General features: G+C 31.3%; 1 protein-coding gene across 2 annotated transcripts; it reads left to right on the forward strand.

The window, feature by feature from the left end:
- Positions 1 to 1,144: 1,144 nt before the first annotated feature.
- On the forward strand, positions 1,145 to 39,248 carry LOC127724116 (four-jointed box protein 1-like). Of its 2 annotated transcripts, XM_052230972.1 has the most exons (3): positions 1,145 to 1,312; positions 14,610 to 14,745; positions 37,056 to 39,248. In XM_052230972.1, the coding sequence occupies exon 3, from the start codon at positions 37,620 to 37,622 to the stop codon at positions 39,042 to 39,044; it is 1,425 nt and encodes a 474-aa protein (XP_052086932.1). In that variant the 5' UTR covers positions 1,145 to 1,312; positions 14,610 to 14,745; positions 37,056 to 37,619; the 3' UTR covers positions 39,045 to 39,248. The 2 variants fall into 2 exon arrangements, with proteins under 2 accessions (XP_052086932.1, XP_052086931.1); XM_052230971.1 differs by lacking the exons at positions 1,145 to 1,312; positions 14,610 to 14,745 and adding an exon at positions 28,014 to 28,167.
- Positions 39,249 to 72,089: the final 32,841 nt, after the last annotated feature.

The following is a 72,089-nucleotide window of genomic DNA, read 5'->3' on the forward strand; positions in this document are numbered from 1 at the left end:
GTTTTATCTTATATAAGCTCTCTATATATTTTCCAGTATATTTGATTTTGATTGAGGTTCGCAATTACAAAGCGGGAGATATTTTATCATGTATAAAAATATATGTACATTTACTGTCAACTTCTTATTTAATGGCATAACTTTTTCATGTCCTGTGCTTGTGAAAAAGGTGAAGTTAAGTTTGGGCAATAAGCATAAACCTGTCATTTTAAAGATATAGTTATTGTAATTATAAGAGGAACATATCAGTTATCCAAAGCAAGATATGCTTGGTCTCTATTTTGGGAATCTGGGCGATTTTGAATGGATGTTATGCGTCTTACATTTCAGTGCTGTCTGTTACAGCTGTTTATACAAGAACATAATTATGTCTTTTTGGTAGAAAAGGGGATGGGTCGTTGTCATGTTGTATAGATTGTCGACATTTTGATTTACATTGATACTGACGCGTGTGTCTTCTTCACATCTTACACATTAGTAAGCCTTCTCCAGAAAAGAATTCCCAAACGCCAAACGTTTATACTAAGTTAACATAAGGATGAGTGCGAGTCTTTGTCCTTGTCTGTAAATTCTTTATACAGTATACTTACAAGTAAACATTTCTGAACGTCTTTTGACTTACACCAAGGAATTTTAAATATACAATTCCTTGTTTACACGTTATTTCAATTAAACATGATGAAGATGTTGAAAAAAATAGTAGATGATATTTTTGTTAATATTTTACTATTTCTATCAACTGCAGAAAACCGGTTTAACTTGCAGGGGAGATTTAAATCTAGGCTTCCGAAAACGATGTAAGGGAAGGGTTATTAAAAGGATAATGAAGTAATTATAGTGTTAATTAAAAGGAAAAATCATCTTTGACGGTTTTGTGGTGAACAGTTATATACTAAAAGTCAATGACAGGGGGCAAATCCAGATGTTTATCTTTCATTGCAGATGTTTGTGGTCTTGTACAGTGGATTTTAACTTTTCTACTATGAACACAACTATGTAATTCAATAGTAAATGTTTCGACTTTAAAGTGTTAATTTATGGTTTGATTAGAAAAACCATACCGTTATCCAATACCTTAGCATAACACTTAATCATACAGGTAAATCTATTGGAGAACAGGTAAACCACTCGGTTGATCAGTTCCTTGACTGACAGCATTCACAAGCGATGATACAAAGTAACCGCTTCATACGGCACAAGTTTAATACAGGTGATTCCAGGTGCGAAATTTGATTAAAATAACACGGAGTAAACAGTGAACTTTTATTCTCTCTCCATCCGATCTGGCTAAACCTATCTATAAGAAAAATAGGTGAGTCTAAATTTTTATTTTAAAATAAAAAATATTTCTGATTCTAACACTGATAAATTCATACATTTAGATAGAATAAAAAAAGTTTTAACATCAATATTTATCAAAAATTTCAAAACTTCAATTGCATTGTAAATTCAACTTTTTATACTGAATTAAAATTCTCAAATTTTAGAATAAACTAATATGTTGCCTTCGACGTTATCTAGACAAAAATCTACCGGGGTCTTAAATAGATGTCATACATACTCTATTATGTTGTAATAAAGATATTAAGTTGAATAGCACTGTATTTAGACATCATATTGTTTTAAGTACAATGGGTGTCATTATCAGCAAAGTAGGACATTATTTAAAACACTTTGTTTGTTTATGTTCATGTTTGTTCGTGATAAAGTTGTCCCGGTACACCAGAGGGTAATCATCTTCATCAAAATCGTGTGTTAAATACATATTATAATCGCCATTCATATACTTTACACCATCGCTGCCGTTCTAAAAATTACTAATAATAATAATTATTACTTGTTTTGAGGTGTAATCTGGTGTTTATTGCAATACAAATATTTTTTGATCTATCAATGCTCGATTAAAGAAAGTGATTAAATATGACTGTAAGTTTTATTTTTATATTATGGACGACTTTCATCAATTTTTTTTTTTACTTATTAATAAATTCTGTATTTTTCTTCGTAAATATTTATAACTTTAATGGTCAAATGTCCTTATGTATACATGTTCAAGATTTTACAGCCTCTATTGTACAAATGTTTTTGCACTTGCTATTCTAACTGCCAGACTGGTTAATCCCGATTTTTAGTGGGGTTCGTGTTGCTAAATCTTCAGTTTCTTTGAACTGTATTGTGAACTTTTGTTTGTTTTTCTTTTGGTTGTTAGGGCGTCCGTTCGCATTAGAACTACGATTATGCATTTCCTTATTGGGTCTCATTTTGCTTGTCATCTCGGAAGTTGGATTTTGAAAGTTAAAGTGTATATCATAAATTTAGATAATAAAAGATAAACTATATAAAACTTATGTTTCTAATGATAAACTGATGTTTATGATGATCAACTATAATGCACTCCGAATATAAATTTCTGTGTTTTTTTACAACATTTTTTAACTGCATATATATTTGCCTCGAATAATGATATTAATGTATTCCTAGACTTACAATTTAATGGCTGGTTGACAATGGAGTTTGACAGACAGCATGAAAGTACAATATAACATTAATCTACATGACTCGGTCTCTATTGCCAAAACAATATGTAAAATTTCTTCAAGATCTATAAACAAAAAAACAGAAACTCATTGGTTTTTTTCATATCTTATCTTTTACCATTATATTTTGAAGGGTTTTCAAAATGAAATTTTATTAAGTAAGAAAGACACTATTTAAATTTTATAAACAGAAATAACATGAGTATGAATTTTTCAAAATTAAAATTGATGAATCAGCAAAAAAGTCAGACATACAATGTTCATTAAAATAAATGCTCCCTCCCTCAAAGTTCCCTGCAAGCAAATAAGATGCTAGTATCGGAAATAAGGGTAATCAGTGTAACTCTCAGTAAATATGAATGCAACAACATATGTATACAAGTTTCATGCATCTGCATAGCCACCAGCTACAAAAAAGTCTTATAATTTATATAAAGCATATTCCAGGTATCAACAAATAAAAAGACTACTGTTTTCTTATTAGGAATAAAGAATGAGTATTTACAAAAGTTATAATAACAAATCTCAAGGATTTGTATAGTAAGACTATACAAATCCTTGCAAATATGAAAACAAAATATATTTCACTTTCAACCTGAATTATTTTGAAAATTTTACTTGTTGAACTACTGTAACATTGTATAAATTTACATTAAGAAGACGCCATATCTGTCTTTTAACGTGGGGAAGAAAGCAACACATTTCACAGTATCTTTGATGTATACATTATAAATATAACTGCAATTTCTTAAATAATTTTTACATATGAAAAGTAATGTAGTAGAAATAATGGATTCATTTTTAATACCTTAAATGCGTAAATATAAAACTAGAAAAGTTCTGAATCGATTCATTGTCGGATCTAATGTTAAAGGTGTTCAGGGTTCTAATTTTCCACATCTTCAAATTTCATGATAAACAATATTGTTGGCCTCGTATTAAAGGGCTCTGGGACCTTTAAACATTCCTTAAATCGCCCAATGTCCTTAGGTTGCATGGTTGCTATATATAACCATGACTTTAGTTACCTTAACAAAATAGCTAAACTTACTTTAATTTTATAAAGCTATTTTATCTTGAGGTACCTTAGAAACTTTTCATTGCTTCTTTTTATCACAAAAAACAGATTTATGATTAAACAGTATATTTTACTGACATGTCCGATTTCGTATGTTTCTTTTAGGTGTTACCATTCTATGGAATGCATTAGTCATATATAATACTAATATTTTTTGCAGCTTATAATTTTTTTTTAAAATTGGGTATTTTTCTTATGTCATTATCATAGGCGCCACCCCCTGAGAGGTTTATTAGTAGTTTCAGGTAACCCTGTGAGGTACTTCGTGGAAAAGCTACATATATAATTAGTTTTAAAAACCCAACGCCATCTATATACTTTCTATATTTACAATAAACATTATCTAGTCAACAATAAAACGTGTGATTGATGGTCAAAATGGTAATTTTCCTATTTGTTTATAGTTGATCTATATAATATTAATAATGTATTTTTCCTGGTCATTCGATAACTTACTCACTCATAACTGATTTATGGATATTTGCTTACAATTATATACATGTTGTAATCGTATAAACGATACACAAATCGCCAAAGGGTAGTTATAAAACTGAGATTTGAACCATATACGATTGTGTGGTAAATGTTTGCACTGTTTAATGGGACATATAGATATGATCTTAATTGAATTCAGCCATGCCTCATTTCATCCTTTAAATGCAGATCCACCGTGAAGGTTTATATTTTTTACGATGTCATGCATACATTGTACTGAATGAATGTTCAATTTAATGTACAATTTGATAATGAAATAAAATTAATTAATATTCCGCAATTGAATTTTTTTTTTATTTCGCAGAAAGAATGTGACAGTCACGTGATTACTTCTATTAATCTATTTCCATTATGCTAATTTTACAAGTAATGGAAATTAATTATTTCCATATTTCATAATATAAAAAAACATGTAAAATGATGATTTATTATGTAAAAATGTATGCATGTGCACGTGTTCTATACATATTCCTAATAACTCGGTCATTTGGTCATGTTTTGTTCCAAAAGTGTATCATCGTGACGATACTGTAACATATGTTAAATGTAGGAATATGCCTTAATTAAACACTTTATCACAGATTTTATATCATGATTGTAAAATTAGTCTTGAAACTGAAGAATTCCTTGTATAAACCATAATTGTTGTAGTTTATTGGAAAGGTTCGGTAAAAAAACCGTAATCAACCAACGGGAAGAGTAAAAAACAATTGTTACAGGAATTTTCAGAGGAAAATGATTGATTAAACCTGGTTTAATAGCTTGCTAAACCTCCTACTTGTAAAGTTAATTAATAGTAGACACCATACGTTCGTGTAGGCCCTTTGGTTTATGCAATTCCATGTATATTTACACATCTTTGTCTTTCGCAACTTTTGGACATGATCGCGATAGTTCTTGAAAAGGTTACTCTAGAAACGTGCTTTAAACCCAGCAAAATTTGGTATGTTTTGATTTTTTATTAACTGTCTTACTCGCCCAACTGATATTGTTTTGGTCTTGATCCAACGATATGGATCTAAACAAATATAAATTATGTAAATACTAATTTTTACCCAACAGTGTGCACCTATTTGCACTTGTTAAAATACCGAAATGAACATAACACTGTATATATAAATTTCGTGCGTCCGACGCCGAGTTTTTCTGAATTTACCTTTATCAGTAACGCTCAAATCCAAACATTAGAAGCCAGGGATACATAAATACGTAGAAACGTTACCAGCTATTTAACTATTAATGACATAAAAATGGTCAAATTTAACTTTTCCTGCCTGAGTTGGGACATTCTTTCAGGGCATTATTGGATTAAGTAGATGTAGCTTAATCGGGAGATAAGGTAGCCAAATGCCAGATACATAGTGGGCTTTAAGTTTACGGGGCATTAAATATAGAAAACAAAGGAGGTAACTTTTAATTTTTCAGGTTTTCCCTTGTTTGATATTCCTTTAACACTTTTTTGTAATCTTCAGTGACCACAGTGTATATCCACATCCTTCTTTTTAGATTAACGATCACGTGATTAATAATGGTAAAGTGAATCGATAGTTAGTTTTTCAGTATACATAGATAGCCGAATGTAGTGTGAAATATATTAAGATGGTTATATACGAAGAAGATGTTATAAAATCGTATTGAAAAATATCTTGGCTGAACAAATAGGCCGCGGAACTTCTTCAGTGTCAACTTCTTTCTCTCTATATATATGTAAAATCATAAGGAGCTTCCCCAGCGGTTGTCGTGTTTTTTCGGGGTTTTTTAGCTTCCCCAGCGGTTGTCATGTTTTTTCGTTAAAGAAATTTGTTTTGATGTCAGATCTTTGGTCGTCTCTGTCAAATTAATTAATTCACAACTAATCAAGTATTGACACATGTATGATGACTTTTAGACACCTTTTTCCCTTTTTTGTGGAGGTGAGTGTGTATTTATTTTGTTCGCGCGACGTATATATTTTTAATCCTAGTACTAGCAGTATATGTATTCTTACTATTACACTTGGGCAGATGTCTTAAGACATATACGCCCGGGGCCCTTCATTTCATTTTAGCATAATTAATAAATATCATACTTAACGAACTTTGCAAAGAATTAGACAATCTGATTTATACGTATAAATACTGAAAGTGAAATAAGGTGTGAATATTACAACATAAATGATACCAGTCTTCCGTTTGTGGGTTTTGGACTGAGTTATTGCACTACATTATTTATAACTCACAAGGATGTCATGTTTGTAGGTGAAAGGGTACTTTCAATTTCCGTTATTCAGGACACTTGCGTGGTTGGTTTGCCACTTTGCACCTAGTTTTCTGATGGTTTAAGTCTGTTTTCTTTAGTATTCCAGTGGCATCTGCAATTTATTTCGTATGCAATTACTTGTCTTGTATTTTCGATTTTGAGCTGTACTTCGAAATACCATCGACGAAGAGTTTGCTTTTGAGTTGTGTCCACCTGGAATTGTCTAGAGGGTATCCGAAATGGTATCCGAAATGAATGATTTTTTTTAAATAAGAAAAGTCTCTGGTATATCTTTTCCAAAACGATTCCATGTTATCTGTAAATTATAATTATATATTTTAATTTCAGTATATATACTTCATATATTTCACAATCTTAGACTTTAGAGGGTTAAAAATTTCGTTAGACCTCTTTCTCTATGTGCATCAAATAAACTTTTTGGTAATAATCGAAATATGTAGATATATTTGGATTTTATGTACGTGTCTTAATTTCCAAAATTCAAAATCTTTTCATCGAAACTCTCAAGAAATATCCAAACGAATATTATATTCGAAGGCAAGTTAAGATGGGGAAAAAGGGGGATGGTTGATATTAAAAACATAGTCAAACCCATCACATACACATGTATATGACCCAAATCTTCAGCCACATTAGTAGCTATGGTTGTGTTTTGTTATGAATCCTAATGTTTTTGGCATTTAGAGGATTTGGTATTGATTTCAGTTCTTTAATAGTCTCACTTTTTTTCAAACCCGGTCAGTCCCGGGTGACGTAGAGCTTGACTCACTGTATAAACCCTTTTCTATCGAATCGATGACGACCGTATATTGAATGGTATATGTCATTTGTTCTATGTCGTTAGGTTTCTGTTTCTTTGACGTGTACCTTATTTGATCTTTTTTTCGAATTTCAAGTAAACCTTATAGTATAAGCCTAGATAATGATATATATAGTATTAGAAACAGACTCGTGTTCTTAGAATATGTAAAATAAAACCTTATTTGAAATATATTATATCATCAAACAATTGATTTTGTCTTTTGTGCTGCTAGTAACTTATTGGATTCTTATATAAACAAACGTTAACAGAAAGGTACCAAGTTTGAACTTCAGACATCAAATCCAGACATGTTTGCCAATATTATATCCAAAACGATTGACAAGTTATATCGATGATAAAAAAATGAAATCGTTTACTTTTCGTCAGATGACACACCTTTCGTCTAACTTATTTTATTCTGAACAATTCTTAAGATCAATTAACGACTACCTTTCACACATCCGATCAATGCCCTTAAACTATTATCAATCAAAGCTATAGTTCATGATGAAATGTTCCTTATGGAGGACCAGAACAAACAATCCTGTTACCGATATATATGTCGTTTAATTACATAAGTCAGGAATGTTTTACTGTAATGACCTGCAGTTTTTTAGTTTGATAGATCGATGGTTAAACAAGGATAGTGGATGACGAAATTATATGTTTTGACAACAATTGTTTTATATAAATATGTAACAAAGTTACTTTGGTACATACGATTAAGAACAGTTCTGTATTTCACTGCATTGGATACGCTCGAAGCAAAAACAAATAGTGGTAGTTTGATGAATATATATGACTGAAAGGGATAGCTATAAAATTTAACAAAAATATGTTTTTTTTTAAATAAAACATTCAATATAGTTATACTGACACCCAGTACATGTTAAAGTAAACTGTTTAATTATCGCTGAGACTTCTACATTATTTACCGACTCGGTGGTCTCGTGGTAGCGTGTTCGCCTCGGGTGCGGGAGGTCGTGGGTTCGAACCCCGGATGTGTCAATCCCTGACAGACTTTAAAATCGGTATTTGTTGCTCCTCCACGCGGCATTAGGGAGTAAGAGAAAAGACTGGTCGGCTCGGAGTCGGAATAATGTGTCCGGGTAATTATAAAAAAGAAGATGTGGTATGATTGCCAATGAGACAACTCTCCACAAGAGACCAAATGACACAGAAATTAACAACTAAGGTGACATGTCTTCCTGCGGACTGTTAACTTGTGAACTAGCACGTTAAAAAATCATGCTCTGCGTGTCGGTCTAGTACAAGCAGGGTAAATATTCAGTAAATATTCATATCACATTAACATGTTCTAGTCCTGAATATGCATTTAATTTGCCGCTGGACGTTAATCATCCATTCATCATCATCATCAATACGTTATTGCATAATTGGTCCCAGATTATTGTTATTATCTTTTGGACACCAAGGGTAAACTTTGGTATATAAATATAGTCACTAGCATGGTCTTCATCTGTCCGGCAGTAGTAAAACCCGTGTTAAAGAGAGGCGTAGTGTTTGTTGCGGGATGGATAAATACGCAGCCACGTCCGGCCATGGAGGAGTCTTTAAATAATAATGTATGGAGTGTGCCACGATCTCTGCACGTCAAATAACCCCTGAATTAACTCTTCAGTGGGTCCATAGTTGACATGTTGCAAGGCGAATATACACAACAAGGTTGCGTTATTGTCATGTTATTTCCCAAACTTTGTTTAAATCAGTCACATTATCATAACAGTTTTCATTTTAACTGCATGCAATACGCTTGTAACATGTGTAATAGATAAAACTTTATGAATTTGGTGATGAGAATAAAGATATATATGCGCGTCCAAAGCCCTTTTCTGGATTTACCTTAATTGGGTCAAACCAAAAAAAATGAAAGCCAAATATGTATAAGTAAGACTGCCTTTCAAGAGTTTGAAATACCAAATGAACTGAACTTCAAGTTTGAATTATTTATTACATCATAAAGTTTACCTATAATGATATATTAGATGACGATCGGCAATGGTATGTAGTAATGCACCGAAATCATGTCTCCATATATATGACAATGGCAAGCACTGGATGCATGTAAAAGGCGAGTCGTTGTACGAATACTACGAAATAAAAACTAATCATGACAACACATTAACAACGAAACAAGAGGTTGTAACACTATCGGAACTGATGAAAGGGAATTGTGGGAAGACACCATGTAAAACTTAGTGAAGAACCAACGACATTAATGAAGTACGGAGTTGTGTGTGTGGAAAGATAAACTGCAATAGAATATATTCAATTTTATATCATAGGATGTAAATTTTGGTTTTTCTCAATTTTGTCTGCTGAAAATTTTTGGCGAGATTCGAGTTACTAGTCAGGGTTTAGTTTTCTGACTAGCGTTATGTTCTCTGTTATTTTTTTCTTTCCGAACGATCTATTTTATTTTCATCATGGTATCGCCAATTCTTTTCACCATTTTGAAGTTAACTTTGGTATCCTTAAGTTTTTTTACTACTTTCTTCACATCATTTTAAAGCTACTTTTTCAGACTTTTTTTTTAATTTCTTTGCACTAACGTAAAATACAATAAAATTATTTGTTGATGGCGTTGCTGAGTTGCATTTATTAGTAATTATTGGCATAATTACTATAACAGTAAGTGTCAAAATATTTGTATTTCTAAAATATTCTTTATAATATTTGTTGAGTGCATTTATAATGTTTCAAGTACTGTGTACGTATATATAATCAATAATTTGGACAATACCTGTGCAAAAAGCAAACATTGTTGTAAAGTTTAAAATACTCAGCACGGCATCTTTTGTCGAAATTTTGATTTTGCAGAATTTAAACAGGTTTTGTTTAATCTTGTGACGAAAAGTAGTAATTACTTAATACTAAACTTTTTAGTGGGAGTAATAGGTTTTCAATAATTGCATTGAATTGTCATAAGAAATTAAATGTTTATTTTTGTGAGAGGCCTGATTTCCTTTCTAAGTCATTGTCGCAGACGTTCAGCGATCACGTTGCACTAAATGACTCTTCACTCAATAAAAGATCCGCGCTAAGTAAATAATCCCTCAATAAAGTTTTGAATGTTGTCTTTAAAAAATAACAAAACTATATTATTCGAGTACCATTGAAAAGAGATGTTTGTAGCATTTATTTAGCTATGAATGAATAATGACAGACAACTTTTTGAAAGGATCCAATTTCGCTTACGCACTGTCCAGAAATACGGATAATTATTCAATAAAATTGATTTTGGTGAAAACATTCACAGTAAATTTTAATCTTAATTGTGTTCGAAAATAAATAAATATAGGCGAGTGTGCATTAAATAAATATTAGGGTTGTATAGGTTAATTCATTTCGAACGGTTGTTATTCTAGAAATAACAATAGGTTTTGAATATTGTTAATTGATTTTTCATATTCAATATTTTTCAATAAGTGTCATAAACTATTTTGACCTGGACAAACAGATGGTTTATAATTTTATTCAACGTTATGCCTCGTGTATAGATAACTTTTTTTTTAAATGGGCAACAAATTAAATAATGTGAAATCTGACGCACGTTGAAAGCATTTTTATTACCTATAGCAAGCATTTTATTGTGAATCCAAATTACCTTGTTAAGAACCAACAATAAAAGCGGGAGAATAAAATGAGAAATGAACATCCAGGAGACTTGAATGGTAAAATATTCATTTGTCCTTCTTTATGATAATGTGTTATTTCAAATTTGGTTCATACACAGACACAATAATATCAATTTAAAGATTTTCGACTTTAATTTATCCAGTTTTGTGTGCAGTCTATATAAATATGCAAATTTGCTTTATCATTATATGTTATTAAAATTGCATGGAGATGCTAGGCGCTTCTTAATCACATTCATTAGTTTATCTTTTTGTACTTCTTGGAATATCTTTCGTGAATTTTTAACAATCAATAAATATTCAATTGGAATGTTCGAATTTCCAAACGTAATAATTTAAGCTTTATATAAAAATAATATCAATCATTTTGAATACTTTTTCTTCCAAAAAATACCTAGCAGATACTGGAACATCATCATTATAATACTAACTATAACGTATCTCTACTGACATAAATTAGCCTCTATTATCACTGGTTTCAGTAACCCGAATAATTCAGTCGTTAAATTACGCTGCTCTGCTATGGCTCCCTCACGAGTTGGGGAGTCGATCACGGGGAGGGACTGAATTATTCGGATTACGGTTTGAAATGAAATCTCTAGATATCACTAACGCTGCAATTGTGCATCGAAGCACGAGAATGCAGGAATATATAGCAACACAATCGTAGAATGTAAAGGACAAAGAAATTAAAAAAAATAATGATTAATTTGCCTCACAATCTCATTGTAAAATACGACACGACAGTGTACTCTTTCTGTTCCATTAAAGACCATTTGATATTCACGGGGGATAGGCAGGAGGATTTTTTGTAATTAATTTGTGGGCCTGGTAAGAACTTAGAATATGACAATGATACCGAAGACAGAATGCAATTTAATATAGCAGGACATAATTGTGTACAAAATCGAAAATAAATAAGCTGGCCCAACAGCACGTGAAAAGGAATATTCCGTCTGCGAAAAAAATCATCCTGCCCGCCCACCCCTTTTGTGGAAAATCAATTGGCCGTACCCTAAATAGAAGGGAAAGCATTACACATGTTTAAACAGTGCACAAGTGGCAAATTCTTATCGCAATAGAAAAATCTTCTTCTCAAAAATGGCTTAATCATGTCAAAAAGTTTGTTCTTGGCTTTGGAAGTACCTTAATATATGTAAAGTTTTGACATAAATTGAACAAATCTTTTAAATATAATTAAACCATAATTATATGTAAGCTTTAAGATGATCAAATACCGTTGAAAATTAACCACACATATATTAGAATTGTATGTCAGAGAACATGGCACATACATATTTGGTACAGTGTACATGATTAATAAGATTTATTAAGGATAAACCTCATGCATGACTATTGAAATTGTACAAATGTGACTTTGATTTCTTTATACATTATAGCATAGTTTGAGATATATCGGAAAAAAGAAAACATTGTTAGGTAAAAATTAAATTAAATTATATTAAAATAATGCAAAGAAATTGATGGATGGGAAAAACAAACTAAATGCTGATTGGTTTGTTTGTTTCTTTTGCTCCTCTCTCAGTATTTGCATATTTATGCGTCATTCGATAGTTTGCTGGCTAGTTCATACATTATCCCATTTCCTAGGTATGACATTCTTCCGTAATGTATAATAGTATGATGATATTGGGTTATGTCGTAGATATTTACCGTCATTTTCGTACCCTTCTGTATTAAAGTATTGAAATACAGAGACAGCACGGATTTTCGAAAGCTACCTACGATAAGCATGCTTTTATAGCTGACTATATATATACAGTAAGGGTTTTTCTCGATGTTGAAGGGCTTACGGTAATTTATAATTGCTTATATTTGCGTCATTTGGACTCTGATGAATAGTTGTGTCATTGGAAACGATACCACAGCCTCTTATTTATTATATGAAATGAAAATAATATTTTAAAAAGCAACTGTTGGATGAGTTTTCTACTAAACCGTTATTTTCTTAAGGATGGCCTAAACCCAAACTACGAATTTAACCTTTATTTAAAATCATTGTTTTAAAAGCAGGAAACCTTAATTGTATTTATAGATAATACACCAACAACCATTGAGATGACATTTTAAATATTAGCAGATAATCATGACAGCTATGATTGCAAGACTCATTATGCGATTTTACGTTTGTATCCAATAGCAAGTGGTATGACCAGGAATGGGCTTTGAATAAATTGAAATATACTCAAATGAGCATAAATGGTCATGTGAGATCTATGACAGAGTAAATCACAAATTTCAAGTGATATCAGACATCGAAGCAATGAATAAATTCATGATGGCAACCCTATTTCAAGCGAACTCTTTCAAAAGTTTAAAATTCAATGTATGACTGACATCTCTGATGGCGAAACTTTTCACATCTTCTAAATCCATGGCTTCCATTTTTGGATTTGAGTGTGTCTGATAAAGGCGCTCCGTACGCACTAAATTTGTAACATGTTATTTTCATTTAAGGCTCCATTTTACTGTAATAATATTTGAAAAATAATTTAATGGAGCAGCGAGAAGATCACGATCTGTAAATGGGGTATATAGAAATGGGGGAATATAAATAAATGTCACTTTTAAATTTTTTAATTCATGTTTTTATGAATCATTTACAAGGCACGTAAGTTCCAATAATTTATAAGAAATGTGGTTTGTTACTTTCATTTTATAAATGTATTTCGCAATTCTAATTGTGGTGAATTACTCATCAATTGATCATTTCGATTTCTGTTGAGATTTCAAATAGATCTATTAGTTTGGTAAATAAAAATGTACAGCATTAGGTAACACTCCCATGGAAATACTATATTGTCAATACAATACTTCCATGTTCCCACAAAAGACATTACGGTACATTCTATTATATTTTCAGGATTTTTTTCTAGAAAAACCATTTTATAAAACGTCACCTTATTCTAATGGTGATATATATATTTAATTTTAAATGTGTGATAGCACTATATCTTATGGTGTGTTATGATTGCCAATGAGACAACTCTTCACCCGAGTTGCAGTTTTGTAATATCAGTTTATAAGAAAAATATTCAAATCTTCTTGTGTGAAAAGGGTTAAGTTTGATAGACCGATATATGTTTATAAATTTGAATACGAAGGTAGATTTACTTCGTTTTCACCATAACTGTCTTTATACAAAGAAAACAGTGGTTGTTTTAAACATTTAAGTTGAATTATTAATTGAACATGTACCTTTTTCACTTTTAAAATAGGTCATAAGACAAGGAAATGTCTAATTAGAACAAGCGAAACGAGACTCGGAATCACACAAACGTGCAATAGAGAAAAAAATTCATTGTATCTGAAAAAACACGAGCAAAAGGTGTCTCTAAACATTTGATTAATAAAAATTTAGCCTTGTATTTTACTTTGATTTATTTCCCAAATTAGAAAAAGATTATTTTAAACAACAGACTAGATGTTCGGTTGGTCAACTGCTTGTAAGAGGAAGGATGTGACAGAGAGTATTAATGTTCGGACAAAACATAAGCTTGTTCATGTATCATTTACAACTGTACAATTAGTGTAACAATGTTTTCTTTTCCTTTTTTTCTTTTAATTCCTACTTTTTTATTGAATCGTTTTATAAAAGTTGTCAAAACAATATCTACCGAGAGATCAAAAAGAATTGAGAGTGACATATTTAGGGATCAGTCATTTGTTTTAAAGGGGGTCGTTCAGGTGGGGTGTTTTAAGAGTGAAAAACATGATACCGACCAAATATTATAACGCAAACAATATTTTAATTCCAGGATACAACCATCAAGAAAAGAATAGTTTCAAGGATTCTTTGATTACAAAAAACCAAGATCTGAGATAACATTTTATATACAACTGACAACCCTAATCCTGGAATTCAATCGCTCCTTTAGCGGAAGAAGGAAATTGGTAAGTATCATAGAAAACAAAGAATAACTTTCAAATTTTGTTATGGCAAAATAACTTATTTATTTTCAAGTTAGTTCTTGGCAGTTTAGGGTTTTTTTTTATTTGTGGTATGGTCTCCGGTCTGTTATTTACTCTTGTTTTTTTCTGATCCTGTTCATGCCTAGACCAATTTTAGGTTTTACTTCTATATCATAATTACCCGTCGAAGGAAAAACAGACAATTTTTAAAAAATCTCTACACAACATTATAATGACGGATACTGCTCTCTTTTACTATTGTGTGCTGCCGATAGCAGACGATATTATTTCTCTTAATTTGAAGTTTTAAAAAGTCATTCTTGTTGAAGGGGACAAAACTGCAAATACTGATCTCAGTCTTGACAGATATATATATGTGTTCCTCAATGCTATTTGAAAATAATTTGATTTTGGATGTAACACGTCTTCTGATTGGCTTTAAGGTTTTTGTCTATCAGCTCATAGACATAATTTCGTCATGTGACCGTGACGTCATCAACGTTTTTTCATGATTTACTCCTTAAAACGGAATTTAGAATTAAATAATAAGGAATGACTGTAATATTTTTCTGTCTATTCGAAATATCCTCAAAAATGTGGTACACACTTTTATATAACCTGCCACGCACCACGTTTTTGATGTTATTTCTTCATAGACAGAAAGAATAGTACAGTCATTCCTTAAAATTAAAATTAACTTTCATAGCGACAGTTTTAGTCAAAACCAAACAATGACATAAAACACAGATAACACACAGCGATTCTGAAAACTGTGACTTAGGCTAGATTCACAAGAATAACAAACAGGAATAAAATCAGATGGGAATGGGTTAGCCGGCATTGTAAATGGAGAAAAATATATAACAAGATATTTAGTATCGCAAAATTTGTCTTATGTGTCAAAGTATGACGCAAAATTTGGAGCTTTTTCATCAAAGTTAAAAGGAGATATTATAAATATTTTATTGATGTAACACAAACTATTAACATACAAACATGTTGATTGCGTCTTTCCCGTGTATATTTCAATGTTTATTTCAACCCTGTGCGGACTGTTATGTATCGTTAACGATGTTTCAATACCTAAATTACAATATAATGAATATTACTAAATAATTTCTTTTATTTTTTTCACAAATATTCAAAAATGCATTTCTAAATATGCATTTATATACAAATATGCTGGAAGATTTCTTTATAATTTGTTCAAAACGCATACAGCCTAAATGAATATCCTACTGGTTTTAACGAATTATATACCAACTAAATCGAATCAAAATCGTTTGATGTTGCTTTTCAAAGAGACCAAATTTCAAAGTTCATTGAATATTTATTTTAATAAATATTTCTTATAACGTGTGTTATATAAGAAAGGGGCGTTCATTCGCCATGCTGATGGTCAATTTTGGATTAGAAGTCTGGGGTATAATATCATTGTACCAGTTTGACATCCACTATGTGAAAAAGTTCTATTTTATCGTTTTTATGGTCAGAAATAAACATATTTGGAATCTATAATTTATTCAAACTAAAGTATGAAATCTATATTTTATCCGACCTACAGATGTTGCTCTCATGTAATAAAACCTTGATGTTTTATTAAAGCGGAAATCCAATTTCGCGGTGTTTTGGATCCAAGTAAAACTAGATATAAAATCATGGACAGGTATATTTAACATTTCAGGTAACTATGCCTGATCTAATCAAGCATGGTCCCTCATCTAACGATAAGCCGGATTAGAAATAATTATCTCCCATACACATGTGTTTTCTAACTTGTAATTTTGTAAGCTTCGCTGCTCTTTAGCCATTCATTTTCAAATTTAAGACCTGACCACAAATATTATTATATACTTAAAAGTGGTTTATTCCCGATTGTCCCACTTTTTAAAATTTTAGAGTTCTGATTGTCCCACATGAAAAGTTCTGATTGTCCCACATTATTTTATGAATAAAATGTTCTTAGATAAACAAGGTAACTGTTGTTTGTTTTGCTAAAAAAACAAGAAATAATTATTGCACATTTAATATTAATTTTATAAAAGTATTAAAAAAAATGTTTTTTAACTAATTAGATTAATGCACTTTTGATTAAAAAAATATAATATTTCTGATTTATGAAATATATCTACAATGTTACGTTATTCATAAAACAAATGTCAATACCGTAATTTTAATTCCTTTTTCTCTGTAAAGTTTTTAAATAAATTTAGAAATAATGCATGCAATTTCAAAAAAAAAGGTATAAACTCATTTACATTCTACACTCTACATGAACTTGTTTACTAGGGAAGTCGGAGGACATTAATACAACATTCTCTGCACTATTGAAGACTGCTTACACCCAACGTCAGATTCACCTGAACCCAACAACTGTCTTTATTGTTACGAAGCTGATGTCTATAATTTTGCCAGATCAGCCTTTCCAAGAATCACTATTAAAGGTTGTTTTTCCAATATTCCCATTGCTTTTGCAGTCAACAGGACTCTTTACCAACTATAAAGTAGAAACAGACTTCCATCAAAAATGAGAAGATGTGGTATGATTGCTAATGAGACAACTCTCCCAAAGAGACCAAATGACACAGAAATTAACAACTATAGGTCACCATACGGCCTTCAACAATTAGCAAAGCTCATACTGCATAGCTATAAAAGACCCCAAAATGGCAAATGTAAAACAATTCAAACGAGAAAACTAATGGCATAATTTATGTACAAAATAATGAACGAAAAATAAATATGTTACACAGCAACAAACGGCAACCACTGAATACCAGGCTCCTGACTTGGGACAGGCACATACAGAATTTTGCGGGGTTAAACTTATTTGAAGGCGCCAACCCTCACAATAACCTGGAACAGTGTTGAAACAGTACAACATAAGAATAAACTATAAAAATCAGTTGAAAAAGGCTTTTCTCATCAGATGGGTACAAACAGAAATACATCTAACAAAAACACAGAGTGAACGTGGACGGCTACTTATGCATCACCACAACAAAGACACTGAGTACTGTAACAGGTCTGAGAGTATTCGCAGTTACTGACAGCTAGTTCAAAGCCAATAAAAACTAATTAAAAAAAATATGCATCTAAGACTAAAATTTTATGACTTCATATTATATTCCGTGTTTGATGATACTATAATTGTACCTACTATGTGCAAAATGAAATATGTAAATATTATTATTTGTTCATGTTTTTTTCATATTTTATAAGTTACATTGTTTAGTGACCTTTTTAATTAACTGCAACACACTATAAAAACAAATTAATCACTATCAAAACAATTCCCAATTGTCCCACATTTAAACTTCCCAATTGTCCCACAAACATATTCCCGATTGTCCCACAAAATTTCATTACTTTTTTACCTGTAATTTCAAAAAGTGGGACAATTGGGAAGACACCTTAAAAGTTTACTATCCCTGAGCTTTAATTGTTCTGTATATACTTGTGCTTTGAAAAGTAAATACTAATATACATGTATGCGTATAATTATATCCTACAAACGAAAGAGCCGTTGATGATTTTGACATAATGTCCTGCAATATAAGATTGTAAAAGCAGTTAAACATAGAACCAAACACGTATTTAAAGGTAGCTGTTTTTATTCTTAAAATAATAATTAAACATTTGTAGCTCAATCTTTATATTTCTTTAAAGTTCTTGTGTTTCTTTTGGTTGACCCCGTGATACTCTCCCCTTTTTTGACGTACGACCAAAGGCAATTATATAAGTTAAAATTTACCAAAGTTTTTCTCCGACTATTTTTTGGTTTTGGTTTTGGTCTCTTGGTATCGTTTCCCTTTTGAAGTGCGATGAAAGGCAGTGAGATATATATATATATATATATATATATATCTAAATTTGAACTATGGAAAATAAACTAGTCTATATGTTGCTGTCAAATAGAAATATGATGTACAGTCTTTGTGGTTCACGAGTGGTTGCCAACAACATTGTAAATAGGACAGGAAATGACAATTTATTTAGGAGAAATTACAATTTATTACGGAGAGTTTTTAGTGCATGTATTTTGTACTATTACACAACTGTCCTAGGTTAACAGGGGGAACACTCATCCCGCCATATTCTATATGTGTCTTTTCCAAGTCATGAGTCTGTAAATCAGTGGTAGTCGTTGGTTGCTGTCGGTCATATTTTTTTAAGTAAGATAATTGTTTTGTCATAAATCAGGCAGTTGGGTTTTTTCATTTAAATTGTTTTAGATTTTGTCATGTCAAGGTTTTTTTTCTAGATAACTATACGGTATGGGTTTTGCTCATTGTTGAAGGGAGTAAAGTTACATCCACGTCATTTGGACTTCTTGTCTCATTGGCAATCATACCACATTTCCTAATTTTTACGTATGAATTGCATAAGTTAGTTACAAAACAGTAGCCATTGACGATGGAACAAGGCATTTATGTCGTTGACATTACATATACGAAAAAAGAAATGTTTCATTTCATATTGTGATAAAAAAATATCCGACTGAAAAGTATTCCTGAACTGTTTTATTTCACTAAAATGTTGTAGCCACATGCAATAATTAATTCACCATAAAACTGTCATGGTTACTTTTATTAAGATTTAATGTGCTACATATTTTTAAAGGTTTTGCCGAATGTTTATCTTTATTCATAGTAATTTTTTTATTATGTTTAATTTATGGCCCAGAAAGGGGAAAATTAGCTCAACATTAAATATATAAAGTTGATAAATTAAAATAAACTAATACAAAAATAATTGAATTGGTTTCACTTTTTTTTCTTCCTTTCAAAATCATTAAGAGGTATAGCCTCTAGGTTGCATACATGGCAGTCGTTATTTGTCTATAAAATGTTTGTTAACAATGAAATAAATAGGGAGATAAGAAACCAAGGGGAAATAACCCGAATAGTTCAGTGGTTTTAATTTCACTGCTGTAAAAAAGCTACAATCGCGAGTGGGAGAGTCGATCACGCGGTGGTACGGAACTATTTGGGTTAAGGGGGACTTCAAAAACGTTTATGTCAAAGAGAAACAAAGAACTCAATGGCAAAAAAAACGAAACCCTAGAACATGATAAAGAACGGAGAATTAAACCGGTGAGAAAGAAGACAAGACTTATATATATAATTCGTCTAAACAACAGCCCAACAATGTTAGATCTGTAAATTTGCGGAAGCAAATCTTTTGTTCTTCCCTGGCCGGGATTCGAACTCATTCTTCTGAGATATCGTGGCACCAAATCGCCTTGCACTATGCCCGGCGTGCTAGATCACTCGACCACCTAGGCTCTGAATAATAAAGCTTTCGGTGGCCGGGTGTTACCTTTCCTCGTCAGTTTTTATCTAGCGTCGTAACACAGTACATGCTATATATAAGGCATGAAGATGGAATTGTTACAGATCAGCTGAATTATCTATTGTAAAGGATCCTACAAATTAATGTAAGATGCAGTCACAGAAATAATTATATTATAAGTACGTCTGAACCAGTGACGACTCTACAACAGATTTTATCCATAATATATATATATATATACAAGTCTAAATTGAAAACAACGTTCAAACCTATGATTGCGTTGGATAAAAACCGCATTTTTTATACGTGTGCATGCAAAACAAATTTCTTGGTAGATGGGTCTAAATACAGCACAAACAACATTTTCCAAAAGACCAAAAAAGTGAAAAAGTTTATTTGAACAAAACGCATTTGACTAGCAGGTCATATATACTTATAGAAAGTGAATTTGATCATTGTGAACTCATTATTCACAAAGAAAGAACAACTAAAGACAAACGTTTCAAAAATTAGTTTAGAAACATTTAGCTTTAACCATGCAGGGGCAAATATATTGGAGTCAAACTAGTTTCAGTTCAGGATTTCGGCTTTTAAATAGTTTATTGTTTGTTTAAAAACTTGTTTCAGTTTACCAGTTTTAAACAAAAGTTTTGATAATGGTTTGTTTGACTGTTCAAAATTTAATGCTTAGGAAACTGGGTTCAGTTTTCTAGAAATAAATGTAAAACCACTTTCGGCTTAGAACTAGTTTAGAACCAATTTGAACAAAACAAATTAAAGGTTTATCAAAACCCCACAGAAACTGAAACCAGATAAGAGGCAACAAATTCGCCCCTTGATTCCCATGTTTCAATGTTTTGTTCCACGTGCCAAACACTTGAATGAGAAGAACACAAGACATGACATTATTTTAAAGTGCTTTGATATTCAAAAGCATTCCTTGAAAATATTCAAAACGAAAACATTATTTGTTCAGAAATACACAATAATTTCTTTCTCATTATGTCTATATTCAAGCAGTTTTAATTGGGACGACATTCTAATGGGCACAAGTATTTCGAAGGAAAGAACATTTTTTCTAAATTTTGAATTGCATATGCTTCAAATGCTTATCTTGAAAATGCTTGAAGAATAGTAATCCTATCCTTTATTTTTTAACAGAGGTATGCTTTTTTCACATTGTCACACACTTGACTTGAGGAAAAAATCCTTGTGTTTTAATTATTAAACCTAGGCTGACTTTATATGACGTAACAAGGCTAAAGGGTGATTATTTGAAGATTTTAATGTTGTTAAAAATTATGCAAAATCTGTCAAATTTGAATTCAAGTGTAAAATTTGAGAGTTTTGAAGAGTATTTATCAAATAAGTCGATATTTTGAAGTTTAAACAAATTAAACAGCCGAAGAATAGTATGTCTTGTCCATGTTATGGAAAGAAAGCCAAGTTTTGAACCTGCCACTCTGTTTCGGTTCAAAAGCTTGAAAGTGGTATATAAAAAAATGCATGTATAGTTCGAAACTGGTGGGTTTACGCAAGTACATAAAAAAAGTTGTCAGTGAAAAGTAGAAACACAAATATGAAATTCGGGCTTTGAAAAAAAAATTTTGATATTGACAATGAAATTATCATAACTGTTTTTATTTCTATAATTCAACATCAAACAAATCGTTAAATATTTAAATAAGCTGCATTTATATGTTGCTAAATAATTTCGTTATTCGTAATATTTTTATCTTTGATAATTTAAAATTTCATGCAGGGTTGAAACATGAAAAGAAAAAACGTTTCGTGGATCGCGACAAATTGACCGCTACAAACGTTAAATTAAGTAGCGCGTGATTTAGTTCAAACTGATTTTAAAATTATTCAAAGGAGCAGACGACAGCCAAATAATTGCGGTCTGTACCTCTAGAAACTGCTCTTTTGACGTAGTCAAGAACAAATACCAGATGGACAGTTTATTTTCTCATCAGTTTTGTGCAGTTAACATTTTTGCGCTGATAACAATTTGATTAATGTGGAGTGTTCAATATCCCACTGATCGCTTGCATAATTATTTCATCTTAAACAGAATTTATCTTTTCAAGATGAATACAAATCTACTTGATATAGACCATAAAAAGAATATATATTTGAAGTACAAAAGGCTTTATGTAGTATCGCTGTTAGGTGTCTAAGTGCTGCCATTTTGTACTGAGCAACAAAATAATTTGAAACAAATATGGGTATGTGTGCGGTAATTATGAAACCTGCATCTACATTTAACTTCCCTCTCATGAAACGAATAGCGTGATGATAGTTTACAGTCTAGAAAGGGCACGCCATCTCCCAAAAAAGAAGCAAACATGGGTTGGTTAATGTAATTTGAAAGGTTAAACGTACAAAAATACATGTGTATATATATATAAAAATAAGAAGATGTGGCACGATTGCCAATGAGACAACTCTTCACAAGAGACCAAATGACACAGAAATTAACAACTATAGATCACCGTACGGTCTTCAACAATGAATAAAACCATACCGCATAGTCAGCTATAAAAGGCTCCTAAATGACAAATGTAAAACAATTCAAACGAGAAAATTAATGGCCCGATTTATGTACAAAATAATGAACGAAAAAACAAATATGATATATGTTCGTTTTACCGGCATTCAACCAACCCCCTCTTTTCGGTTGGGTTCGTGTTTTCTAGATCTATTGTTTTCTTTTGTGGTGTTCAATGGACTGTTTTTTCTCTGTTCATCTTTTTTTTTAAATTAAAAAATACACCCCAGTTTCGAGGACGCAAACTTACCAGGAAATTAGAAACCCAAATGACAAGAATGCAATGACTGCAGTAATCCTGGTATAACATCTTGTTTCGAAAAATCAAGTATTTCTTCATTAAGACAAGTTTGGAATGTCAATGCATTATTTCAATTTATCTTTTTAAATTTATTTAAAGAATGATATATGAACAACGGAACAGTTATGACTCACTTGGCAAAGGTGTTTTACTTAAAGTTTCTTACGCAAATCATGCAAAATTAAACTAAATTTAGGGATTTGCACAAATGGTTTGTTGGACATTTAAGAACAAAACGATAAAAATAATCAAAACAAACGAATAAATAGTCGAATTTGATAAGTAACTGATGCGTTTGTACCGGATGATAACTTTATCAGGAATATATCACTTACACGAACTTATACTTTTTTCAATATCTGCAAGAAATACGAGAAAACAAAAGGATTACTATTTGAAATATTTATGCATAATAAATTATACTGTTATTATATACCTGTAGAATTCCTTAAATTTACGTCTTAGGTGCGTCTTTAATCATTGAAAACAATAAGCATCATAGTCATCTCTAAGTTTTATTTGTTTGCTGTTATGGAAGTTATTCGTAATTTTTTTGCAAGTTTTTTTTTGTAAAATCTAATCTGTTGTATTTTACTATGGCCAATTCTGGTCATTCCGCCTCTTTAGTATTTATACACCCCTGGCTTTGATATTTTGGTTTTAGTATTCCTGATGAAAGTAAATCCAGTAATTGTTCCGTACGCATCCAATTAATAAAGAGCTATTTTCATCCTATTCCATGCAGGGATCAAACAAAGTTCGGTGTTAAGCACCGACCCTTGACTTTAACAATTAACTGACACAATATATCACTAAACTAGACAAATACATCAAATTGTTAAAAAAAACTAAATTACATTTGATGATAGTACATAGAAAACAAAAATTAAGTAGGTATATTGTTTAATTAGTCTTGTCATGATACATGTATATATGCGCCGCATTTACTTACACGTTGTTGGGTTTTTTTGTATTGACGAAGCTTGATTGACTGCCGATGATGTGATGATACTTGCATGTATAACTGTCAATATTTCTTAGCCAACATCAGATGTTTTTTAATAATGATATTAATTGCGTATTTTACTTGGTTTTTAAAATGTTTATCATGATCACAACATGTGACATTTCAAAATATACTTCTCGACAAATTTCAATTATAAATCATTCTACTTGTGTAAGATATGTGCCTTGATTGACAACTGCATAAGAATTTAATTATGAATTTTGATATCTGCACAAAAAATTACATATTGACGTAAATTTAAGTTTTTTATATCTATGAAATTAAATAGCAAGAGATAAAACAAGTCTATGATTCATTAAAATTGTACTATTATCTTATATCTTTTGTTTGACAGATGTATAAAATATTAAAATTTGGTAACTTAAAACGACAGTTGTAAAGAAAATGAACATATTGCGTTTAATGTCAACGAATTCAAGTCTTGTTTATAGGAAATATCAAATATTATTTGTTCTTTCTGGTCAATTAGACTAAAGTGTTTCATTTATTTATTAAAGTTTTGATGTCGATTCCGCTGGATTAACGTTCATCAAACACACCCAAAGCCAACACTTTAGTCAACGAAAAATAGAACAGTTACAGGGGGACCAATATATGTAGACTTTTTATATGTCCAACTCCAAACGCTGCCCCCTTTTTTTTTTAAATCCTGGATCCGCAATAATGGCCGTATCGAAACATTATTTGCATGGTGTACGTACTATGAGGATGGTCTAACCGTTAACCAGCAATCGTATCGACCAATTGGTAGCAAATAATACGTTTTGAGTACATATTTTGAAAATATGTATTAACATTAATCCATATAAAACATTTTAATGATACACTGCGGTCAAGAAAGATATATAAGTAGTTCTACTGAAATTCGTCTTATTAAATGGTTGGTTTTCAATTTCTTGGATGAATGTAAATAAGTATGTTATATATAGAAAGAATAATAATTATTATAATTAAAAAATACTGCTTCAGCGCTTTGTTTATAGGTAATGCTGGATACAAGCCTCATTGGTATAGACATATTAGTATCAAATCAGTATTCCAAATAAATGCTGCACTTATACGCCACCGAGGAGTCTAGACGAAACGCGCGTCTGTCGTACCAAATTCTGGCATCTCTGATGAGTTTATACATGATGGGTATAGGTCATCTTCTTGTTCTTATGTTGAATAATAAAATAATAAAAAGAAACTTATAATAAATCCTGGGGTTATGGTATTGCATCACGCTTTCAAAGAAAGTTTAGTACATGGAGAAAATTTCATTAAACCAATATAAAAGTGATGACAGAAAAAAAGGTTTAGTTACCGAATTAAAATAACTATAGATAAAGTTTGTTTGAATAAGTCACGATGGAAAATATTATAAGGTCTCGAGTTTAAGATTTCATTTATTATTTAATTCATGAATAATTTAGTAATAAAATACTGTTGTTAAATTTTGCACAGTTGGAATGGATAAGTCTGAGCAGCTATTGCACAACACTGTAAAGGCTGTAATATGATGCTCTTATTGTTTCGAAGATTGGCGTAGTATCACTACATCTCAGGTTTTGATATAACCAGCATAATTTTGCTGCACTTGATTTTAAAAAAGCTTTCAACAAGAATCAGTTTAAATCCATCTTGATAGGTGTATTGCCTTATGCCTGGGAGTTAGAATAAATCCACTTGTATATGAATACTGTTTTTATTCGTTTTCTATGGGACGGGTTTGATATTTGGTCGTGCCTTGAAATAATTATCATAATAGAAAGTATCATTTTTTTCTAGAAAATCTGTAATAAAGTAAGTACTAAAAAACTATAAAACGGTGGTTCCAGATTGCTTACAAAATGTATTTTAAACTATAGGCAAACTTGAATATGCTATATACACCAATAACGAATGTATACTTCAAGTTCTGAATCATATATATATATGTAATTACATTTTTCATTTGAAAGTATATAATTGTCTTGTTCTGAATCTTGTATGATAGTTCACCCTTAGCATTATTTTACCATTTCAATTAACTTTAATGTCAGAAGGACCTATAGTTGCTTAAACATTTCTATTTATATCTAGTCTAATATTATCAATTTTATCCCATCCCCTCCCCCTCCATCAAGACAATGTTTAAAATTATGTAACTACATTAGCCCATAAAATTACGTAGGGTAATTGAAGGATAGGCGTTAAGAACAGGCTACAGCAGAATAAATCACCTATACACAAGACAAGGTCTATTATTTCGAACAACAGGTATACATTTGATATACAAAACTGATGATACCTCATGTTGGGCTATAAATCCCAGAACAATGCCGGGACAGAATACCCGTTGTTAAAAGTAATTACACTGTATTGACTTTTACATTATAAAAATAACAATTGCCATTTTTGTAATGAATGTTATACGGCACATAAAGGCTAAATTCATGTCAAAAACCGTTTGTAGTCTTATACAACAATTAGTTTACTATAAAAGAATAGTTCATATATTTTTTTAAGTTGAAATCTTACAAATTTAAGTTCATTTTTTACGAGAGTGAATATCAGATTTTATCTTTTCACACCGAAATTAGATACCTTTATTAATAATAAATGTAAACAGTAAATATGTGTTCTAAAAATATCTTATGTGAAAGGACAAGTGTAATGACTGATACAGGATATCGTGTAGCAATTCTGCAAGGATGTCAGCCTCCGCCTATATTGTTTTAGAGTTCATCGTGCATTTAAAACACTGTGAGCATGTTAAAGATGAATCATTAGAGAAAACTTGTCGAATGATGATTCACAGAAAATGTAATGAATCATGATTCACAGAAAACTTTTCGAATCGTGATTCACAGAAAACGTAATAAATCATAATTTACAAAAAACGTAATGAATCATGATTCACTGAACTGCTGAAGTTTATTTGCTTTTGGAAGTACTTGAATAATAAATTAACACGTGACAACGTGAGATCTTCATGTTATACTTTTATGTGGGGAAAGGGATGAAGTGGAGGGATATAATATATAGCTGAGACTGTTCATTACTTTCACTTTGAGTTACTGATCTCTTCTTTGGAAATTCCATATTTCCTTTTTGTCAAAACTTGCGTTTTTAATTTGTTACTTAAATCCGAACTCTCTTGTTTTATCACTTAGGGAAAAGTATATAGTTATTGTAAAATACAGAGGCTTTATTACAGCATTAGAATATTTCTCATAGTAAGCATTGAGATATTTTACAGGAACAAGTTTAGAAGTAATTGACAATTACGTTACATATATATTTTGTATAACTCTTATTGAAGTATTTTGAAAAATGTTTTGACTGAAAAATATAATGAGGTGGAAAATATGAGATTTCATTTTTCTTAAAATGTTCATGAATAATTCAGTTATAAGATATAATTGTTAATTTTACGTGTTTTGAATGAAAACGTCTGAGTAGATATTGCATAATACGTATACTTTTTTTTTTAAATACTTAAATTGTATTCTACCCTTTGTTCTTAGAGTTGACATGATTTAATTGCGGTTTCTCCAATTCCAATGCATCTCAGATTTTGACAGAGATTAGAATGTAAAATATTCACACGGGGATTGCAAAAAAATAGTACCCGAAACGGACTGAAAACTGTTTTGTGTGACATAACAAATTCTTAATAATTTTACATCTGATCCTTTCTTTTCTTCTCTGAAAAACAGGTGTCGGGTGATTCAACTTAATGTGAAAATTCTATTGTATCCATTTAAATTTTTCACAAAACAGGGTATACGGACGGGTATAAACTTACCCTAAAATTCTTAATAAGGTAAGGATATATAAAATGTTTTAATGCAAGCTTTCATATCAGTTAATCGGCGTCGTAATTCAAACATGATACGGAAGATATATAAACATAATAGAATCCGTGGGACATTTCAAAAGACCATAGATGCAACCTACCCAGGACTTCTTTTAGGTCTTTAGTGATACCTGACCCGCGGTGATACCCGAGTATTCGTCGGCATTGCGTGCTCAGTGACGACTATTGTCCGCTTCAATGATGAAGGTGCCCTATCAATGACACATAAAATTCTCATCTCGTATCAAAACTGCGTGTTAAACCACGTGGAACGAGATTACAATAGAGAAGGAGAATATTGTTACGGCATTAAACTTTATTAAAGTCCACCCTGAATTTATTAATGTATATCTGTGTCCCGTTTGTTGGTCGTGTTGTTTGCTGGAGGCTTGAGTCACACTAATAAGGTAGGATGGCGAATAAAATTTTGGTTAACTTTTATCATGTCATCTCGAAAAGTTTCTGATAATGTTAAAGTTGTTTATATATTTATATTTAATGATATTTTATTTGTTTTTAAACTTTGAACACTGATTATATTATTTATGCATTGAGTTATTTTATTGTCATATTTGGTTGTAGCTGTGAAAATTTAACATACGTGCTCATAAAACACTTGAGTGGTCAAAGAGTTTAATGTATAGTTGTGCACGGTTAACCGGAATGTATTTAAAGCAGAATACATGAGCTATGGATATAAAAATGAAAAACAATAATTTTAGTCTCAACTTTTCTAAAAAGTAATATGTGCGTTGCTGTAGTTTTTCCAAATATAGAAAATCAGCATACATGTGTAACTGATAGACTATTATAACAAGGATTACATTTCTTTTAAATAAAGCTTACAAACCTGGTATTTATCAAACTTTATCTTATTTGTATCTTGATTTTTATACAAAGATACATTTTACACAAAATTAAATCAGTGACACGTGTTTACGTAGTTTAATTCTGCATACATCTTTTGTGGTTGAAACAAAAGTATGACTATTGCGCAGGTTCTTATATAAATAGGACGCCATTTTTGCTGCAGCAACCGGCTTGTCTGAAACAAGTTGCTAAGAATACCTATTTTGAGTTTAACAATGAGATTAAAAGAATCAACTCGACTACCTTACTGGCAAAACAATATTTGAAGGAATAAAGAAACAACAGCCACATTTTATTAAAGACAAATCCGGCTCAAAAGGCAAAGTGATTGTTAAATTAAGTGAATAATTGATTATCGACGCTGTATCAATATTTTGGTCTGTTTTTATATGATGTTCAAGCAGAAAAACTCCGTAAAACCCTGTTTCAAATTAAATATACAGTCCCGTTCGTGTCAAATCGTTTATTCGAATTTCTGTTATGTGTTTCTTTAAGCATAATGAAAATCATATCGATTTTATTATCATATTAATTGAGTTACGTATAACGCTGTAACTCATTAAGATAATTGCTTGTAAATATAAATAGGTAATGAGCTATGACCGGTGGTTATAGAAAGGGTTTTGTTCAGAGTATGTGTCAAAATTGGTTTCACTAACAACCACTATACAGATGGCACTTATCAATTATTCTTTTATTCTCGCATTTTCATTGTTTTCTTCTGTTGTATAAGTCTATACACTTCTAAAGGGATTACAGGTAACATACGGGGTAAATCTGATAATGAGGAAAATAGATAAAAAGCTTACAATGTACTTCAACTAATGACCACAGACAGATGAATATAGAAGAATACGGCAATGGCCGGATTGACCTGTCGAGAACAAAACAAATCTTTCACGTCTCAGTCGGAATCAAGTTAATACGCCAGGAATTGAACAAATCTGGGATAATTAGTAGAATCATTTTTTTGCTTGAGGAAAGAAACATCCCACTGATAATTAGACATTGCTTTAGCTATTGTTAGGTCGGGTATTAAATTGCTCTCCTGGTGATTTGGGTTTTGTTCGATTCGCTCTGTCGCCGGGTTATGTGAATGGTCAGGTGAAATCATTGTCAAACAAGTTTATTAAATGGTCATTTAAAGATTTTGTCAATCAAACGTTGAGAAAGGACATTATAATTGGTAGAATGAATGATTCAGGATGAGGGGAAATTCTCATTTTGAATGACCGGGTCATTTAATGATGGAGACTTCATGCTATTAAACACATTAGCACTAATGTGTTTTTATTTGGTGGCAGCGAATGCTTGTGATTTTATTATATTCAAAATTTTGTTATTTTTCGTTCAGAATTTGTGTTAGAATTTAACTGTTTATGTTAATTTAACTTCTTTTGGTCGTATTCATTTGAGACTCAGATTTCAACTATATAGAAGTTCTTACCGCACAAGAAGCGTTACAGTGCTCATAAATATTTTAGCGTACATTAGATGACAATTCTTGTCTTGACACTTTGGCTATTGTTTTAAATAGATATAGCTCTAAATCATGATTCCATTCGACTGATGCGTTACTTATCTTTATAATTATACCGTGGCTAGGCATGAATCTCAGTCTTAACGTTCATTCTATACTGACCCATTGGTGGCCTTCGGCTGTTGTCTGCTCTATGGTCGGGTTGTTGTCTCTTTGACACATTCCCCATTTCCATTCTCAATTTTATTGTGTGACTTTGGAGTTTTCAAACAATAATTTTGATTGTAGTATCGTTTGTTAAATCACCTACATTGCTGTTCGAAAACGGTCGTCGTAGTTTTTGTATTTTTTTTCTATCATAGTAATTCTGGACTGAAATGATACTTTTGTATATCGTATCTCATTTACTATTGTCTAAATTTTATAAGTGAATGATAAATTGTCCGTGGTTAATCATTGTCAGCAAGATGTGTAAAATGACTTATTTTATTAAATTTGAAATTATACAGTTATGTTTGGAACAATTATAAAGATATTACTTTATTAACATTTTCACAAATATAAATGTTAAATAATATTTTTTTAATATTTAATAGGTACTTCAAGATGAAACACATCACCAGTTTACAACCCCATGAAAGAACTAATTGTCATTCATATTACGTTTAAAAAAATAAAAAATCTAAAGTCACGATCTGTTAAATTGAATTTTATCAATTCAAATTTGTTCCCTCGCCATGGGACATTGGTTTTCAGGGCATTATGCATCTTGAGATTCAGTATGCCCATTTTCCGAATAATGACCGTAAATTCATTATTAAAAAATTAATTTATTCGTATATGTTGAAGAAATTTCATCCTTATTCAATTATTTTTAATAAAAATATTACATGTAACTTTCACAATCCATATTTTTAGAATATGTATGATTAAATAATTTGTCGTAGACCATGATCAATCATAAAAATTCCTCAAATTACATTTGAATGAAATGTAATTTAATGTAGAATATATTTATCAAATTACTCAGTCGGCAAGTTTATCTTAAATTACTCTATATAGATAGGACAATCAATCAAAATTTGTCTTATTTTTTATGACTAGATAAAATATCTCAAAAATGTGTCTATTTCCCATCTTACGTAACGTTTGTCAACACTTTTGCCATTTGAAATTAATCACAAAATGTTGACTAGTAATTACATGTACGTGTTTAAAAAATCAGACAAGTTCAAAGCTTTGTCTGGATGTGTTTTTTTTTTTTATTGTTCTCAGTTTCATACATAAGAGCACTGGACATTTCTAGTAAAGCAAGGACTTTGGAATTTTCCTCAAAGGTTTGATAAAATTCTTAACATTCTTAAACCTTTTATTTCCTCGTGTGTAATTTTACTTTTCATTTTCTGTTGAGATTTTTAAAACTGGTCGATTAAATTTTCTACTTGTACAAGATATTTGATATCAAAAGTATACATAGGAGATCGAGATATTAGAAATTGAAGTAGTTTCAAAGTATTCAAATATAATACTTATTTGATTATATTATAATAAAACTCTGAAGATTCCCTAATACTTTCAAAAAATAAATACGAGAAAAAATGTTTATGTCAGGAAGTGTTTGCCAGTAGTAATGTATCATGTTAAGTTACTAACTTGTAGCCATAATAATGTGTTTTGTGTAGTTTCAGATAACTGTTTAACTTAATAGCCATTACTAATGTGTTTTGTGTAATTTCGGATAACTGTTTTACTTAAAAGCCATTACTAATGTGTTTTGTGTAGTTTCGGATAACTGTATAATTGAACTTAATAGCCATACCAATGTGTTTTGTGTAGTTTAGGATAACTATATACTAGCATCAGATTCTTCTTCTAGTAGTGGTGAAGTGATCTGAAGTCAAATTGAAACCAGTCTCTTCACTTTTAAATTACTGAAATCTTTTCAAAATAACAAAAAAAAAGACTGTAGTAGTAATAATCTATTGAAACATATAAGTAGGCTTGTCTTTAATCCAATCTGTGACTTGCTGTTTGTTCTTTGGAGTTTTGATCGGATTGATGTCGCATGTGTTTCTCATGTGTAACTTATGTATTGAAGTAAAATCATCTGTATCAGTTATCGACCATGAACCTAAAAATAAAATTTACATAGCCGAAACTTATGACGCTTTTTGACTGAAATACGGTCAGTTTGACCCTTTATGGATTGAAAGCCGATCACACGTTGACCTTTTCTTAGATTGAAATCCTTTTAGATTGGATGCTGGGAAGCATGTAATGAGAAGTTAGACCTAATAACATTATTATAGCACGAGGTCTCAAAATTGGATTATTAAGGGTCCCTGTAAAGCTCAGCCCTTTTTATCATTTTTATTCTTGTGCATTCTTTCTAGTTTCAAGACAAATTATAAAGTCAGACCATAAAATTCTGCAAAAAAAGTATCTTCGTAAAACAAACCAATTGTTATAAAAGTAGGACTAGTAATGGACTTCTGGTATAACTGATATGAAGGTGGTAGGATTTTCTGTTTTGACTATTGGTACATCAGTGATTGAAACAGACTTAGACCAACAAGTCATCATATAACTGCATGATACTTATTTAAAAATTGGTAGATATGAAGATACTTATTTTCTTTTCTGCAATAGCTTTTTACACATTCTTACTCTCCAAATATGTAACTGTTGCCAAAACATCGGAACATAGGAAGATAACAGTTTTTCCTTTATCTTTTTCAGTATCTGATTTTACATTCAATGTATATTCATTTAACTGTCCTTGTTTAGGTATTCATAGTATGGTGTAGACGATGAAGAATTGTGGTAATAAAAACATGTGCATATTTTTTTGCATCGTGTATACTAGGCTATCGAAGAAATGTGTCATATTTTTAATTATTTATTTATTATAATTTATAAGAATGGTACATATTACCTGTGCCCTAGTTTATAAACGGATAACATGTAAAAACTAATTTATCTGAGCTTCAGGGCCCTTTGTTTATGTATAGCTAAAAGTAAATATTTCCTTGTATCTAAATCAACTTGAAAGATAATTTAAAAAAATTGGCGAAATACCAGGGCTGTGAAATTTTGCTGCCAACATCAGCTATAGTCGAACTTGACAAAAAACATGTGTCTCGTTTTGTAAAAAAAAATCTCAAACTTTTGTTGATTTTTTTTTCGTAGCTTAACCTTAAACACGTTTAAATACTTTGGCAAACTAGCGTTACATGATGCTGTAATACTGCGACTGGAGCCGTCCCGATTCCTCGGGCAGCATGGATAAAAAAATTAGCAACATTCAATCTAGTTAAAGGACATGTTCACCCATATGCTTAAAGGCAGATTGCAATTATTCTTAATTAAGCATATATGGCATCTGAAATTAATTATTAAATGTAGACAAATAATTACATCAAAACTATTAATCAACTGACAAGCGATAAATTCAAAATACAGACTTAGAATTATTACACAATGCCATCGCTTTTGGTCATACATGTAGGTGTCCAGAAGTAGCAGTTTTGATTGGCCGCTTAAATGAGCATGGTAAAAGGGTCATTCTATTATATAATATTACGCCGGTGAAAGATGCTTAATTGTAAGATATTAAAGCAACACATATATATTACTTTGGGCAGAAAAGAACTCACAAATAACTAACGTCGCGTACTGGAAACGAGATTTTAACGTGGAAACCGAAATAGTCCTAGGTAAGCAAATGACGGTTTATACAAAGACATTCAAATCTTAGACTTTGGTTAGACACAATTCCGATTTTGAAACCCTGAAGGATTAATAAAAGTGTATTTTTCATTCTCTCCAAAACCAACCTTTGCCTTATAGAAAAGTTAAGATGTCTTGAGTATCAATATAAACCATTTTGTTTTATCTTAGTTAAATTATTGAATTAAATGTGCCAAATTGATGTCTTTTGAACTGTTAACTATTTTGTAAACTTACAAATTTTTTAGTTAAATTAAGGTGAAAATCGGTGAGATCGGTCTGAAATAAATGAAGTCGAACCATTCTTAAGAATTTAATTATGTGAGAGAATTATATGATTTAGTTTAATATGGTGATGACATGCGACAGTGTTTTAAACAATTTTTTAAATAGTTTAATTTATAAAAAAAACAAGCAACCTAATGATTTAAGAATATATAATATATTTGGATGCATAAAAATGTATATCGAAAATGAAATGGTGTGGTATGGTAACGGACATCTTCTTATGACTGGCAATAAAATGCATATATTTTCGACAGATAATAGCATTGTTGGTTTTCTGTCAAATTATCTCCTCTGGTCTGGTCAGATTGGTGTCCAATGACTCGGTTGCCAACCAATATGGTTACCATCACTATTAATCGAAATGGTAGCGTTGAGCATAAATGTAAGTCAATAGCACCAAGTCACATTTTCTCCAAAGAAGATTTTTTCATTGTAAATTGGACCAAAGTATTCAATTAAATTGATGCTAACTTTTGTAAAAGGCAGTTTTTATTTCATTACGTATATTCATGTCTTGATGCGCAGGTATTAGATTTGATTCCTCGTTATTAAGTATGAATCTGGTAACAAAAGATTGCGTGATTATCAATAATAATATGCAAAATTTACCAGTTTTTGGAACCATCAAAGTAAATTTGATATGATGCAGCTTGTCGTTTCAAACTTGCTTCTAGGCACGTATATAGAAAACACTTCAGTTGATTGCCTGTTGAACAAATCGAGCGCACCTGTAATACATTCCACGACTATATAATAAAAGCAAAAAAGGTTGCTATATTTTTCTTACATTAAAGTGTCAAACTATCAAATTCGCAAAGGATGAATAAAAAAACAAAACAATGAATATTAAAAATTAATGTGAAATGTCGAAAAACACGGCATGGAGTATTGACCTCCATTTTGTTTGCTTATGTGTACTTGAAATAAGAGAAGATAGTATGTATCTTAATAGGCTTATGAAATCGCGACCTTGCATGACCTTTCGTGATAAAAAATGTTTTTGCCATTTTAATCGCTCAAAAGATTTGATATCAGAAATAAATAAAGTGTCAAATTACAGAAATTTGTCGTGTTACAGGCCATATTGTTTTTCCTGAATAAACGCTTTGTTAGGATGAGTTCCGCCTAAAGCTGTTGGCGTGCGAAAAAAAAGTTCCCTAATTTGTACTTTTATCTTCAGTCCACTATGTTATTTGAAAAATGTTAATGTACCATTTTGTATATTTCCATAGTAAACAAGGAAGATAGAAAAGCAACCGAAACACTGAAATATTTCAAAGTATCCGACTTTTGCATAAAATGCAATGAAATGTAACAGAAAAAAAGATTCTTTACTCGTGGAGAAGCAAAGAAACACGAGTATTTCGAGTACAAATCGGACGAAACAGCTCAAAGCTGAAAATCCAATATTATTATGCACACTTGTTTTTATTTTTTTTAATATTTTTGACAAGACAAATGTATCTTCAACACAAGTCTTTATTATAGGTGTTGGTTGTTTTAAGTGGCTTTTTTTCGAATACATGTAATTTAAAAATCAAAATAAACTTATCACTACAAATCGAATTCACCTTAATATATCTTTGCGTGTTCATCTACTTTCTTTAAGGGACTCGTGTATTCGCGACTTTTTCTGATGTTTACTGAAAGATTTGTTTTGATTTAGACTAGATTTTCTATTGAATAGTTAAATATTTAGTAAGTAAAGTCATCGATTATTGACACAAGACTTAAGTGGACAAATATAGTAGACAATAGATATAACAAAATGTTGTGGCGTAGTGTTGATTTAACGGGGACTAGTATTTACCTACGGCAAAACGTTTCCCTATCTATAGCACCTTTTAAAAAGTTTTGATTGGATTAAAGTCACTTTGGATGATATTTAAATATTTAAATAAAACAAATAGAAATGAACATCTTGTCTTTTTGTATTGTATATATCATTTTACTCGAAAAGTTAGAGCAACAGACTCGCGATGGATGTTTCAAGTATATGTCTGAAAATTGTATTTATTGCTTTCTAGAAAAAAAATTACTTTACACAGACATTGTATTGTCAATATTAAAATATACGTCCTTGCTTTAAAGAATACATTTGATGTTACGACTTGTTTTTACATATGTTATTGAAAAATTAACAAAAACATTCCGACTTAAAAAGAAACAAAAAAAACACAATTATGTTTTGAAAATTTCTCCAGAATTGAAATGTTAATTTCATTAGTTTTAAATTTCATGCAATATGTTTTAAAGATGATGGATATTCACATTGAATGCATGATTGGATGCAATGATGTAATTTGGTCTAGTCCAATAGCCTATCATATATGTTTCAGTTGACTTGTAATCTAATTTGTTTACAGTTTTTGAGGTATTTACCTCGAGATATTATTACTATTTCCTCAAAATCATCATTAATATTAAAACGTCGAGATCTGTCTTTACCAATAAAAAATTGACAATGCATCATAAACGTATTACCTGTAAAAAATCGCATTAATTATGAACAGGTAAATGATTGACAGCTGACAAAGAAGGAATCCCGCAGGGACATTACTTTTGATCGCATTGTCAGTTTTACATAATATATAAATTCACAGTATGTAGTTTTTATTTCGACCGGACCAATTTGTTCGAAATTTTCTTTTCTTTTGTTCAATTGTCTACCTTATACACGCCAAATAGCAGGCGGCGTAGTACCTGAATTGAAAATAATCACCCTGGATCGATTTTATATGGACATTGTAAGGTTGCTTTTTATTCGAGACATGCGCATTGGAAATGTTGACGTATTAGAAACTTTAAAGCATTATTATTAAATATCTAAATCCGATATGAATTGGTTTTAGAACAGATTTATATTCACATGGAGTATAACAACGGTCATTATAATACATTAAACTGTAAAAATATTTTTACTTGCAGTTCTCGTGGATAAAGACCTTACGAACAAAGTTTAGTTCAACGATGGTGTGAAGATCGAAACATGGTTCTTGACATGTGACAATGTTCACGATGATCAACCCGACAACCGAACTGTTGTTTGTCACAGAGAATATTTGACACTCGTTACAAACACTCATTAGGGAATTAATTACAGACAGAGCTTGTAAATCTTACGGACAAAGTGTGAAAAACAGCAGAGCAATTTTTAAGAATAAGAATACCGAAACTTTTCGTGTTGGATCATTTTGGATTTGTATTTACCATGATGCACAAGGAAAATAAGTGAGTAGGATTTTTAAGGAAAATCAAACTTTGTGCATATGAGACGGAATCAAATAGTATATGTGAAAATTACAACGAATTTTTGTTTATGGACATATGAAAAATACACTAGTGATGACTTAGTAGAAATATTTAGAGAAAAATAAATATTTTCATAATAATTTACTCAGAAAGGACTTGCGTCTAAACAACAAGACAATAAAGGAAGAACTACAAATCAAGATAGCTAATGTGAACTTCAAATTGGTTTTTTATTGTGTTATGAGGAGATCTCTAGCCATAACAATGACCGGTATCGCTTTCACATTTGGTGTTTTTGTTGGACTTTTAATTCAGCTTCCTGTGATAACATTACCCACGAATGACCCCCGAGATGGGGTCAGTTTACATTTAGATGAGTTACAAACAGGTCACTTGATAGATGGCCAAAATGAATTGAATAATGTATTGGACACATCAAATACACAAGATGACAAAGGAAAAATTGTAGATCAGTTTCAACCTGCCGGCCATAGAAAACAACTTTCAATCAGTAATCCTCTAAGTAGCTTGAGACCCTCTCGACACGGTGTTGTATTTGCAAGAAACAATGGAACATCGGATTATATCGAACCTAACACTCTTCAAACCGGTCGAATTATTAATCATTACCAAGATCAAAAGCAAAGTAAAGGCTCTTTACACGAAGATGGATTAACTAAGGATACGCAAGTGAAAATTACGAACGCTGACCTAAATGTGGTTTCGCCTAAAAATATTGTTTCTGAAATTTTCTGGACAAATGATGTAGAAAATATGTGTCCATCAGGATTTAACCATGGAGATCATACATCATGGAAAGACAAAGTGAATTCCGTGAAAATCGTGAAAATGGGAGAAGGATGCGGGAGGATGCAAAATAGGATGTTAACTTTTCGTGACGCAAGCAAAGCATGTGCACGTTATCGTCTCAATACAGACCAAATGCAAGGAGAAATATACTCTTATTATCTTAGCAAATTATTAAAAATTGCAAATGTGCCACCATCTTCTTTAAAACTTTTAGATTCTAAAAGTGACCAATGGCTATCTGTTCGGCCAGAAATTGCCAACGCACAGTGGCCAGACGATAGAGTAATTATAGTAACAAAATGGATAGATAATCTCAAACCGTCTTTCATTCCTCTCGAATTTCGAGGGGAGGACAAAAACTTGTATCCGAGCAAAGAGCTCGGACAGAAATCCAAAGATTCTTTATGTGATTTACTGCAGTGGTCGGATTTAGTTATTTTCGATTATTTGACAGCTAATCTAGACAGGGTAGTTAATAATATGTTCAACAAACAATGGAACGACCAGATGATGAACAGTCCCACACATAATTTGGAGAGAAGTACTTCCGGTGCTCTAATATTTCTAGACAATGAATCTGGGTTGTTCCATGGATATAGACTGCTAGAAAAATATTCATCTTATCATAAATCGTTGTTAAACTCATTATGTGTTTTTCGAAAATCGACGGCGTCCGAAATCGAACGTCTGCATCTTTCTGGTAGTATAGGTGATGAACTACATAAATTGTTTACAGACAGTGAACCATTTCATAGATATATACCAAAAATTCCACGCAAAAATATACAAGTTTTGCAGCAGAGAGTAGGTGATATTTATAATCAAATTCAAAAATGCAGGACGAAGTTTTCGTAAAATTATAATCTTGTTTCTATATACATTCTTGCCAGATTAATTTTGTTGTTTTCGCCCCTTCTAAAGGGAATTTTGTTTTGTATTCACGTTTGTTTGTTTGTTGATTATATACTAAATGTGCTATGTTTTTTCATTGAAATATTTAATATTTTCAAATTCCATAATTTCATCATTTACATTTATTAAAATTATTTTTTATATTTAGCTCTTGTAGTTTCTCTTTTCAGTGTATGCTCCTGAAAGCATTATTCTAAATGGAATTACGTGTTCAGTGTTAAAAGTTACTCATACGGGAATAATGAACTCGTTCTACTCCTTGTAACTTTAATATAAAAATACTAGACGCATTGAAGATTTTCACGAAATATCATTATAAAATAATATGCAGTAACGTGATATTTTTTCCAACAAAATATTCGTTGTTTTATTTTTCATTTACTTTTTTTATAAAAATGTTTCACAACGGTTTTCCTAATTTATTTTTTAACGTCACACGTTGCATGTTGATAAACATTTTAATCCCAATTTGGTATTCAAAGTCATAATAGTAAAACTATTCGTAATACCCTTTTAAATTTGATTTATTCAACCATTATACCATTTTTCTAAACATGATACAAATAGTTCTTTTTTTAAAAGCAGGTGTTGAAAATTTGTTCTTGCAGGAGATTGAATAAATAAGATGATGTATGACTTAATCACTTTTGTTAAAAAAAAATGATAAAAAAGTAGGAAAAGTATGATATTTTTAATTTATTTTGTAAAATTGTAAATGATAAAAAAAAACTTCACATTTAATCTGCCAGATTTACTTTGACACTAATTCTACAAATTGCTAATTGAAAACCACATGTACTCTCAAGAAATACTTAATGATTCAAATTGTCTTGTTTACATAACTATATTTTAAAAGTGTTTTTTTTTTCAACAGAAAGCTAGTACCTTCACTTGAACATGCATTTTAAAATTCAATAATTCAATAGAAATATATGCATTTCAAATTTTATCAAAACATACATACAAATTTTATCATTTTTGTTTTATGAAATTATACAAACAAGTATGTGTACCAAATTTTTATAAATATCAATCAAGAAACCTGTAATCCTGCAAACAATATGAAGTTTGCACCAATTTGTCTTTCTTCAAAGAAATATATTTCGTTGCCTAGTTTTCCTCTCTTTTTTGTAGCTAAATATTTATCAATATATAAATCACAGAAGGTGTGTGAATCTAAATGAGATAACATTAATACATAACACTGGGATGATCACTTAAAACAGTGTATTTTTTTATGCATTCAAATGACATTCTTATTCCTTTACTCTGAAGGGTTTTTTGTGCAGATTTTTGTAAAGACGTTTAAAATTTTAGACATGCATTATTATAAAGTTTCTTAAATATTTTATATTTTTTTCTAATTACAACACATAAGCGTAATTCGCATGGTTTTCAAGTATATGGACATTTAACTGTTGAAATAACAAGTCAGTAGAGACACCTCTAATATTAGTTAATTCTTTTATTCAAAAGCAATACAGCTTATAGAATTTACATAAACAAATATTATTTCAAGTAAAACAAAACATAACAAATGGTCACAGCACTCATGCATCAAACGTATGGGTTTACTTCTATCGAGTTCGTTGTAATGTTGATTTAGCCAAATTCTTTTTATATATGCATTCTAAAACATAGTAAAGTGTTCATTGTGCATGCAGTGGTCGGTATTTTATCATAAGATGGACTGTATAATTGGAAAATATTCACGAACTAAGCTAGGAAAAGCAACTGACTAAAGTTCGTTATAAGAGGACACTTGTTTGCAAAAAGGGCACGAAAAAGCAATATTCTTATATGTGCCTGGGACTACTTTAACACATAGATTGGTCACGTTCTGTGTTATAGTAGTATCGAGCACATGCAGTATGTGCGAATTGCACGATTTTTCTTCCTTCTTTAATTTCCCCAGAAAACGCATATAATCTCCCTGTGCTAGGATCTGACCGGTAGTAAGTGCTTCGGTATTCACGTGATCTACATTTAAAATTGTGATTGCAAATATTCAGTTGCTTACTTGTATAACTGTACTTAAACTTAGGTTGTAATATCCCTCAGACGAAATTGACTTTAGATTGATTTTGCTTTTTTCCTTTTGATGCCGAAGCTGAATTCCTGAACTACAGTGCACTAAGGTACATGACGAGAAACACCCAAAAAACATTATCCTCATTTCATGTTGACAATTACTTTTTTAATTTTGTGTAATTGATATATGAAATTTGAATTGATTTTAGATAAAATACTCACCTCCCTCCATTCAATGTGATGACCTTTTATTTTGAAAAAAAGAGTTTCGACGTAGATTTGCATGAAACAAATTTATGTACTGGTCGTTCATCAAAGGAACAGTGTTTTTTCACCCGGATATTGTTCATCCATGGTTTTTAACACGAAAATGTGACGGATGTCACTATTAAACATGAGCTTCCGGTCTTTCCAGAGCACATAAATAAACCAAAGGTTTTGATAGGTCTTATTTTGCTGTATCTTTACTCTTCTGTTCAATGTTCAATTTGTCGACTGTTGTTATTTGTTCGTTTATTTTCTATTGGCCATGGTGTAACTGTCCGTCCGTCTTCGATTTGTGGATTTTGATTGTTTCCTGAGTATTTTCTTACTTGTTTGGATTGCTCTAAACAGTGAAAAACTTAAATGCAGTTTTAGCAAACTAATGTATGTGCTTCTTTTATTTTCAATACTTTGCTAAAATTGTGCTGTATGTTTTCTTATTTTCATTTCGCTTTGTTCGTTGAATGTAAAACACAGTACAGTTCAACATGTTTTTCCATAGTTTCTTTAAAAATACACAAGACTAATAACACGAATTACCAAATTAGTTGGGTAGTACATTTCACCACACAAACTACCAACATCCGACTCCGAAAAAGTAAACATTCAAAGAAAGGCACAACAATAAAAAGCACATAGTCCAGATAGCCTGACTTGATACATTTACAGGCACAACATTTTGTGGGGTTAAGATAGTTTCATGTACTTGCAGATAAGATGCATTTGTCATATGAATAATAGGACATGTGGGATATACTTCATTGAGAAAGCAATCAAACAAGGGAAAAACACCAATAGATCAACATAAAGTCTTCAACCATCGACATTCATGTGAATATACGATATATTATACATTGTATAAAATTGAGAATGGAAATGGGGAATGTGTCAAAGAGACAACAACCCGACCACAGAACAGACAACAGCAGAAGGCCACCAACAGGTCTTCAATGCAGCGAGAAATTCCCGCACCCGGAGGCGTCCTTCAGCTGGCCCCTAAACAAATATATATACTAGTTCAGTGATAATGAACGCCATACTAAACTCCAAATTGTACACAAGAAACTAAAATTAAAAATAATACAAGACTAACAAAGGCTAGAGGCTCCTGACTTGGGACAGGCGCAAAAATGCGGCGGGGTTAAACATGTTTATGAGATCTCAACCCTCCCCCTATACCTCTAGCCAATGTAGAAAAGTAAACGCATAACAATATATCTATTTAACCAAACAAACGCTATATCTAGATCTTTACAGTGCTATAACATTTAAAAAAAAAAGGAAAACAAAAAATCTGCGGTATGTTGGCTTTGGAGAATTTGGGACACAACTTGTCTGTTTAGTGGTATGTTGGTCTTGTGTTGTTCTTTATACCATTTTATGGGTCATCAGTCACCCTCTGTAGTCTTTTCTTCAAAAGATAGTTTATCAAACAGAGCGAAAACAACAACCCAATAAAACAATAAAAAATAAATAGACAGTTTGCATTGTTCACGAATATATGAAATCGATCAGGACCAAAATGCAAAGTATGTAAATATATATTCAGAGCCATTTATCAAAAGGGGCAAATAAAGGCAAAAGATGTTTGCCGATGTTTGAATGTCATATCGAGTATGGAGACAAATCAAGGTTACATACAACAACTGAAGGAATTGTATGACCCCCCCCCCCCCCCCCCCCTTCAAAGAGAGGGAATGGGTGCGTTGATGCAGGGTAAGCGTCTCCTGCTATGCATACATCACCCGCTATGCGAATCAACACTCAGTTAAAATGTCACAACTAAAATTTTGTAAAATTACAGATAAGACAACAACTATTTTTGGTATCTACAAATCCGAGAATGTGAAAACATGGCGCTAGTGAGTTGAGGCATATCGTATCGGTAAACATGCACGAGCGTATCATATTCATTGAGATATGTAAACACCATATAATGGGTCAGAGGGCATGTTACTGCTGAGAAATGGGAAGTTGACGAGTGAAAAGTTGAAACTACGTTTGTCTTAGATTCTAGTTTGAAGTCGTCCATCTGTCGAGAAAAAGATAAAGTTATGAAACAGTCTTCCAGTTGCGATAGTAATCTTAATCTCTGGTAACAAAAAACGGTCAGACGTTTTAATTTGTTCAAGGAAGTTAAAACAAATGACTAAACATAACCAAAGAGCACGTGATCAATGCGATAACATAGGCCATATATAATACTTAAAGATATACAGCCACGTGACTCCAATGGTAGTAAATCAAAGATAATCCTAATAAAAGCAAAAAACAAGAAATGCATTAATGTATAGGGAGCAACATGTCAATGTATATGAAACAAATAGGACCAATAAAATGGCAAACTGTCTTAAGGTTATCTCTATTGGAAAGAGCGGGATAGCCTATAAGGTTAATATCTCAATTGGAGATATTTGACACAAATATAGAATACATTTTAGAACAAAATATAAACTGGCGACTAAAAACAGGTAACAAAACACAGGTTTGATAATTTAATGTCGAAGTGGATAGATAGAGCTTTTGATCTGATTCAATGGGTCATTTAAAACAATGTACTGTAATTTATTTAAGTTTAGTTGAATAACTAGGCAGCCATCTTGGATATCAATTTATGTTATCAGGACACATTTATCTTTTTAGATTGATATCAATGTTTAAAAGTAGTAAACTTCCGAACATTATAACAATTGTTTTCGCACTCGTAGCAACTTAACTTGCATGACGAAAAAGGATAAAATCAATGATAATGAAGAAAAATTGTAACACAAATAGACTGACATTATAACGAACTATAAATTATTTAATATGAATTTGATCGCAGATTTTTTGTTTCGTGTTTTGCTTTCTTGTTTGGTCACATACAATTTGTGTCGCAATTTTGACCGGATAATAAGAGAAGGAGGAAAAGATAATCCGAATAATTCAGTCCCTCCCCGTAATCAATATCTCCTACTTACGAGATAATGTAGCCATCCTATAGCAACGGAATATAACGATTGGATTATTTGAGTAGAGAAAAGATATAAGATTTATATTTCCTTACACATGGCGAATAGTTTGATATTTTACTAATGGCATGGTAACAAATATAGGTCTGTTTCGTTTTGCTTGTCAGTTTTTCTTTGCAGTATTTGGAATGTTGTTAATATTCAATTACTTGGTAATTTTTCAAATATTTTTCAATTCATACTTTAACGAGGCTATTTCGAGGTCAATCTTGATCATTCTTGAAGAACGCAGATGTAATAATAATACTACAGCTAAAGTTAGAATAATAAATATTTTTTGTGAATGCTACTAATTATATTGACACTTAAGTATATATAGTCTAAACTCGAAAGACTGTTTGAACATGTCTTACTTTAAATGATTTGCAACAATGTTTTAACAAGTTACGTACAGAGGAACACCACCCACACAAAGATGAGAAGGTAACGTGTTTTAGAAATGACAGATCTAGTACATAATTGACAATACTGAGAAGTTCAAAAAAGTCAGCTCTTGCGACAGGAGTGAAAGCAAATAAAAGCAACTTATCCTTTTCGAGAAAATAAAGTTAAAATGCTGAGCAAATTAAAGTACGTACAGACGCTGTTCTTAATGTACCAAAAATGCAGATAAATCAGTATCTCTGATTATTTTATCAACTTGAGATAATACAATCATAATCATGAGTAAAAAAATTTAATCGTGAAAAAGCCATGAGAAAACTTATTGCTTAAAAGTCTCTACACACAAGTTATATCAACTGTACTGAAAAGGGAACACACATATTAGAGTGTAGTTTAAGATGTGCTCTATAATTTGTGACTGCTATCAATCTCTGCATGGGGTTGGTGTTTTATTGACTAAGTGTTGATGACATGGATGGACGGATAACGGCAGCTTTTTTGTTGTGATAAATTTATTCACTTTGAGACAACTGAGATATGGGAGATATCGGGATGAACGCCAATGAGACAGCGACCAAACAACACTATAGAACTAGAAAATACGTCGTGTTTGTCTATTTGTATGTTTAATCTGAACTTTAATTTGAACATGATTGATTTCTTTGCCAGATTTATGCCGTTTTTTTATATTGCCTCATGGCTTTCGTCTTCAATTCACAGTTGTGGCGTGATCGCCAGTTTCCAAAGAATTTCGCTCAAACTGGTGCTTTGGACATTCTGTGAGACTGGTGAGAGTATTTTGTTCCGTGTTGAAGGCCTTACTGTGACTTTGAGACGAAGAACACCAGTAAAAGTGCTGTTCCTTTCCTTTTCGTGTTTTTGCTACAAATGCGTGTACTGAAATTATGTCATGGATGGATACTCCATATCCTTTCTTTTCTATTAAAAGTTTAAGCATGTGACAATGTAATTTGTTTACGTAACGAAACTGATGCTCTCTCTCTCTCTCTCTCTCTCTCTCTCTCTCTCTCTCTCTCTCTCTCTCTCTCTCTCTCATTTTTTACGCACTAATATCTTCATGCAATGTTTATTTTACACAGTTTGCAGGGGGGAAATACCTTGACAGCAGACCAGTCTACATATGGTCTTGCTGTTGTCATATGTCATACGGAACATTTCTTTTTAGACTTCAACAGTGAGCCCCTATAAATATATATATATATAATGCAACATTTGCTGTTTTAAAAATATATATATTCCTATTCTAAACCTTTTTGAATTAAGACTTACATAATAGGAAACACAGCAGGGTACATTTTTTAATTGTAATTATTTGTCAAAAAATATTTGTCAATATCATATATTATCCTACTCAAGCCAAATACACTGTGAACACATTAAATATTTTAAAATCAATTAAGAGTTATTAAACAAGTTTTGGAAGATTGCTCAAGTGATAACTTTTGAAGCGTAGATGGTTTGCTTTTTCTTTTTAAATGATCCATTAAATAGCCTGAATGTAGTTCATTGTGTATACTTGTTATAAAGGTGTCAGTCGGGTGTTTTCGGTGAAAGCCGAGAAAGTTGATTTAAATGCCGTAGATTTCTATCAGTTTTGTAATTTTGTTAGTACTTTGAAATTAACCTGGATAGTCTTTAGTTATGAGATGGAGATATGCTTTATTAAGGGTAATTTTGTAATATAAAACAATTTTTACTTTTTGTGATAGAGTTATTGGTGTTTGTCACGTGACATCATGGCTGTCATTTTTGAATATGTCTGTAACAATTGGAGCACAATCGTTAAATGGTATACGAATATTTGTTATTTCCACAACAATAAAACTGGTTCCATATGTTTAAATAAAAACACAATAAAAGGCGTTGGGAAATTGATCAAATGGCTTGATAATTGTCGTATAATTTGGACAATAAAAAATCTGTTTTTTCTGCTATTTAATCGTTTATAACATCAAAGGATATAAGATGCTCTTTTCATGATCTCATGACACGTATTGTTTTCTTCGAGTCTGTCAAATATGTCGTTATTCAATTTGTCGTCCATTTTTTTTTTAATTTGAATGTTCATATCAAATTGTTAAAAATAAAACATGTATATTTCACATTTCAATTTTGTCGCCCTTATTTCTTTATGACAGCAACGAGACTGTCTCATTTTCTTAATAAAATTTGTTTAAAAGTGCCATACAATATCATATTCTACAAATAAAATGAATAAAATTCTTTCATTTTAATTGAATTGGATATGCAGGTTTTGATTGTGTAATAAAAGACAGGTTCTCATATAGAGGTAATCATCGGTTGATAGACCACGGCCATAAAAGAACAAAATTAAAAATTAAATATTCACGAAATATCCTGATGAATGTGAACATAATATGTTATTTGGGTTAGCAAAGAGATGAAGATCCAATTCCAGATTTTATCTATATGTAAATGAATTTAATATGAAAATGGGAAATATACCGCGCTTCAGTCATATCATCTTGTACCAATTCAAGGACGTAGTGCCATTTTGAAACAATATATCTGAATATATAATCTATAGTGAAATAAAAGCGAAAAATCTGCAATTAAAAAGTTGGGCCGATCAAATTTAGATATATCAAGATCCTTTAGTCACCAAAATATGTATAGCTATGGTCAGTATCGGAATAAAAGTAAACAATGTTTACGTGATTGAAGACCAATCAAAGTTCGTATTAAGACCATCATATTTAACATGGCCTTCAAAGTTTTTGATAAGTTGCTAATAAGAAAAAAGAAGATGTGGTATGATCGCCAATGAGACAACTCTTCACCCAAATGACGTAGACGTTAAAAACTATGGGCCACCGAACGGCCTTTAACAATGAGCAAACTCATACCGCAGAGTAAGCTATAAAAGGCCCCGAAATGCCAAATGTAAAACAATTCATACAAGAAAACTTACGGCCTGATTTATGTTCAAAACAATAAACTGAAAACAAATATGATATACAATAACACACGACTATCACTGAATTACTGGTTCCTGTTAGTTTGTTTTGGAAAGAAGTCGGGTTTTTTTACTGAGAGGTTTTCCGGTTTTCCTCGATTGTGACATCACAAAATTCAAGTTATCACCGAAATGTTACTTGTCATGAACAACACGACAGTCGCCACTAGTGGAATATGAACCGTTTATATTTCCGGAGGTCATTGCCGGAATCGTATTGCTCAATCTTTTAGTTTTCTCTGCAGTATTTTGCAAACTTTTAAGTCTTTTTATCCTATTGGGTCACGGTATAAGTCGGTTTTTCCTCGACTGATGATTTTCTGATTGCACTTTGGTATCTTTTATATCTTTTTGCTTTTCTTCCTACATTCACAAGGAATAATCGGTAAAAAAATTTATCATGATAAAGGAAGGCAGTTATTTATTGAATATTAGTATTTTGACATTTCCGTCGATTGCATCTTAACTAATAGTATTCGAATATCAATTAAGATTTATGCTTTTCAGACAAAATTACACCGAAGATGATAGCTGTTACATTACGGTACATATTTGTTTTTATTTTGCTATACATTTTGACGGACGGACGGACCTAGTGAGAATTAAAACAGAAATCTCTTCATGCTCCTGTACCTACATAATTTTACTTAAGATGACAGAAAAGAGAGAGAGATTGAATGAAGAAAGCAGGAGAGTGGGGAACGGATGACGCACAAAACAAACGAAGCTATGACTCATTGCTATAAAGGAGAACTCGATAATGAGTATATTAGGCAGAGTTATATATGATACTTTATATATCTCTGTCTTTGGACACAAGTCTGTTATTCCAATGTTTTGTATTAAAAGATTTTAAAAATGTGAACGTGATTTTGAAATTGAATATTGAATGTAAAAGTGGGCGAATAGAATGCAATTAAAACTGGACACTTGAAATTCCAAAATACAAGAACTATGCGAATTATTATAAGCCAGATTAAATCAGCTGGTTTTAATAGGAACAAGTGTTAAATCGTGAATCGATAGAAAAAGTGACAATGGAATTTTTGGATTAACAAATAAATCCGATCAGATGAGCTTTATTTTGATTGGTTCTAAATATAAAATAAAAAAAATATTTATGAAATCAGATAGGTCACTGTCCATTTTGATAATCTGTTGGCTTTGTGACACGTGTCAACTTTCATTCGATTGTTTGTTGATTGCAAGTTAACTGCAGCGATTGACACACAACGAATGTTAATTACATAATTACACCCAGAACATAAAAGGCTTAATTGTCTCATTCAAAAGTATTATTTAATATGCTTAAAATAAAGTTCTATCTGGGAAATTTTTTTTTTAAATGACAACGAAACAATTTTGATAATCAATAAGTGGTGAATCTACAATACATTCCTTCCTTCAGAGACATATATGTCTCTGATTCCTTCAATACAAATACAGAAAAGCGATGGTTGAAATCATCTACTTATTCTTTTTTACCCTGTCATCAATATTAGAAACAAGATAGGAACGATCTATGAAACTAAAAAGTCATTCATAATTTACAAACATTCCAAACTTATGTAATATAAATAAAATCTACGTCAATTGTTCTAGAAAAAAGTAAAATCACAAAAATACTGAACTCCGAGGAAAATTCAAAAAGGAAAGTCCCCAATCAAATGGCAAAATCAAAAAAACAAACACATCAAACGAATGGATAACACTTTTGAACTGTCATATTCCTGACTTGGTACAGGCATTTTCTTATGTAGAAAATGGTGGATTGAACCTGGTTTTGCTAGCTCAACCTCTCACTTGTATGACAGGCGCATCAAATTCCATTATATTGACAACGATGCGTGAACAAAACAAACAGACACAATAGGTAAAAATGTCAAAAATAGGGGTACAGCAGTCATCATTGTGTTATCATCTTAATCACTATAAAAACAAACAAATGTAACGAAGAAGCACAAAAAGGCATACATCAAATTTAACATCCTCATTTTGCTTATATTATACGATTTTATTTATCTATCTAAAATCCACCCATAAAGGATGGAAGGTTTTAAGTACTGGCGTAAAATCGCGCGTTTGAAATTCGCACAGGTAGACATAAAATAATTTTGTCGTTCAAAGTATGAGGGGATACATAAATACATAGTCACGTAAAATGGATATAACAAAAAGCAGACTTAAAAGTAAAAGTAATATTAATAAATAAAATAAAATAATTGTGTGGTACAAAGTATGACGATATACATAAGTACAGAGTCACGTCAAATGTATATCACAAAAAACAGACTCAACAGTAAAAGTAATATCAATAAATAAAATAATTTTGTCGTTCAAAGTTTGACGGGATACAAAAGCACAGAGTCACGTCAAATGGATATCTAAAAAAAACAGACTTAACAGTAAAAGTAATATTAATAAAGATAAATAAAAGAATACTATAACACGTTATTAAGATGATAAACAACGTCAGCACGCAAAATCTATAGAATTTTCTCTTTTACCAGAATGTTTTAACATTGTGCAAATTAGAGGTTTTCAGCAAAACTGCGTTATTGTTATCTTCATGGTTGATTCTTTATTGGTCGCTACAAATTGGTCGTTAACTTGAACAGTCGTTAAAAATTGGTCGCTAGCTAACGTCTTGTCAATTCTACAGTCTTACTGGTATATTTTTTGTAATTCAGTTAAGGAAGTATTATATTTTCATTTTACTTCCATGCTTCAATTTATCCTATGTGCGCCCACATTAAACGTGGACATTTGAAACTTTGCGTGGATAACATGAAGACTTAGTAGTTCATTTGTCACGGACAGTCAAGTGGCTTAAATGCTGGATTTATGAGTAGTGAAAATCTCTTGTCAAGTCCAGCATTTAAGCCACTTGACCCTGCGTGGCAAAGGGAGTACAAAATCTCCGTGTTATTGTGTCCTTATGCCTTTCTGGTGGCATAAGGACACGACTGTTCGAATAGTTCTTTTGGCAGGCATACTGACTCCTTGAGATATTTTTTCGTCCTGTTTAAATTTTCTGTGACTTTGCAACTTATCTCCATCAGCTATTTTTATGATACCAAAATCACCTAAGAGGGTCTTTGCTGATTATTTAAAAGTTTTAAAAACCTTTTAGAATAGTTTAGGTCAGGATCATCAAAAACAAGCAATTCCTTTTGAATACTGTAGTTTCTAGGTATTTCAAAACCTGCCAGACCATATTCTTTTCTCTTTTTTTATTCACACCAGCCCCTTTCCCTCGTTGGTTGTATGCTATATCACCCATGGTGAAATCCAAGGTTTTTATATAAAAAGCTGTATTAAATAGACATTTTCTAATTTAAATACATATGTAAATTATGTCTGCATTTTCTAGTTTCATAAAATGAAATTTCGCCTTCGGTCTCTCGAATCGTCTGCCTAGACACTTTAAAATATACAAAACATGATAATATATGATTATGGGCTCTTACCGTAAATTTAAGAAGTGGCTTTTTATTACATATATTACATAATAAACACTTAGAAGTACTACATAATGGTCTAGTATTAGTTTATTTGCGTAACTATTACGTTATTTGAGGGTTAATCTTTTCGCTGAAGACTTCGGCATTATTGAATTGTGTAGGATTGTACAATAGTCATTTTTTTTTTGCCACCTTTGGACAAAAAAGGTTCACTAATATTTAATGTTTAAATCTATTTAATAATTTAAAATTGTTAAGTGGAGTACTTTATTTCTTTTAAATATACAGAAAATATGATCCGAAGCACACCAAAACACACAAATTCAGCCTTTTTAATGGTATGCAACAAACTCTTTGTTAAAAAATGTGCAATCACTGAAGTTCTTTTAACATTAGGCAAACAACGAAGATAAAAGCAAACTGTTAAGAGAACATACATATGCACAGGTTTACATGTCAAGTTGGTGATAAAAAATCACAGAAGAAGAACATACTTTAATGAGTCAAGAAAAGAATTCCGATGACAATTTTCTTTGGGAAAAGTGCTATGATACAGAATTAAAAACAGATATACATGTACTAGGAAAAGTTATTAAAAGATATACATGTCTAGAGAAAAAAAAAAACGATTAGGGAATGACCATTTAACTTCAAGTGGGGGTATGGTTTTTAATATTCTGATCCCCATGCAATTGGATGAGAAAAAATATTGTGATCAAGCAGATGACCAAAAAAAAATTCTGAATCCAGATTTTCCCCATACCTTATAGTGTTGAATTTAAAAAAAAAATAATTTGATTGATAGCGTCGAAAAAATTGAAAAAAAATGTTTACGCTTTTTTGCGCGAAAAAATTTTCTGACTCAGACAAAACACCATAACCCCCCCCCCCCCCCCCCCCCACACACACACACACACTTTGAAGTTAAATGGTTGCTCCCTTAGGAGCCTGTAGTTCAGTGGTTGTCGTTTGTTGACGTCTGTCATATTTGTTTTTCGTAAATTGTTTTGTTATAAGTTAGGCCGTTAGTTTTCTCAAGTGAATTGTTTCATATTTTTCATGTCGGGGCCTTTTATAGCCGACTATAATGTAAGGGTTTTTCTCATTGTTGAAGGCCATACGGTTGACTATAATTGTTTACATTCACTTTATGTTAACTCTGTTGGATAGTTGTCTCGCTGGCAATCATACCACATCTCCTTATTTTTATATTAAATGCACCAGGAATTTTTTTCAAAGATATACACGTACTAGGAAAAATTATTCAAAGATATATATGTACTATAAAAAACTCTTTTAAGATATACAAGTCTAAAACTAACTGTTAAAATATACATGTACTAGGAAAAACTCTTTTAAGATATAGATGTCTAAAATTAACCATTCAAATATATATGTACTAGGGAAAATTATTCAAAAATATATATTTACTAGGAAAAATTATTCAACGATATAAATGTACAAGGAAAAAATATTCAAATATTTGCATGTTCCATTATTCCATGGTAAACGTTTGCTAGGAAAATTTATTCAAAGGAATACATGTACTTGGAAAAATATTCAAAGATATACATGTACTTGGAAAAATATTCAAAAAAAAGATATACATGTTCTTGGAAAAATATTCAAAGATATACATGCATGTGCTAGGAAAAATGTTCATCTTTGAAAACAAGCAACCTCCTTGATCAAAGCATCAGAGGGAAATTGCTTAACTATCGTTCTTGGTCTTGAAACTGAGTTGATGGAAGGTCTTCAACATTGAGCCACAACGCATCATTTAAAGCAAAGAAAAGACATTTTAATTAGAGTGAATTCAAAGATTTATATGTGGAAGTTAGAGATATTTGAAATAAAACTGATGAAGCCTGACTGACGGAAGATATGGCAATGGTTTGGTATGACGTCCAATTGAAACGATTGATTTAAAAACACGAAAATTCCATGAAATAATTTTTCAACAGTCTTCTTTTTTTACATCTTTTATCCGTCGACTTTTTTAGTCTTAGAAGTAAAATCCTGTTGTCTTAACTTAATATATCATGAATGTCTTACATTGCAGAGATTAAAATTTATTGTTAACGTCACGAAATGTAACATATTTATTATGTTGTGTTTCATGTTATTTACCTTGCTTAAACATGCCATCATTTCAGAAAATAAGCCGTCGCAAGTTTTTGTCGTTGAAATATATTTTTTTTAATTTGTTTTTTAACATCGTGATTTGTGTCATCAGAAACCAAAATAGATGTTGCGATGTGGCTATGATGTAGTTACTAACATCCTTTTTGTTATTGGTGGATATTTTTCTAATGGGTCACTATACTACATCTTTTTTTCTTTTTTCGTTATGTAATGTAATGACAAAAATAAAGGAACAAACACCGAAATTAAAAGGTGAAAATACCAAATCGTAAAAAGAAAAGAAAAGAAGAAACGCAAAACAATATATGATGGTCCGCCATTTTCTGTTTTCATAGCTTAAAATTTATTGTTAAGATTTCTTTTTAAAGTTTGTGTGTTTTATCTTTAATTCAAATTTAGACGTTTTCCCTTTAACTAGATCTTTTTTTTTCAAGATAGTCTGTTTATTTGATATATTGAAGAAATTAAAGGGTTCTTTATCGTTGCACACATGTTCTATGGATCACCAATATTTTGATTTCGTTCAGCTTCGTAAAAAAAAAAATAAGCGAACCAGTCTATATCTTCGTTGCAGATTAATCAATGAATGTGCATCGAATGTTGAAAACCTTTAGTTTTATTTTGATGTCAGGACGTTTTGTTTTTCGCGGATAATTTTCGTATTGACATTTTAATATGACGCTCTTCTTTTGCTTTGAAACAAAGCCAGGTTCTAATTCCAATAGAACACTGGATGCACGTGCTAGACATCACCCTTGAATTTGCAACATCAGCTTTATTTTGAACGACACTTTAGATCAAAATGAACATTTCTGTGGGAGTTGCTGGTAATGAAATTCAATAAAAAAAAATCAAAATGTAAGTATATTTGTATTTGTACACTTTTAAAACGTGAAACGGTTGTTTTTCCCGATTCTTTTGCCTCATCAAATCAAAATTGCTGCATTTCGAATGTGCTTGATATGTCCTTTCGATCAGAAAACGTTCCGAATTTTCATATTCGAATCGAAATAATTCTTTCATGTCATGTTCTATGCTCATTAAACATGGATAGGTATTATATTTGTCTATATTTTACACCTGATGTTACAATTGAGTAAAAGAAGACGGAATAGCAGTTACTGGTCCTCCTTATCTCTTTTTATTAATTTATTGAAAAATACTATATAGAAATTAGAATTGAAAAAAAACAAATTATGGTTATCAACAAGGAAAATCCTTTCATACCTCCTTTGCATCGTCACACAATCAGGTGTGGTAAAAACTCAAATTATCAAAAGTCAAAATTTTTTGGAAACGTAAAGCCATTTACAACAACATCTACAAATACTTATTGTTGTTAAATCTTTCTTTTTTTTGTCATGTGTTAATTGGCAGAAATACAGATATAAGTAGTATACAGTAATAAGTACATCGGCAAAATCAAAACAAATACATATGATTGGTTCTTTGAATCATTTGACAAACTTATAAATAAATAATAATGGTAAACAAAACATAGGCAGTCTGGATTAGGATGATATTTTTTATTACTTGAAGGTTTACTTGTATAATTATTATATTATGTTGTTAAATCTTGACTCTGTCGGGAAAACTGTCCTGTGCTTGTATTGGTTGTTTTGTCCAGGTTATCTTATGGTTGATGCTTCCAGATTTGATCGGCATTTAGCTTTTTCAAACTATTGACCTTTATTTGGAGTGCTATAAGAATCACACTACAAGAACATGTGAAAAATACTGCTGTCATTGGAACAATAAATTTATACTCATACGACTCGTTACATTTTTTTGTATTTTTATCCTTGATTATTCCATCAAATAATAGACTCTAAACGCATTTTTACAAGTATAGAACTGTACCATCCTGGCATTAAAAAAAATCAAGATGGCTGCTGTTATTATTCAAAGTATGTTTACTTTTGTTTTTTAATGTGTGAGAAAACCTTTTAACGTCATATGAAAGTAGATGATAAGCTGCTTTCTTTATTTTGCCCATAAAAAAATTAAAAGCATGGCCTTTTACCAGATCTTTTTGACTAAATGTGAGGATGTCTGGGTGGTTACAATGCAGACGTGCTGCAAGACAAAGATATTGGGTTATTTTTTTAAAGACTTTTGTGACGTGTTCTGCGTGCTGTAGGTAGATAATTTGATGTACGAGATGTGCAACTTTTGTTAGTATTTAGGTGTAATGTGCATTCCCTGGGCATACATCTTTACCAGAATAAAGTGTTTTTGACACTTCTTGAATGCCTGTAAAACACACCTGTATAAGTTCAATACCAGTGGTTTAATTTATTCAAATCGAACATGTCAGACGAATGCTGTTTGTTTGCAATTATTATGATAATTATTTCATAAATAATATTAATGGAAAATCTACTAAATACGACCTATACATTGTAATAATTTATTAGCAGAAATAAAAACTACAAATAGTTAAAGTATGTACCATATGGATCGTTATGGATTTAAGCAAATGTTGTTTTTTGGTTGTATTTCGCCCATTTGTCATAACGTTTGAATGTTATCATTTTAAATATCGGGTATATTTCAAGCATCATATTTTAATTGATTTTATTTTTATGTTAATTTCCTGTTTTCTTTTGTGAATTACGATGCCATTTTCTATGTAGGGTCTATATAGCACTATGTTATACTTGAATTAGATGGGTTGAGACATCCATGAAATAACTAATTTATGGATTTCGTTACACGTTATTATAAAATCTATTTGCAATTCAAATTATTGATTTAAAAACTCGAAATCCAACACCTGAATTTAAGGCTTATATTTTTTTTCATGACAGTATATTGAAAGGCTATCAAATTAAAAATTCTACAAATATAAAATCATGGATTTCGCACCTGTGCTATTTATGTTGGCATGAAATTAATTTATTTAATCAATTAATATTTCTACTTTTTATAAAATTGACAAGAATATGCAGTATATCTGTCAAGTACCAAAACAAATTGGCATAATTCATTCACTGAATACACAATATCGAAAAGAAATTTTGTTATTTTTTAAATGACTGCTTTGACACTAGTGAATTTCAATTTGAATGCAATTTTTCATGTGCACATACAAAGAATTCTGATGAAACCATTTAAATAAATACAAGAAATTACATACAAGCACGTTCAAAAAACTTTCTAGAAATGAAAAAAAAAGTTTGAATGGAATTACTTATATAAAGGTCTCATGCTAGTTGAGATAGATTAATCGGGTATGACTAATACATGTAGTTTGAGCCATATCTTTGGCAACAAATAATTTATCATTGTCACACTGTATTACAATTGAATTCTGTATCATAAATATAGATAACTTTTGTTTATTGCGCTTGTATATCTGCTCATAGTGGTTTATGACTTATTTTGCTAATTACGCTAGTCATTCAGTAGTTGTCGTTGGTTGTTGTCTGTCATAATCGTTTTTCGTTAAGCCGTTAGTTTTTTCGTTTGAATTTTGTACATTTTGGCATGTCGGATCCTTTTATAGATGACTGTATATACAGTATATGTTTTGCTCAGTGTTGAAAACCGTACGCTGACCTCATGTTGCTTTAATGCACATCTTTTTTACTCTGGTGGACAGTTGTCGCATTTGCAATCATGCCACATATCCTTATTTTTATATGGGAAGCGATCGTTTCAAATCTTGATGCTCATATTTGTTTGCTAATATATAAAGGACTACAAAAATGTATTATAAAAGATTAAACCCAAAAAAGGTTCAATTTTTTAACCAACGACAGAGAGACCATTTATAAAAAGTGCTATAAATCTACGTATTTTTTTTTGATTCTTTATAGAAATAAAGAGAGGTGGTATGATAGCCAATGAGACAATTATCCACCAAAGTTCAAATGAAGTGGATGTAAGCAATTATAAACATTAGTCTGGCCTTCGGCAATGAGAAAACCCCATACTGTATAGTCGGCTCTGTCGGCTATAGTTCTATTTTGGTAAACATGTTCTAACCGAATCCATAATATTTCAACGAACAAACCAAACTAATGAACAATCTGTCTGGAATAATGAGAGCGACGAAGTGAAAGTGATTATTATCGACTTTATAATATCATAATAAAAATTGAAAGAAATATAAAAAGTAGATTAAAATATTTAATGAACCTTTCCCGTTTGAATGGATTTACACTAGTAATTTTTGGGGCCCTTTATAGCTTGCTGTTCGGTGTGAGCCATTGCTCCGTGTTGAAGGCCGTACCTTGACCTATAATGGTTTACTTTTATAAATTGTTACTTGGATGGAAAGTTGTCTCATTGGCACTCATACCACATCTTCCTATATCTCTTTAAGCAAATAAATAAAGACAATTTTGAATTGTCAAAGTACTTTTATTTGTGGGTACATTTTCATTAATTAGTATTCTGTGGCTATAAATACCTTGGTTTGAGAGGAATGATATATTGCAATAATAAACAAATAGACGAAAACATAATGATAACAAATGCAATACTGACTTTACAAATCATGCACTCATAATAATTATAAACGTCGCATAGGACAGGGCATATGAGTTAAAAACTGTAAAGAAAATTCTCAGTGGACTATGTGTAAGCAAGGAGGTTATATAATAGAACTAGTAATATAACCTACTTGGTGTAAGTAAGTGATTTTATTGAAAGAAAGACCAGACATTGACCTATCTTCAATTACAATATAATAATAATAATATTTTATTCAATAAAATATCAAGCATATGAGTTTTACAATACACAATATACAATACATAAAGACAATACTAACACATACTTTGTAAAATATAATGGCATTTTATGAGTGTAGTACCCTTAAGTGTTTGGAAATTTTTTTCTGATATTTTATCAGGAATAACCCATGAAAGCTCTAAAGCTTGTTTCCAATGGGGTCCCTTCATGTAAACGGCTTAATAGTTGCGACATACAAAAAATGCTAACACACAAATCAATATGACAAAAAAAAAAACTTCATATAAAAGATCATAAAAATAATTTAAATAAATAATAAGTTTAATAATATAAAAAGAAGTCTGATGAAGCCGCACTATAACTTTTGGTCAAGTACTCTTTGACGCTGATTTTAAATTCCTTATATTTTTTTTAACATTATTTGGCAACATATTCCAATCTTGTATGCCATTAAAGTAAAATGTATTTTTATGTTGACTCTTTACTGGTGGAACACCGAAGTTATATTCACTATTTCGTGTGAAATGATGATGAAAATGTCTCACCTTTGAAAAATTTGTATACATAAGATATATAAGTACAATTACAGCATGAAAACATACTAAATCAACAACTGCAGAACCAGTACAGAGACTGGACCCACAAAATAATGAAAAAACTATGTGCAAGTACAGGACGCATGTTAAAAAAAAACTAATATAAAGGCTGCCAATTAGTACTATAATTTATAATTATGGTTTTCATAATTTTCGCGACACTATAATTTTAAACCGTTTAATGAAAAGAAGAAACAATCCGGCAGTGACTGATTAGTTCCTTCAATGGTGTTGATTTTAATTGCAAATGCAAATTTAAGGAAACACAAATGTCCCAGGACTTCAAAAGGAAAGTATGTGAAGTAAGGAAAGACATACCTAAATTAAAAATTAATTCAAAGATGAAAAGAAACGTGTTCACTATTATTTGAAATGTATGGTAAATAATAAAATTAATTATCTACAAGATTAGATGTCGGAATGCATGCAATGCGGAAGATAGTCTGAAGTAAGGAGAAGATATGGAGAATATAATAAATAAAGGGGTTTAATATCTTCAGATGTTTGCATGCTTAGTAAAAATACTGGTTTGAAAAACATAGTTTTACCCCCACCCTAATCTTTCAACCATGATACCGTGAACTGTTGCAGTGAACTGCCTAATTATACCAATTCTTCCGTTTCGTCTTCATTATGGGATTTGGTCAAACATACCACCGTAAATATTTGGTCAACAAATTTTATTTTAATAATAAAATCATTAAAAGGTAGTTATTTTGTTGGTAAGAATTGAATACCAGTCGTTAGAATGTAACTATACTGAATTAAGCATCGTAATTTAATGGCGTCTAGAACCAAAAACGTGAATTTAATCAATGCTATAACTTGCAGATATTTGATCTTTTTATCATATTTAAGAGTTACCTTTTGACTTACTTAAAACTTATCCATTTTAGGAATAAGATACGATTGTACGTTGTATGAGTTTTACCATTCACAGTTTATTTATACTTTTAGTATTTCATTAGTAGAAGGCATCTGCCAAACAGAGCTTCCTTGATAGAGCGAAATCGCTGTTTCAAAAACTACACACCAATCCAGAATTGCGTAAATGGTATTACCACTTAAGCTTTATGGCCGCCATCCCGAGTAGCTTAACCAATGCATGGCGAAGGTCTTAAGGGTGAATTGTAAATATCCAAGATGCAAAGAAGACGCTCACCATGCAAAAGTGATACAATTAATAAAAATCGGTCAGTCAAATAAGTCAAAAGGTAACAAACAACCTTTTTTCCATTCTTGTCTACTGTTTTTATTATCTGGAAAAAGTAAGACGCGGGCTGTATGCCAACGAGACAACAGATTAAATACACAATAAACAAAACAAAAAGACAAAAAACATAACACAGACTAGAAAAGAAGCTTTAACTTTTAGTGTTGTCAGTTTTCAATATTCTGTCAATATTCTATATGTGCCAGTGCGCTAATTGTTTTTAATTTATTGTATGAATGTGTTTGTGTTCTTGTGTATATATATAAATAAACTCATCATAGATACCAGGATTAAAATTCTGTTCGCCATTAGCGCGTTTCGTCTACAAATGACTTATCAGTGACGCTAAAAAAACAGTGTATTTTTCAAGTTATGTTTTCATGGTCTTGTCACGATTGTCCTATTGATATGATTTTTGTTTATTTTCCTTGTCTCATTATCATCGACACTAGCAAACGTTTGGAAACAAAAACTCGTATTAAATGTGGTAGTTTTACTTTCCAACTTTGTATATTTTCCCTTCCTTATAGAAACAATATAAATACCTACTTCCGTGTGATGTATATTTATTGCAGATGGTTCGCTTAAAACAAACATTAAATGTCAACCACAAAGCTTTCCTTCACAGAAAACGTGCACTGTCACTTAAACTTTTACGATAAGGATTTTCTTTTGCCTAAACGATTATCAATATTTTTATTCACCTTACCTTGCACAAAATCTAAAACAAGTTCTGGAAAAACTTATCTAAAATTCAAAGCAGGATATGCAAGCCGAACCAATGATTCCATCTCCGGATTTGACAAGTATTCACTCTGTTCGAACTTAGTTTTTTAGTGTTCGCTGATCGAACATGTATTTTCTTGTTCGTTTTAAGACCGACTTCCTTTATTTTGGTTTCACTTGTTCTCTAGAAAAAATCTTTCGTTTATATTCCTCTTTTAGATTCTGATTGTTTATGTGTTTTCTTTACACGATTTGTAAAAATAGTATGTTCGTTTAGAGCATATGTAGACTGAAAATTGAAAATTAAATTTTGTTTATATTGTAAAGACTTTTGCTGGCAATATTAGCTAAAATTTGTCCAGAAAAAGATAGGTTTGAAAAGGTTAACAACAGATGACAGACGCCATGTGATGAGAAAAACTCACACTAACACTTGGAAATCATGAGCTGAAAAACCGACATATCCAATGTCATACTATAGCAAACCAAGGATACATTTTAGTTAAAACAATTGAAAGCATGTATCAAAGCCCATTCTCTTCCTAATAAGTTAAATTAATATTCTAAGCTGTCATAAATCTTAATTGATTTAGAAATTTTCGAGTTCGTTCAAACAAACTTAGCAATAATTACTGATACACTTTTTGTGTCGATATTTATGCAAATCATTCGAAATTCATTAATCTAAAAACCTTATTTTTCATACATCAAAAGAATTTAATATCGCACAGGTTCTCTAATATAAAAACAAGGAAAGCACAGATTGAATTGCACAAAGATCAAATTTAAATGACATTTGTTTTTCAACAGTAAGTTTAATTATACCCTTATGAAGATATGATGTTTTTATTTCATCTTTATTGGCAAGGTTAATACAAACCCTATAACATACGTTGAAATGCCTCGCTTTCTCAAAGGGAGGCGAAAGATACCGAAGGAACATTCAAACTCATAAGTCGAAAATAAACGCCATGGCTAAAACAGAAACATACAAACAGAAAAACAACAGTACACAAAACACAACATAGAAAACTGAAGATTGAACAACACGAACCCCATCAAAAACTGGAGGTGATCTCATGATCCACAGGGTAAGTAAATACTGATCCACATGAAAAAGTTTGACTGATTACATCTGTTGCTGCAAATATCTCATTCATTTTTAGGACCAAAACAAATTTAATAATTCATACGGTAGGAAGGCTCTGCGAAGTGGTTTGACTGAAATGAAGGGTTGCAAATTTGGACTGTCACTAGAACATTGAGTTTATTGATAGAAACAGAAATTTTAACTTTGCAACGGCACATCCAGATCCCTCAGGGAGTTGTTCAAAGGGTTCTTTAAAATGCAGATAAGGTGTCACTCTCAATACGAAGGGGCATTGGACTCAACTTCCCATTCCCACCGGACTTGGCTGCGTATAACTACTTATACATCTTGCAGTCAACATAAGTCCATCTAGGTGGAATCGTACATCTCGGACTGGAAAACTGGGACCAATTCTTATACTCCGGGTTACTTTCGGAGGGAACTGTTCATGGAAGTACTATATGTAAGCCGAATCAAACTTTTTCAGTGACAAGATAAAATTTGATATTCTAAACTCCCTGCAATATGATAGTTTGGAACTTCCACAAACTAAGTTAACATTGGCATCTTTTAAGTTAAAAGTCTTACTACATGCATGTTCCGAGAAACCCTACAAATTAATCAACTGATAACAAAACCAGTTTTACTGCACCAACTGCGCATTTCGACCAACACTAAGTATTTGTTCGGTGATGCTCGAAGTCAGAATATTTGTAAAATACAAAGCCTAATACAAACTTTGAAGAACTGATATAACCAAAAAGAACTACGGCGTATGGCTAAAACCCGGACAAGGAACCTGAGCTTTGCATGAGTGAGATATATTCCCTAATTTGAAATAGTTTTCTAAGATTTAAAACAGCAAATTTCAAAAACACAATATCCGTATTTTCATGCCAAAAAAGAAGTACTGAAATACTGGACTGTTTTGGTGGCGTCAACGTCAGGTGATCTCTGTCAGACAGACATGCAAACTTTACAAAGATTAATAAGAAATGAATCAGAGAAAAGTGTGTCCTTCATGATGGTGAATTTAGATAAATGAAAATAGAATAAAATTTTATGTAAGTTATTTTCTTTTTCCACTATCTTACTTTTAATAAAATAAACAGATTTGTAAGTCTAGCAGACAAAAGTTATTACAAACTAATGAAAAATTTGTTATGAACTATCATTTAAAGTTTTTTTTAACTAAATGTTCAAGTATAGTTACTTATATATCACAGAGGCATTGTTGTCTTGTGGCTGCATGAATATTATTTACTTATGTGATATCGTCCTAACTTTAGATACGAAAAGGGTGTTCATTGTACTTCCAGTTGAAAGACTACATTTCTGATAGGCTTTAGCCCTTCTGCTTGAAACACACGGAAGATCACCATTGACCATCATATACGTCTAAGCAACAAAAAAAGCAGAACAGTCAACATGAGGTTAATCATTTCTTCCGAGATCATATATTCACTATCACATTGACGATGCCGCACAACAGTAAAAATTATAAAAATCAAAAGATTTGTGCAACGATAATGATAAAAGATAAAAAAAAAAACAAAAAAAAAACAATATACGAACCAGATGAAAGTGAATATGCTGGTCGGTTGTTTTATATATACATGTATGTTCATGTATGTTTATTGTTTGTTATAGTACGAGAAATGTATGTGACTCAGTTATATATGGTCATGTACACGAATGTTCAGGCCTAACGTAAGCACAAAACAAGGCAATAACTACTTTTGTTTTTGATAATGGTCATTAATACAGTTTTCGGTCGCCTATGATAAAAAAATAATCAAGTTTGCAGAGAATAATTGGTACCTTGGTCATAAATGACTTTTAAAAACAGTAAATGCAAATTGAAGGAACACAAATGTCTTCAATTTCCAGGACTTCAAAAGGAAAGTGTAACAGATAAGGAAAGTCATATAAAAGTTGAATCGGAGATAAAAAGAACGTGGAATTTCAAATTAATCGATTGTATGCTAAATAATAAAATTAACATATTACATTGTAGGAATGAATATACAATCAGCTGCATTAATGAATAATAGATTTCTTTATTTTTCTACTATATCGTTATCCTTTAATTGCTCTTATTCAGTAAAATGTATATCCAGTTTAAGTTTAATTTTCTTAATGTGTCTTCTATTTTTTTATAAAGGAAAGGGACATCAACATATTACATTGTAGGAATGAATATACAATCAGCTGCATTAATGAATAATAGATTTCTTTATTTTTCTCCTATATCATTATCCTTTAATTGCTCTTATTCAGTAAAATGTATATCCAGTTTAAGTTTAATTTTCTTAATGTGTCTTCTATTTTTTTTATAAAGGAAAGGGACATCGACCAAACACCACACAAAATCAAAGACATCTGGAATTTAACAAACGGCCTTTAACAATAGATGGGTATCTTACAACACTCTTCCTATTTAGTTTATCTCGATCAGTGAACTAGCAAAAGCACATAAAAGAACAGACAGTAGAGATAGTGCAGGAACACATATAGCTCTTTAATATTTTGTGTTTGTTTTCGTTTCTTAAAGTACTCTGAACGAAAAAGAAGAGTTCATAACTATGTAACGGAGTTAGAAAAGTACTTGTTTGCTTCGCAAAAATGTAAAATTTCATTGCTTTTATATGAGGTCAAACTTTAGTTTGGGATATTTTTTTTAAAACTCATTTTAAGGTAAATGAATTACAATACTTGTAATCAAAATGAAAAATGTAAATATAATTGATTTGGTTATATTCTGTTCATTTACTGAGCATAACATGTTAAAGTTAATCGAAATTATAATGTTTTCCTACCCCCAAAGATTAAATGACTCTATGTAGATGGTATAAGGTAGATTTGGCACATACAACTTTGTTTTAAAGTCTTGGTTTCCATTGCTGCTTAATTTTGTTGTTTGTTTTGGCCTTTCGATTGTTTAAATTCAACCGCCACTGATAATTCTTATGTAAAAAGTAAAATTACAAAAATACCGAACTCCGAGGAATGTACTTTCAGGATGCAATATCGCTCTTACACAGGGGAGATATACATGGCGACACAAACAAGTACTCCGGGAACTTGCTGAAGTGATAGAAAAACAGAGGAAAGATGCAAAACACACTAGAAACAAACCTACCAAGATCCAGTTTGTGAAGGAGGGGGAACTATGCCAGAAAATTAAAAAGAACAAATCAGGAATGTTAAATCAGGCGAGAGACTGGCAATTAGAAGTAGATCTAGGAAAAAGTTGCAATTTCCTGATATTGTACCCACTAACAGACCAGCTATGATTATCTGGTCTTCCGACAGTAAAAAAGGTTGTAATTATAGAGCTGACTGTTCCCTGGGAGGAGATATGTGGCGAAGCCAATGAAAGAAAGAGGGCAAAGTACGATGAACTGTTGGCAGAGTGCAGAGATAGAGGATGGCAGACTTGGAACTTTCCTGTTGAGGTAGGCTGCAGAGGCTTCCCTGCACAGTCAGTGTGGAGGTTGTTTTCTGCAGTAGGAGTGACTGGCCGGCAAAGAAGATCAGCAATTCAGAAACTGGGTCAAGCAGCAGAGAAAGCGTCTTGCTGGATATGGATGAAGAGAGACAGTAGTAGCTGGAAACCCACCACCAATGAGCAGTGATTGATCACCACTGTGGACCACCCCATCCTGAGATACCTGTACCGAGCTAGGGGTTGAAGCACATGATGACGGATGGCCTCGGCTGAGGACATTGATGGTGTTTGCAGTAATTCCACCAGTACTGTATGTAAGTAACTAAATTACAAAAATACCGAACTCCGAGGAAAATTCTAAACGGAAATTCCCTAAGTAAATGTCAAATTCAAAAGCTCAACCACATCAAACGAATGGATAACAACTGTCATATTCCTGACTTGGTACAGGCATTTTCTTATGTAGTAAATGGTGGATTAAACCTAGCTAGCTAAAACTCTCACTTGTATGACACTCGCATAAAATTCCATTATATTGAAATCGAAACGCATGTCTGGTGTACTCTATTAAAGCCTGTTATATTTGATGATTTTGCCATGCACTTCAAAGCTGCATGGCAAAAGCATTCTTCTATACCATGTGAAAACGCATGTTGCTTTTGATGTCTGTATTAGAATGCAATTAGGAAATAACATATCAATATTAGATTTAATATAGCCAATGTTCATCCAATACATTTAGTTCATGTTATATGCTGACATAGATCTTCAGTATTTCACGATCGTTTAAACAAATTGAGTAATCTGAGTCATTCTGACATTGGCTGATAAGCTTTTGAATTGATTAAATCTATTATAAATGCAAAATTCATTGATATAAATGTCTTATTACGCGCACATCAAAATAAATTCAAATCGTACCGACTATTGTGTGAAAATAAGCAAACATCAAATGTAACTACGGATATATTATTTTGTCCCAAGAGTAAATATCAGTATACATAAAGCAGGTAGCTTGTCGTAATTATTTTCATCTAAATATGAAATATATCCAACAGTAAACAACATCAAATGTTGTCAAAGCATTAAAGGATTAACATACAACTTTGATAAAGGTTCATTTGTATTCGTAGTCAATTATTAACCTTTAATACTAGTATATGTCTCCCCTAATTGATACGTTTTTCCAGAGGTAAAGCTTAATATCATGATAGACGGTTGCTGCATAGGTTTCCAAGTGGTAAGGTTGAAACCATAAATAAACTCATCATAGATATCATAACTTCGAGTTTTATGGACGCCATCATGATTTGGTTGACTATTACGGAATATTCGTGTCGCAGATGACGTCAGATATGTTCCACTTGTCGTAGCCACAATCCCTTCCTCTTCCTCGATTGCCACGAATGCAATTTACCCCCCAGCGTTTACTTGCGATGAGCAATTGACACGACGGGTGCAACAAGAATATGGAATATGTCTGTCAAGTACTAAAACAAACTTGCGTAATTCATACACTGAATACACAACATCAAAGAGAAATTTTGTTATTTTCAAATGACGGCTTTGACACTAGTGACTTTCAATTTGAATGGAATATTGCATCTGCACATGCAAAGAAATCTAAATGAAAACATTTGAATAAATACAAGAAATTACAAGCAGGCACTTTCATGGAAAGTCTTTACGGAATTTCTTATTTATAGGTCTGATGCTAAGTGAGATAGATAACTCAGATATGACTATATTTAAGACATGTAGTTTGAGCCAACAAAAAAAGCAATCATCGTCACACTGTATAAGAATCGAATTATAAGTCATAAATATTGATAACTTTTTTATTGTGCTTATTGTTCTGCTAAAACTTATTTTGTGTTAGGAGTTTGTATATAAACTCATCATAACCATCTGTCATAGTAATTTTTCGTTATGCTGTAATTTTCTCGTTTAAATTGTTTCACATTTTGTCATTTCGGGTCCTTTTCTAGCTGACTGTATTTGAAGTATTGATTTTGCTCATTGATGAAAAGAGTACGGTGACATATGGTTGCTTACATGCACACATGTGTTTATCCTGGTGGATAGTTGTCTCATTGTCAATCATACCACAGATTATAATTTGTATATGAAAGGCAATCGTTTCAAATCTTAATGATCATATGTTTTTTTGCCAATATCTGAAGAACCCATAACTCAGTCAAATACATAAATAGTATATAAAAAGATTTACTCAAAAGATTTTCATATTTATTTTACAAATGAAAGTGAGACCATTTATGAAAGTGATATACATCTCTAAATCTGTTTTTGGTAAAAAGGTTCTAACCGAATACGTAATATGTCAACGAAAAATATAAAATACTAAACATCCCGTCTGCAATAATGAGACCGATATAGTGAAAGCGATTAGTATGTATTGCCTTATAATTATAATATTATAATAAAAATTGTACGAATATAAATTGTAGCTTCAAATATCTAATGAATTTTTTGGTAGATGAATCAAGACAATTTTGTATTGTAAACAAATTTATGGGTAACCTTTTGATGACTTGTTAAATGGTATTTCGTCGGCCTAAAATATAGAAGTTCGAGAGGAATAATATATTGCAAAAATTAAAAAATAGACGAAAAAAGATTGATAAAATATGTAATACTGACTTATAAAATTATTCATTTATAAGTTTGAATAACGGAAAGGCAGCTGAATAGTTTAATGAAAAGAAAATTATCAGTGGCATATGTGTAAGCAGGGAGGTTATATTAGAATTAATATAATATACTTATTGTGAGTAAGTAATTTTATTGAAAGAAGACCGAACATAGGGATAGATTCAATTACAGCATAAACGCATACTAAATTATAATGAACAACTGCAGAAACTGTACAGAGACTGGAACCACAAAACAATGAAAAAACTATGTACAAGTACAAGACGCATGTTAAAAATACAATATAATGGTTGCCAATTAGGACTATAATTTATAATTATTGTTATGATACATGTCTCCACACTACAACCTTAAACCGTTTAATGAACACAAGAAACAAATCGGCAGTGACTAATTGGCTTCTTCATTGGTTTTAACTTAAATTGCAAATTTAAGGGAACACAAATATCACGGGAATTCAAAAGTAAGGAACGTGAAATAAGAAAAAAACATACCTAAATCAAAAATTAATTCATATGATGAAAAGAAACGTGTTTACAAATAACTGAAATTGATTGTAAATAGTAAAATTAAAAAATGATTATATGTAGGAATGAATGCAATGCGGAAGATATTCTGGAGAAGGGGTGAAATGAAACTTATGGAGAAGACAGTTCGTTAGCGTGTTCCACTGATAACTAGTGTCGTTTTTTCTTTCTTATGAGGTTCCAGTTAAATTAACAATATCTTGAGTTGTTTTTCATGCTTTGTAAATAAATTTGTCTGCCCCAACCATGATGCAATTAACTGCATCACATGCATTCTTTTAGTTTTCTTTCTTATCATTAGAAAGCAAAGTGGGAAAGCATACTCATGGAAAGGAAAGTATGTGTCAACAACTTCTACTTTTAAAATGAAATAAGATAAAGATAGTTATATTATTGGTAAAATTACACAAAAGTCTTCTGCATGTCATAGTACATGTATTTAACAAAATTGTACTGAATTTGGCATCGTAATATTATGCCTCCTGAACCAAAACGTACAATATGTTTTATCATATTTGCCTACCAAGGGATAATTAAGAATCGCATGAATTGTATAATTGTCGAAGCTTTATGGTCGCCATCAAAAATAGGTGTATCATTGCATGGTGGAGGTTTCAATGATGAATGTCAAATGTGTATGATATAAAAGAGATACTCACCATTCATTCAAATATAATTAATAATAAAGGTCAAATAAGTAAGTTAAATGGTAACGTTTCAATTCTCGTCTACCGTTTTATCATAAATGATAAAGGATGGCGACGAAGGATGTATGCCAATGAGAAAACAGCCAAACTACACAATAAACAAACAAACAAAAAAGATAGAAGAAGAAAAAACGAAAGAAAAAAAAAAGAACGGCGTTGTATTGTACAAGCTTAATTTTCAGTATTGTCTGTTGTCTGTTGTTATAAATTTGTCTTTATTGTTCATGTGACAGTCCGTTATTCGGGTATCTTTTTAACTTATTACTAGTACGTATATGAGTGTTTGTTGTTTGTGTTTATTATTAGTTTTCCATGGTTAATGTATTGTCCTATTTGTATGAATTATTTTCATATCATTGCCTCAAACGTTTTGAAACAATACATCGTCTTAAAAGTGGTCATTTTATTTTCCAAGTTTAGGTAGTTTTCCTTTCTCAAAGATGCAATATAAACACTTTCTAAACGGGCCATGAGCTCACACCTCACTGCTTGTGCAAGACGATCCGTAGCACCGGTTTGAACGAAAGTCTTTGTTAGGCAAGACAGTGGGTTAAATACGATCTCATACACCGCTTTTTATTAGCGGAAGCTTTTGCTAGACAAAAACATATGCGTGGTATACCAGGTAATATCAATAAATTACAGACTTTAACGGGGAAATCAATCTAAAAAATATTGTAACAATTTGCCCGAAAAACAAAGCTGGATATGCATGTTGGACAGAAGAACTCACTTCCGGTTTCGATAAGTATTCACACTGCACAAACTTCAATTGTAAGTGTTCGCAGATCGTAAAGGTATCTTCATGTTTGTCAAACACCTACTGTCTGCTTTTGGTTTTATTTTTTCTCTAGAAAGTACTCTTTTTCTTTTCTATATTCTTCCTCCTTTAACATCTGGTTGCAAATGTAAGGTTCGTAGTTTTTCTTGACACAATTTTTAAAATGAATGTATTTCTGTAGAGAGTATTTAGATTGTAAATTAAGAATTTGCGTTTTATTTACAGACTTTCGTTGATGAAGGTCAAGTTTAGTTGGTCCAGTTGTTTTTGAGAAAAATCTCTTTGAAAAGGTTTACTAGCGATGACAGACGCCATGTGATTAGAAAAGCTCACACTAACACGATAGGAATCGTGAGCTAAAAAGGCAAACACAAAATTTGGGGTCCAGTTGTTTTTGAGAAAAAGCATTTTGAAAAAGGTTTACCAGTAGTAAAGACAGACGCCTTGTGATTAGAAAAGCTCACACTAACACGATGGGAATCGTAAGCTAAAGAGCAATCAAAAATCAATAAGTTCATTTCATATTCTAAGCTGTCATAGATCTTGATTAGTTTATAAATAGTCAGGTGTGTTCAAACAAACGTAGCAATATGACACTAAATGATAACATTTTTGTGTCAATTCTAATGTATAAAATGTAATATTCATTAATATAAATGTCATATTTCTCATACATCAAAAGAAATTTATTTCAAACGAAACTTCTTATGTAACAATAAGGAAAACACAATTGGATTGCACCAAGATCAAATTTGAAAATCATTTATGTTCCAACAGCAACTTCAATTACACCCCTACACGAATATAGGATGTTTTAGTTCATGTTCATCGTCATTGTCGATATAAACCGGGGTACATACGTTCAAATGTCTCAATTTATTACATCTGTTCTAGGATCGATGAATTGATTGTTGTGCGTTTGATTATGTTCAGTGGCAAATATTTCATGCATATTCAAGATCAGAACAAATAGTCAACCAATGCGATATGTCGGTTTGCAAAGCTGGTCGACCGAGATGAAGGGCTGAAAATTTGGTAAATGAGGGTATGCTGGATTTAAAAGAAATTTTGCTTTCCAACAAGCCATTATTAGCGGAGAAATGTTGTTTTTTTTAAATCGTGAATGTTTAATTAAAAAAGAAAAGAAAAATAGAGTAATACATTATAAGTAATGATCTCTTTGGACAATATGTTTATTACATTGAACAGATTATCAAGTGTACAAGACAGATTTAAAAATAAAACAATGAAGAAGATGTCATGTACTGTCATTTGAATTTAAATATGTTATTAATAAAAAAAATATCATGCATAGTTTATATATGATCGAGGCATTGCCTCATGTCACTGCATGAGCACATAATATAAACTAATATATATGATTTCTTCTTTAATTTTGATAGATACCAAAAGGGAATTCATTACATTTCTAGTTTCTAGTTGAATGACTTCATTTCTAATTGGCTTTATCACTTCTATTTGAAAAAGAGTGAGGATCATATTGGCTCATCGCACAACTAAGCCAAACAAACTAATGTATTTTACAGGTTAGAAGCAGACCTGTCAAATGAGCTGATTATTTCCTGAGTATTTATTCATCAAAAGTTTCTGTTTTTCTTCCAATTATGGTCATCATTAAATTATCAAAAATACAGTTGTAGTCGGTCGCTTAACAAAAAGTAATTAAGCTTGGAGTGAATAATTGATTCATTGATCGATTTTGACTTAAATAGCAAATGCAAATTTGAAAGAACACAAATATCTTCAATTTCTAGGACTTCAAAGGAAAGCGTAACAGATAAGAAAAGACATACTAAAATAAAGTCGGAGATAAAAAGAAAACGTGGAATTTCAAATTAATCGATTGTATGCTAAATAATAAAATTAACATACATCTTAGGAATAAATACAATCAACTGCATTAAAGAGTAATACATTTCTTTAGTTTTCATCTATGTCATTACCATTAAGTGTACTTCATTAAATAGTATACTAAGTCAGTGTAATTTTCTTGAGATTAAATCTAAAGTTTGTCTTTAGTGTGTTTTTAAAGGAGTGAGACTGCACACCAGAGACACAGCAAACAAAGTCATCTGGATTTCAACATACTGTCTTCAACAATAGACGTGTGTCTTCATTATATATAAATAAGAAGATGTGGTATGAGTGCCAATGAAACATCTCTCCATACAAGTCACAATGTATAAAAAGTAAACAATTATAGGT

This window comes from Mytilus californianus, unplaced genomic scaffold, assembly GCF_021869535.1.
Source record: "Mytilus californianus isolate M0D057914Y unplaced genomic scaffold, xbMytCali1.0.p SCAF_14, whole genome shotgun sequence".
Classification (NCBI taxonomy): Eukaryota; Metazoa; Mollusca; class Bivalvia; order Mytilida; family Mytilidae; genus Mytilus; species Mytilus californianus.

Coding starts and splice junctions, on each gene's coding strand:
- LOC127724116 (XM_052230972.1), top strand. CDS start 37,620: ATGAGGAGATCTCTAGCCATAACAATGACCGGTATCGCTTTCACATTT.